General features: G+C 51.6%; 4 protein-coding genes across 5 annotated transcripts in view; all 4 read left to right on the forward strand.

Moving 5' to 3' along the window:
• Window positions 1–24652: 24652 nt before the first annotated feature.
• On the forward strand, window positions 24653–26272 carry LOC309808756 (bone marrow proteoglycan-like; the record flags this gene model as incomplete). Its single annotated transcript, XM_082629349.1, has 5 exons — window positions 24653–24928; window positions 25251–25382; window positions 25608–25622; window positions 25910–26021; window positions 26214–26272. The coding sequence occupies 5 exons, from the start codon at window positions 24653–24655 to the stop codon at window positions 26270–26272; spliced, it is 594 nt and encodes a 197-aa protein (XP_082485475.1).
• Window positions 26273–31997: 5725 nt separating this feature from the next.
• Window positions 31998–35976, forward strand: LOC309807520 (proteoglycan 3-like). The gene is made up of 5 exons (XM_082627244.1): window positions 31998–32479; window positions 32928–33241; window positions 33930–34061; window positions 34893–34998; window positions 35806–35976. The coding sequence occupies exons 1-5, from the start codon at window positions 32419–32421 to the stop codon at window positions 35862–35864; spliced, it is 672 nt and encodes a 223-aa protein (XP_082483370.1). The 5' UTR covers window positions 31998–32418; the 3' UTR covers window positions 35865–35976.
• A 25448-nt stretch (window positions 35977–61424) lies between these two features.
• On the forward strand, window positions 61425–63056 carry LOC309808757 (bone marrow proteoglycan-like; the record flags this gene model as incomplete). Its single annotated transcript, XM_082629350.1, has 5 exons — window positions 61425–61700; window positions 62023–62154; window positions 62380–62394; window positions 62682–62793; window positions 62998–63056. The coding sequence occupies 5 exons, from the start codon at window positions 61425–61427 to the stop codon at window positions 63054–63056; spliced, it is 594 nt and encodes a 197-aa protein (XP_082485476.1).
• Window positions 63057–69186: 6130 nt separating this feature from the next.
• Window positions 69187–69553, forward strand: part of LOC309807518 (proteoglycan 3-like) — a 3613-nt gene continuing 3246 nt past the window's right edge. For both annotated transcript variants that reach the window (XM_082627241.1, XM_082627242.1), the window contains exon 1: window positions 69187–69302. In XM_082627241.1, the coding sequence (XP_082483367.1) occupies window positions 69242–69302 (61 nt within the window). In that variant the 5' untranslated portion in view covers window positions 69187–69241. The remainder of the gene's footprint in view (window positions 69303–69553) is intronic.

The following is a 69553-nucleotide window of genomic DNA, read 5'->3' on the forward strand; positions in this document are numbered from 1 at the left end:
TCGTTGCTGCGCGAGGCCTTTCTCTGGTTGCAGCGAGCAGGGGCTACTCCTCGTTGTGGTGCGTGGGCTTCTCAGGCTCTAGGCGCGTGGGCTTCCGTAGTTGTGGCACACGAGCTCTAGAACGCAGGCTCAGTAGTTGTGGCGCACGGGCTTAGTTGCTCTGCGGCATGTGGGATCTTCCCAGGCCAGGGCTCGAACCCGTGTGCCCTGCATTGGCCGGCGGGTTCTTAACCACTGTGCCACCAGGGAAGCCCCTCATCCCGGGGCCTTGGGCCCAAAGTCAGGGCATCTGTAGCTGTGTGGCTCCAATGCTGGTTCTACAGCCCCAGGTCTCCTCTGCTTCTCCCATTTTCTCACATCCTGGGGACATTGAGAGAGAACACTGTTGCTGCTCTTAACTTTGCTCCAGGCTGGGCTCCAGGAAGGATCTGGGCTTGATGAAGCGAGAAACTCAGACTGGAAACTGGGTATTCAGAGGACAGAGAGCCCCGGGTTGTGAGAGAGAGAGAGGGATAGAAAGAGAGACTTCTTTGGGGGTGTAGTTCTACATGGGGCGCAGGGAGAAGGTACAAGTATTTCTGGGGGCGCACACATACACATGTGTATATGTATCTTGGTGTGTACAAGAGTCAGTCTTTGGATACCTGTGTATATGTGAATCTATATTTGTAAATATGCATAAATCTGTGTGTGAGTCATCATGTATGTGTTGTGCGTACGTTTTATACATCTCTATTTATGGATATGCCTTTACGTCTGTGTCCATCTTTGAGTGTGTGTATCTGTGTAGCTTTGTACCTTATACTCCTGAATCTGTATATGCATACATATGTGTGTACCGCTGTGTCTTTGGCCAGTATCTTTGGGAGTATGTGTACATGTCAGTGTGTCTGAGCATACCTGTGTACAGGTCTACCTTTGTGCATGTATGTGTGTGTGTATCTGTACAGCTATCTGATGAAATGTGGAGTTGTTTTTTTTTTAATTGATCTTTATTGGAGTTTAACTGCTTCACAATACTGCGTTAGTTTCTGTTGTACACCAAAGTGAATCAGTCATATGCATACATATGTCCCCATATCCCCTCCCTCATGAGCCTCCCTCCCACCCTCCCTATCCCACCCCTCTAGGTCATCGTAAAGCACCGAGCTGATCTCCCTGTGCTATGCTGCTGCTTCCCACTAGCTAATTATTTTACATTCGGTAGTGTATATATGTCGCTACTACTCTCACTTAGCCCCAGCTTCCCCCTCCCACCCCGTGTCCTCAAGTCCATTCTCTATGTCTACATCTTTTTTTTTTAGATTCCATATATATGCGTTAGAATACGGTATATGTTTTTCTCTGACTTCACTCTGTATGACAGACTCTAGGTCCATCCACCTCACTACAAATAACTCAATTTCGTTTCTTTTTATGGCCGAGTAATATCCCATGGTATATATGTGCCACATCTTCTTTATCCATTCATCTGTCAATGGACATAGGTTGCTTCCATGTCCTGGCTATTGTAAATAGTGCCGCAATGAACATCGTGGTACATGACTCTTTTTGAATTATGGTTTTCTCAGGGTATATGCCCAATAGTGGGATTGCTGGGTCATATGGTAGTTCTATTTTTAGTTTTTTAAGGAACCTCAATACTGTTTTCCATAGTGGTTGTATCAATTTACATTCCCACCAGATGTGGAGTTTTTGGAACAGAAAATCCAGTTTTGCCAGATGTGCTTTGTTTCTAAAGATGCTGGAGTTGATGGAGCAGGACAGGATCGGAGAACCCCAGGGGAAGTGGCTGGTGACGAAGCAGCAGGCTTGAGTCCCTTGAACGTGAGCAGGCCTCTGGCAACAGGAGAAGGAGCCTTGACACTGCTATGAACCTCACCAGTGCTGGGCCCTGGGGACTGCCTCTAGGTGAAGAGGCCTGTCCTCAGTAGAGGGGTCTGTCCATCTGCCTTGGATAGGGATTGGGTCAGGAAGCTCTTAATCACAGCATGTCAGTCTCCCCAAGGGCATGGAAGGGGAGCTGCCTGGAGGTCAGGCTCCTACCCAAGTCCCTGCATTGTGTACTGCAACAAGCTAATCTTGATGCTGTACTTCTAGAAGCAGCAGAAGCAGTGGGGGGTGGGAAGGATGAGCTCTGCACAGGTAGCTCTGGGACTGGTATTTCTGGGACTTGCTGAATGGCAAGCCCCCTCTTATCAGCCTCCACTTATCTCCTTGGTGGGGAATGGGCTCTAGCTAATCCCAGTAACCAAATACACTGCCAGCCAAGGCCAGAGGTAGAGGGAGGGAGGAGAAAGGGGCGGGGTAGGGTGGTGCTCAGACCCTTCCAGACTGAAGCTTGCTTGAGGCAGGCCAGGGTAGAAAAGATGTCCTTCAAATATCCAGTACTGTCTGTTAGTGGGCCTCCGGTTCAACCATTATATATTCATTCCTTTGGCTGTTTAAGGCCTTTCAGACTCGAAGCCCTTGATTAAAAAGCAAATATTCTTAGTACAAGAAACTCCTGAGTGTGTTGCCTATCAATACCTCTGGAAGATTGATTGGTAACTTGCCGAGAACCAGGTTTTGTGAGGAGGAACACAGAAGGGAAAAATGTGTGTAACTGTCAGCGTGCATGGGTGGGGGGTTGTGGAGAAGAAAAGCTATTAACAAGGAGATAATGAAGCAGAGAGTGCTGTGCTCACAGTTTTCTCTTCCTGGGGACCTAGGAAGACTATATTCCCCAGTATTCCTTGCAGTCAACCTGGGCTCTGCAGCATGATACCGAGTCTGGCCAGTGCAATGTGGTTGGATGTGATACAAAGGCCAGACCTGGCCTTTATATGATCCCCTATGATCATCCATGATCCTCCAGTTCTCACTTTCCTTGCCACAGTGATCTGGGGGTCCATGTATCTCAGATGGCATAGCTGCCAGGTGGAAGGGGCTGACTGACCTACGTTGTTGTATTAAATCCTGAGGTTTCACAATTAACTTGTTACTGCACAAAAATCTGCTTTAGCCTAACACATATAGAAAAGAAGGTGCCAACAAATTCCCAGGCAGATATGGCCCAGAAGTCAAGATCCCAGACTCTGGAGTCATAACGGTCTGGGTTCAAGTCCCAGCTCTACCACTTCAGTTTTAAAACCTTACTCAGCCTCAGTTTCTTCTATAAAATGAGGGTTGAATGAGACAATGCCTGTCACACATTTAACTGATTGCTTGGCGATGGTGAGTTATCACTAAATGTTAGCTTTGATGCTGCGCTGTTAGGAATGAGCGTGGGTTTCAGGTCAAATGTCCACGTATTGCAAATTTCTTTTTCTATTTCTAGGATTAACGACAAACCGTAGCAAGCTTACCAGGGTTGGTGTGAGGGGTCACGTGATTATGTTGGTGACTGTGCTGAGTACACATGATGCAGCGGAGGTGAGTCAGTTACTGGGATCAGCCCTACGTCTTGCACAGGGAGCCATAACCTAGTTCAGCCGCGGGGAAGACAACATCAGGCTCACACATACAGAAGCTCAGGCTCGGGATGGGCTGGCAGTCTCAGGACGGGCTGATGCGCCCGTAGGAGGACCACCCCAGTCTGGAGGAAAGGGTCCCCCCAGGACGGAGCTGCCTCTGTCTCCTCCTCAGACAGTATCCCTGTGACCCCAGCCTCAGCCCATCCTCCTGAGAGCTGGATTCACCGGGGCTCCTGGTGGGAGAGCTCAGCTCTGTCTTCACTGATGTCTCTGCTGGTCAGATCTCCAGATGCTGCCTGATTGCCTAGGCCACCCAGGGGGAGGTGTTACCCCATCCTCTTGAGGATGGGGCTGGGGGTGAAGGCAGAGTGGGGAAGGTGGTGATGGGCCTCATGTGGTGTAATCTCACCCCTTCTCTCCCTGGGGTGGGGGATCAGAGGGGTTGGGCCTTCCCGAACTGCCCCCCAAGCTGCCTGCACCTTCTGTAGAGGGGCCAGCCCTCCACGTACAGTTAAGCTCGTCTCTGCTAAGACCTCATGATCAGGCCTGCGAGCCAACCTTTCCAAGGGATTTACCACGAAGCTAGTGAAACTTACACTCCAGGGCCGCTCACCTGCCTGAGCCCCTTCTAATCCTAAAAGATGACCCACATTGCATATGCTTCAGGCTTCATAAAACCTGGATCTGCTCCTGGTGAGATTTCTGGGCCTCCACTGTGGAAGAGCCCAGAAGGGGAGGGGGCGTCGGGGCAAAGGAAGACGGGGCGGGCTTGGCGTGCTCTCAGCAGCCTTCCCAGCTGCCTGTTCCTTCCTCCTTCCCTGAGTGGCGGGACACCTGCTTCTCTTTGTGCCACTAACTGTGGGACGCTGGACGAGTCATTTTCCCTCTCTGGCCTAAGTCTGCTCATCTGTAAACAAGAGAATCAGACAAGATGGTTCCTAAAGCCCCTTTAGTTTCTGACATTAGAGGACCGACCACCTCATCAGGGCCCTGCGGGGACTGGCCTGCAGACCAGCTGCTCGCCGGGCGCTGGGTCTCACCGGGCCTTTCCGTCAATGTGCTGGAGGAGACTTGCTGACCTCCTGGAACAGGGCACCAGGTTGGGGAATCCTGTCCCGCCCTGGGGGAGCCTAATTGGGCTCCCGGAGTGAGGGGCCTGGAATGTGTATGAGCACGTGGAGGTCCCCGAGAAAATGAGAATGGTCTCTTCTCTCGCTTGGGGTGAGGGAAGGAAAAATTCACTGACAGTTACGCCTCCTATTTCCTTCTGAATTTGGGACCCACCCATGTCAGAGAGAGACCCCGTACCCCAGTCCTACTGATCTCCCCTAAAACGGGGCCTGCCTGCGTTCCTGGGGACAGCATGGGGCTTACTCTTGACTAAGCTGAAACTAATCATGGTCAAGGTGGAGGAGGCTGAAGCAGCAGGGCAGACGGCCCCCGGGGGTTCATTCTCTCCTTGTGGGGTGTGGGCGGTGGAGTTAGTCAGACGTGGGTCCAAATCCCAGCTCTCTCGCTTCCTGGCTGTGTGGCCTGGGGCAAACGACTCAGTCTCTCTGAGCCTCAGTGTATCTTCAAAATAGGGAAGCTAATATCTACCTCGTAGGATTATTCTAAGGATTAAATGAGATAATGTGTGTGAAAGTGCCTGGCATTTGGGAGGCCCTTGTGGCCACTAGCTATTCCTATTATTAGCTCTACTTTTCGGAAGGGGATGACTCAGGTACCACTGCCCTGGGGGTCCTGGGAAGCACAGAGGGGTGAGGCGAGGGGGGAAGGTGAGACTGAGGTCTTAGTGGGAACAGGACCTGTCTGTAGAGCAGTGGGAGGGCCAGACACCTGGTCCCGGCTGTGGCCTCAAGGGGTGAGCAGCAAAAATGAGAGCTTCTCCTCTCTCCCATCCCCCCTTGCCCAGGTGGGACCCTCTGTTGGGAGGCCTGGAGCCCAAGGGTGAGAGTGGGGCCCACAGAAGAGGCCCTAGTGGCCAATGGAGTAGGCGCCTGAGTCCGTGGACTGCTTCTCCTCTGTGGTCTGGTCGCTGGGGTACACCGGGTTGGCCGAGGCCGTGACCTGCAGCGTGGTCTCGTTCACCTGCAGGCAGAAGGGCTGGCATGATCGTGCTCTGACTGTGGGCAGGGTCCTCCTCTGGGCCCCCGTGGGACAGACTCAGCCTTTGGGGCTCACAGCCCGGTCATAGGGGAGCTAGAGCGAGTCTGTGACCCCAAGACTCTTCCCATGCACCTCAAGGGCAAACAGACCTGAGCCAACCAGTAGCAGGATTTGTCCCTCCCCGAAGCAAAGAGGGGACCGTGAGTGGATGCGGACGATGACCACAGAGCCCACTCTTGGCCAGACCCCCTCTTGTCGGGATCCCCAGTACGCACTGAGGCCCAGTGAACTCCCCTTCAGAGGCCCCCAGAAAGTGGGTCCCTGAGAGTCTGGGGTCCAGCTCCCCTCTTCCTCTCGTGGGTGCACCCCCCCCGCCGACTCACCTCCTCAAACTTCTTGGCTTTGTACTGGTCGGCCCCCTTGAGGAAGTTGAGCAGGATGATGTCGCAGAGGACAGTCCCCTGGAGGAGGAGAGCAGGGCGGCTCAGAGGGGCTGCAGGGTGGGAGCGGGGCGGCGGGAAGCACGGGCAGCGGGCAGGACTGCCCTCGGGGTCGGGGTGAGTCCTCCAGAGACACCTGACTGATGGTTCCTCTTAGGAAAACATCGAGGGGCTTTGCAGAATATCTCCAGAACCCACCTCCCCAGCTCCTGGGGTGAGCCCAGACCAGAGCGCAGAGGGAGGACTTGGTGGGAGACGCAGAGGGACCGCGGGGGTCCAAGTCCCTGGGGACGGGGCTCTGTCCCCACCTTGCCAGCGGGGCTCTGTTCCTCGACCGGGCTCTCGGGTCTGGGGACCCTGGAGTCTCCTTGCCCCCCTTCACGGTGGCAAACGGGGACTTTGTAGCAGCGGGGGGGCTGCCATGGAGGGAGTGAGCTCTCCAGGACTGGAGATGTTCACGCAAGGGCTGGCCCAGCAGGGAGGTGAGGGCGAGGGGTTGGGCTCACGGTCTGGGAAGGAGAGGGTCACTGCTTGCCCAAACCCTGCCAGCCCGGGCTGCACCCTGAGTGGCCTCCGGACTGAACCCAGAGGGGCTGCACTCACCACTCCCACAGACGTGAAGGCTGCCACGGAGCTGATGATGGTGGGAATGATGTCAAACTTGCCAGCCTGTGTGCGCAAAGACCCGGGTGAGTGGGCACAGCTCCAGCAGGGCCGGGGCGAGGCCTGACGTGGAGCTTGGACTCCCAGCCAGGGAGACCCTGGAGCCAGGAGGGCTCTTGGTGGATCAGCAGGCCTCACCTGCTGTGGACATGTGACCAGCGAGGGTCTCAGAGCTGGTCAGTGGCAGGACCCTGCCCCCAGAGGAGCCTCTTTAGGGCGCAGGATGGGTCCGGGTTTCCTCCCCTATCCCCCGTGTCTGCCTGGCCCAAGCACTCACATTCCCATACACCAGCACGTCGAAGCGGATGCCAAAAGCCTTCAGAAGCGTGCGGTACTCACTGCCGTTCTCCATCTTGTAGTACTTGGCAAACCTGGAGGCCAGAGGGGAAGGTGGGTCCCACTGTGGGCTCCTGTCTCTCTTGCCTGAAAATCCAGGGGCCTCTAGAGCCCTATGACCCTCACCTACCGAGCAACCCTTACTGATGGTTTGGTGGGACACCCGCCGTGGTCCTCCCTGTGTGGTGAGCTGAACCCCTGCACAGGCATCACCTTGGGGGTTTGTTAATAAGGCAGATTTCCAGGCCCCACCCTGAACCCATGGCATCAGCATCTGTGTGGGTAGAGCCCAGGACTCTGTCTTTTACTGTGTTTTTTTTTTTTTTTTTTTTTTTTGCGGTACGCAGGCCTGTCACTGTTGTGGCCTCTCCCGTTGCGGAGCACAGGCTCCAGATGCACAGGCTCAGTGGCCATGGCTCACAGGCCCAGCCGCTCCATGGCATGTGGAATCCTCCTGGACTGGGGCACGAACCCGTATCCCCTGCATCGGCAGGTGGACGCTCAACCACTGCGCCACCAGGGAAGCCCTCTGTCTTTTAAATAATTTCCCTAAATGATTCTGACGTGTATGAAAGTTGGAGCCCAGCTGGACTCCAAGCTTCTTCAGTTCTCTTTGTTTGGGTATCCCAGGGCCCGGCAGGGGCTCCTCTCTCCACAGGCTTCTCAGCCTATTGGGTTCAAAACCTTGTTCTGCCACATGTCAGCTGTGCAACTTGGGCCTGTTGCTTAACCTCTCTGATACTCGATTTCCTCATTTGTGAGTGGGAATAATACAGAAGTCCCGCTTCAAAGGGTTGCCATGAAAATGGAATGAAACCACATGTGTCAGGGGTTTAGAATAGTGTCTGGAACAACGTAAGCACCCAGGAAATGCTCACGTTGATTTCTAGAGCAGTTTCTAGAGCAGTTTCAAAAAGTGCCTTTAGACACCTCATCTCACACACATGTGGGATAGGGATGTGACTGCTCTGTTTTTCAAATGAGGCTCCAGGGGTTCAGTGACTGGTCCAGGGTTACCCAACTGGCTGAGACCTGGGGCTGGATTTGCCCCAGTTCAAGGATTTGTCCCCTGTACCTTCTCTGCCTGGGCTGCTGGCTGCCAGGAACCGTGCTGGAGACTGATAAGAATGATCGCATGTAATTCTCACCAAACACAGTGAGGTGGGTGTTCATACCCCCACTTGGAAGATGCCTGTGGGGTGAAGGGACCCGCCTGTAGTCTCACAGTCAGTAAGGATTCGAATTGCATTTGGCTTTTGGCTTCTAAAGCCAGTGCGTTTCCCCTTACACGGCTCTGCCCACCACGGGCCAAACTCTAACATTAGCAAAGTGCAATCTCTTTGGGCTACTGTCCCAAAGGTGTAACACAGGCTCCTGAGGCCAGCATCCCAGGAAGGTGGTGAGGATTGAGGGGGAGGATGGTCGAGAACGAGCTCAGAAACCTCCGTAACTGTGTGGCATGGACATCGGTCTCATTCGGTGCCTCCCTTTCAGTGTTTCCAGTCCCCAGAGATTCCCAGGCCAGTCCCAGGCCTCTCCCAGCACAAAGAGGGCATCTGAGAAACTCCTTCCCTGGAAGTGTTCCGTGATTGACGTGACACCCCTCCCAGGGCTGTTTGCCTTCGAAACTGTCCAGCAGGGAGAATGAAGTGCTGAGCCCAAGGGGATGAATAACGGAGAGCTCACGGGCAGAGGAGGAAGGTCATTTGTGGCGGGGAAGAGCCTCCTTAAACTGTAAGTATCGGCCACTGTCTGCTCTGGCTGCCAGGGAACTTTGGGGTCAAGCAGAAATGGGTTTAAATCCTGGCTGCACCACTTGCTGGCGGTGTGGGGCCTTTTAGGGGACTTAGCCCTCAGGGTTTGACTTCCCACGCCTATAAAATGGGGGTGCTCAGGCCCCCTTTGCAGGTCTGTTAGCGAGAAGGCTGAGCCCTGAGACCAGCCCTTCGAGGCAGGTGCTCCCCTGATTCCCACGTTGGACATTTTGCCTGCCCCTCCACACCCAGGCTCGGCCCTTCTCTGCGGGGCCTGGGAGCCTGGTCTGCAAAGACTGCTTCCTCCCTGCGCTCTGGTTCCAGCTGGGTTCAGCCAGTGGGAGGCACCCACAGGAAACCAGACGGTGGGAGGGAAGAAGGGCGAGGGCTTTTCCTCTCCCAGTTCCTCTGCTGGGCCTCTAACAAAGCTGACTTCCCTCCTGAGGCCCAGAGCCTGTCGGGCGCGCCCCTCTCCAGTCCTGTGACTGCTCTCTCCCCTTGCCCTGCCAGCTTAGCTGGTAGCAGCCTTCCTGTGGTGGCCGCTCTGGTCCTGCCCCAGGCTCCTAGCTTCCTTTAAACTGCCTGCACCTTTGCACACAGCCGTCCCTTTTTTTTTTTTTTTTTTTTCTTTTTTTGGCGGTACGCGGGCCTCTCACTGTTGTGGCCTCTCCCTTTGCAGAGCACAGGCTCCGGACGCGCAGGCTCGGCAGCCATGGCTCACGGGCCCAGCCGCTCCGCGGCATGTGGGATCTTCCCGGACCGGGGCACGAACCCGTGTCCCCTGCGTCGGCAGGCAGACTCTCAATCACTGCACCACCAGGGAAGCCCAGTCGTCCCTTTTGAGACCACTGACTGTTTCCTCCCAGGACACTGACCCTTACCATCCCCGTTTTTACAGAGCAGGAAGCTCAGGCCTGGAGAGGTTTAGCTGGGTCAGGAAGGAGTGCAGGGGGAGGGCGACCCATCTTCTGTCTTGCCTGTGCCTGAGCAGGGCTGTCGCCGCGTGCCCGAGTAAAGCACCTGTTACCTGGCTAAGGCCTTAAAAAGGCCTTCCCTGGTGGCGCAGTGGTTGAGAGTCTGCCTGCCGATGCAGGGGACGCGGGTTCGATCCCTGGTCCGGGAAAATCCCACATGCTGTGGAGCAACTAAGCCCGTGCGTCACCACTACTGAGCCTGCGCTCTAGAGCCCGTGGGCCACAACTACTGAGCCCCTGTGCTGCAACTACTGAAGCCCGTGCGCCTAGAGCCCGTGCTCCGCAACAAAGAGTAGCCACCACAATGAGAAGCCCGCGCATCGCAACAAAGAGTAGTCCCTGCTCGCCTCAACTAGAGAAAGCCCGCGCGCAGCAACGAAGACCCAACACAGCCAAAAAATTTTTTTAAAAAAGAAAAGAAAGACAGACAGAGATAGAGACAAAGACAGAGATAGAGACAATTACAGAGAGAAAGAAGGAAGGAAGGAAAGCTGGGAGGGAGGGAGGAAGGGGAAAGGAAAGGGAGAGAAGAGAAGAAGGGAAGGAAAGAGGGAAGGAATGAATGCATGTTTGAAGGAAGGAAGGAGCCTCTTTAACCTTCCACCACCCTGAGATTTCCGTTCCCCACCCGCAGGGACTTGCCTGTGGAAACCTCAGGGTGACTTGAGCCAGGAGGCTTTGGAGAAGTTTGGGGTATTTCTGGGAGTATCATGTTGGGGGAGGTGATGAAATAAAATTTATATTTTACGACAAGAAAGATTTAAACATAAAAATGTTCTCAGCCCATCTGGGCCTCCTCCCTCTCCTAATGAAGATGTGTGTTGTGCATCTGCATTAATCAGACCTCCTTAGGAGATAACCTTCCTTCTTGATCTTGTAAGGGGTCACAATGACCCACGACCCACTACTCACTGTACGTGTAGATCTGGATGGTGTAAACTGTCAATAATACGTCATTTGACATATAACCCTTTGTCTCAAAAACTGATGTCATTGCTTTGATCCCTAACAGGTGGAACAGACCTCAGAACTTTCTGAAAGACTGTCTCCTGGGTTATAACCCTCAGGTTGGCTCGAATAAAATTTTCCATTTCTGGAACTTCCCTGGTGTCCTGGTGGCTAAGACTCCATGCTCCCAATGCAGGGGGCCCCGGTTCGATCCCTGGTCAGGGAACTAGATCCCACATGCCACAACTAAGAGTTCGCATGCTGCACCTAAAACAAAGATCCCGCACGCTGCAACTAAAAAGATCCCGCATGCCATAACTAAGACCCAATGCAGTCAAATAAATAAATATAAAAAAATTAAAATTTCTATTTTCTTCTTAGATTGACCATTGATTAATTTCTTTGTCAACAAGGGGATGGAAAGATGCATCCATCCTTAGCATCAGAATGCTGTCCCTCCACAGCCGGTCAAGAGAGAGGAGGTCTATCTGGGGGGAAGACCCTGAGGTACACAAACCCTCTCTCACCGCAGGATCCCTCAGTCATCTCTAGGAGTCTTTCTGGGGCCTGACAGAAGCTGCTTCAGGGTTGGTGTTTGTGTCCAGCCTGGCGCTAGACCAGCAAACGTGAAAGCCCATTACGCCAATCACCATGACCAACTGCCTTTCCCACTCATTACCAAATCAGCGAGTCAGCTTGTATCCATAGGCCCTCACTGCACAGGCACTAGCTCCCCTGCTGTTTCTGTGAGACCCCAGTTCAGGGCTCTTCCCACCAACTGAACCTCCATCATGGCTCTGAGCTTCCAGCTGGGAGAGCAGAGCTATATCCCCAGGTGCTCAGGACCTGGCTCCTCTTGGTGGTGTCTGTGACTGGTCCCATGCAGTGTTGAGTACGTCGAAGATGCTCAGAAAATATCTGCTCATTAGAATTCTTTTTTTTTTTAAATTAATTAATTTATTTATTTATTTTTGGCTGTGTTGGGTCTTCGTTTCTGTGCGAGGGCTTTCTCTAGTTGCGGCGAGCGGGGGCCACTCTTCATCGCGGTGAGCGGGCCTCTCACTGTCAAGGCCTCTCATTGCGGAGCACAGGCACCAGACGCGCAGGCTCAGTAGTTGTGGCTCACGGGCCCAGTTGCTCCACGGCATGTGGGAACTTCCCAGACCAGGGATCGAACCCGTGTCCCCTGCATTGGCAGGCAGATTCTCAACCACTGCGCCAACAGGGAAGCCCCTAGAATTCTTTTTTTCAAGTTCCGTCGTTTGCCAGTCCATGAAATTTGGACCATCACTTAACCTTTCTGAGCCTTGCTTTCTCTATTTCTAAAATGGGGAGAGTATTTAGGATTGTTTGTTCAGGACCTACCATGTGTCAGATTAGATTCTTGTACAACCACCTACTCAGTGAGTCCTCCCCAAACCCTGTGAGGTTCTCATCCTTAACTTGCAGATGGGCAGACAGAGAACGGGAGATGAGGCACCTACCAAGCTCACGTGGTGGGCCAGCTCACGAGTGACAGAGCCAGGAATGGCCCCAGGATCCTTTGAATCCCAAGGAGCACATTCTTCATATTTCCTGTATTATCACCTGCCCCACTAACTTACAGGGTGGCTTGAGTGCCACTCACGTTGCTTTGAGCTAATTAGTCACCACTACGGGGAAGTGAGGTGTGGAGGATAAGAGCTCAGGCTCTCCGTTCAAATCCTGGCTTTGATGCTTACCTGGTAGGCAACTTCACCATCCTGAGCCTCAGTCTTTTTGTCTATAATTTACAGATGACAGTGGTACTTGTCTGATACAGTTGTTTAGAAGATTAAATGCTATGGAACACGCAAAACACTTAACACGCAGAAAGTGCTTCCTGGGACTTCCCTGGTGGTCCATTGGTTAAGACTGTGCTTCCATTGCAGGGGGGCGGTTTCCATCCCTTGTCAGGGGACTAAGACCCCATAGGCCACGCAGTGTGGCCAAAAATACTTAAAAAAGAAAAGAAAGAAAGTGTTTCTCAAATGCTAAATGCTGCTGTTGTTATTGTCCTTAAAATTCCTGCTTAAGATCTCACGTCAGGGAGCATCTGCTCAACTCATCTTAAACAAAACTTTCTTTTCATCATTCATGCGCTTATTCAGCAGACACGAATTGAGCCTTTGGTATGTTTCCAGGACACTGCAGGTACCAGAGGTACACAGGTGAGAAAGGCAACGCTGCCAGTCTTCTGGGGAGACAGCAAGAAGACAGTTGCCATGAGATGGGATAGGGGCAGGGCTTGAGTTAAACCCCATGAGGTTCCTTTCTACTTCTCTCTGGGAGAATCAGGGCAGGCTTCCTGGAAGAGTTGATCTTTGGCTGAGACTTAGTAGAAGAGGAGGGTTTGCACAGTGGTTAGAGAGGAAAGGGCATTCTGGGCAGAGGAAATGGTATCTGAGAGCTCACAGAATATTAGGGAAATAGCAGGGCGTTCAGTATGATTGGAGCAGAGTGGTGTGTGTGTGTGTGTGTGTGTGTGTGTGTGTGTGTGTGTGTTTGGAGAGTTGAGGTTGTAGACCAGTGGCTCTCAACTAGGGGGCAAGTCTGCCCCCAAGGGGACATGTGGCAACATCTGGAGATATTTTTGATCGTCACAACTTGGGGGAAAGGTACTACTGGCATCTAGAGGGTGAGGACATTGTGCTAAACACCCAACACTGCACAGGACATCCCCCTGCAACAAAGAAGCATCCAGTTCCAAATGTCAATAGTGCTGAAGTTGAGGTAAGGAGGGGCCAGATCAGGAAGAAAGTATTTGCCCAAGAGCAAGAAGAAGTAATTGAAAAGTGTTTGTGTGATGAGCTCTGGGTTTTAGGAGCTCATTTTGGCAGCAGACAGACAATGTATCAGAGACGTGGGGGTGAGGGGTGGACTTCCCTGGTGGCGCAGTGGTTAAGAACCTGCCTGCCAATGCAGAGGACATGGGTTCGAGCCCTGGTCCGGGAAGATCCCGCGGAGCAACTAAGCCCGTGCGCCACAACTACGGAGGCTGTGCTCTAGAGCCCATGTGCCACAAGTACTGAAGCCTGCGTGCCTACAACCCATGCTCTGCAACAAGAGAAGCCACTGCAATGAGAGCACTACAGTGAAGAGTAGCCCCACCGCTCGCTGCAACTAGAGAAAGCCCGCACACAGCAGCGAAGACCCAATGCAGCCCAAAATTTAAAAAACAAATAAATAAATAGATAAATTAAAAAAAAAAAGAGATGGGGGAGGTTATGGTAAGAGGAGGAAGGGAAAGTGATTTGAGAGCCACTGAAGTGATCCAGGTGAAAGACAGTCAGCAGTTGGTTAGGAGAGCAGCAGGGGAAGTGGGGTTGGGTGGGTAGACGAGATGCGGAAGGAGGACCACTATGACCGTGAATGTGTGGTGATGAGAAGATTGTGGAAGGTGGCCCCAGAGTCCCGGCTTGGGGGTTTGGGTGCAAGGTGATGATTCCCCCTGAGAAAGGGACCACAAGAAGAGGAGCAGTTTTGTGTAGGGGTGTGTGTGTGTGTGTGTGCACGTGTGTATGTGACGAGTCAGTCTGACATGTTGAATTCATAATGCGCATGGGACATCCAAGTTGGGAGGCTTATTTGGTGGCTGTATATGTGAGTCTTCAGTTGTGGACCAAACCTGGTGAGGAGCAGGTCTGGAGCTGGAGATGAAGGTTTGGGAGTGATCTGTATATATTGCATAGCTTGAGATGCGGGGGTGGATGAGATAACCCATGGAGCATGTGTAGAGTTAGGAAAAAAGGGTACCAAGAAACCAGGGGATTGGGCTTCCCTGGTGGCGCAGTGGTTGGGAGTCCGCCTGCCGATGTAGGGGACACGGGTTCGTGCCCCGGTCCGGGAAGATCCCACATGCCGCGGAGTGGCTAGGCCCGTGAGCCATGGCCGCTGGGCCTGCGCATCCGGAGCCCGTGCTCCACAATGGGAGAGGCCACAACAGTGAGAGGCCTGCGTAGCGCAAAAAAAAAAAAAAAAAGAAAAAGAAACCAGGTGATGGCCAACATTTAAAATTCCAGAAGAGGAAGAGGAGCCCACCAGCAGAAATTGGGAAGGCATGGCTAGAGAAGTTGTTAAGAAAAGAGGCTGTTTTTAAGAAGGAGGAAGTAAAGAGGTATCAGGCACTGCAGAGGTCAAAGAAGACAAGAACTGAAGAATGTCTGTTGGGTTTGGCAATTAGGTGGTCAGTGGGGACCTTGGCAAGAGTAGTTTCCGTGGAGCAATGCGGGGTGGGCAGAAACCAGATTACTATGGTGTAAGGAGTCGAGGGGGTTGACGAACTGGCCAGCAAGTCTACACTGCTCATTGGAGGAGCTTGGCTTTGGTGCCGAGAAACGAACCCACCTCGTTCTTTGACAACCTCCAGGAAACACCAATCCTCCATATCCTGGCTCAAATTCCAGCAGTTCAGGGCCATGGTTTGGCTCCTAGAATGCCTCCTACTTCTCTTCTGCCTCTCCTCTCCTGTCTGTCAATCCTTCAGAGCCCAGGCCAAGGAACGCCTTTACAAGGAAGCCCTCTCTGCCTGCCCTTGCCCTTAATGTGACTCTGGTAGCCCGGAAAATTGGTATCTTCTAGCAAGTGAAAGTTTTATCCTTCTAAGTGTCCACTCAATACAGTGCCTTGTTTTACTAAGAGGTTCATTTTGTTTGTCTTGCTTTATCAGTTACATGAAGCCTCCCTGAGATTAGAGACCACCTCTGAGTATTTACTGAAAGAATGAATGTATGACCCAGCGCACAGAGCCTGGCCCACGACTGTGTCCATGGCAGGTGGGGCTCAGAAAGACACCTGTAGAATTGAAATGAATGGACTTTGACTTTAACTCAGCTGGACTTTCTCCAGGAAGTAAATTTCAAGTTGATTAATCAACTAATTGAAAAACTCCTTCTATGATCTGGGTAGAGTTCTAGACAGTGAGCAAGAAAGATGAGGTCCCTGTTTTCTTAGAACTTACTTCCTACTGGGAAAGACAGACAGTAAACAAGAAACCAGTGAAAGAGCAAGATTGTATCACTTTGGCAACTGTTCTGATGGAAGTAAATGAATGATGTGCACCAGTGTAACTAGATATGCGAATGGGTTGGGTGGGCTTTTTAAAAAAATTAAATTAATTAATTAATTAATTACTTAATTTTACTTTTGGCTGCGTTGGGTCTTCATTGCTGCGCGCGGGCTTTCTCTAGTTGCAGCAAGCAGGGGCTACTCTTCGTTGAGGTGCATGGGCTTCTCATCGTGGTGGCTTCTCTAGTTGTGGAGCACGGGCTCTAGGCGCACGGGCTTCAGTAGTTGTGGCTTGTGGGCTCTAGAGCGCAGGCTCCGTAGTTGCAGCACAGGGGCTTAGTTGCTCTGCGGCACGTAGGCTCTTCCCTGACCAGGGCGCGAACCCGTATCCCCTTCATAGGCAGGTGAATTCTTAACCACTGAGCCCCCAGGGAAGTCCCCAGAGTGGGCTTCTTTAGAAAGAGTCATCAGAGAAGACTTCTCTGAGGAGGCGACCTTGGAGCCGAGACCCGCTAGATGAGAAGGAGCCAGTACCAAACTTTAACTTGGCCAATGGAGCAGAAACCAGTATGACAAGGGTCACACACACCAGCGAGGTTGGACAAGTAGACAAGAGCCAGACCATGGAGGCCCTTGAAGGCAATGGTAATGAGTTTGGATGGACTGCTAGCACAGAAGGAAGACACTGCATAGCAAGCATGGGGGTGATGGGCTCGGATGTACGTTATCAAAGGTTGGCAGCTTGGGCTAAGGAGGTGGCAGCACAGATGGAGAGAATTAGACGGTCTGGGGAAGTATTGAAGGTGGAAGGTGGGGTGGGGGATGGGCACTGACTGCAAAGACGAATTCCTTCTAACCTTGCTGTGTGTACACAGTCCCTGGGAGAGGAGATGCCTGGAGGCCAAGGGGGGTTCTCTCACCAAGGGCGAAGGAAAAGCACTGAACTGGGAATCAGGACATCTGAGTCCTCCATATCTTAGGCATGGAGACTGGACTGGGTCAACTCTAAAGGCCCTTCCAGCCCTAGCAGCCCAGGCCTTGGTCTATGTCAATTGTTGGGGCACCTAAAGGGGGAAGTGTCAAAGGAGCTGTAAATCAAGGTTGATTTCACAGAGCAAAGGCCCAGGTCTCTGTCTCCTGGGCTGCTTACCCTGGGGTGATGTTAGTCCTTTCACCACCTCTTATCTGCCCCCAGGGAGATGTTGGCTAAGCCCAGGCAGCAGGCAGTTGATCAGCTCTGAAGTTCTGGCTCCTGCAGCTCATTGCTTCTCTGAGGGCAGAACTTGGAGCTAGAAGAGGCTAACCAGCCTCTTATGGTCTGAGGGGAAGGGTGGTGGGACCTCTGGCTGGAATCAAACCTCCCTTTCTCCCTGTCCATATTTCCTGACCTTCTTTCCCTGGGTTCTTTAGAAGGTCCTCCAGTCCATTCCTTTGGGACACTCCCCTGTGCCAATCAATCCCCCACCATCAATTGCACTAACTGTAAGTTTCATCCGGGGAAGGAAATGGGCCTCGAGGGTTGTATGTGTCTTCTACGCCACATAACAAATTGGCACAGATTTAGTGACTTCAAACAGCACACATTTATTAGCTCATAGTTCTGTAGGTCAGAAGTGTGGGCATGGCAAGGCTGGATTTTCTTTTCAGCATCTCTCAAGGCTAAAATCAAGGTGTCGGCTGAGCTGTGTTCTCATCTAGAGTTCAGGGTCCTCTTCCAAGCTCACATGGTTGTGGTAAAATTCTGTTCCTTCTGCTGTTCCTGGCTGGCTGTCACATGGGGGCTGCTCCACATTCCTTGCCCTCCGTCCTCAAAGCCAGCAATGGAGAGCCTCCCTTGGGTTGAATCCTGCTCATGTTTGTAACCTCCGACTTCAGAAAGAGCCCAGTCACTTTAAAGGGCTTGCCTGATTAGATCAGACTCATCCGGGATATTCTCCCTTTCATAAGGTCAACTGTGCCATATAATATAACACAACCATAGGAGTAAAATCCATCCTCTGTCCCTATGTGCAGTCCGAGGGATTATGCACCATATGTGTACGGGAGTGGGAGAAGGATCTTCAGGGACGTCTTAGAAGTCCGCTGATTACGAGAGCCAAGGAGGACGTTTTTGGTGGAGAAGGATGGAGGTCATTCCTGGCAATTTGAGAACAGATCATCCAGTAAAGTGAGAAGTTCCTTTGCCTTTTGGGAGGCCATAGAGCCATCTTATGGATGGTTTGAACACTCACCCTAGAAACATCACACCATATGTTGTCTATGTTTGCAGAGTTCATGGCCCCTGGAATCCATTCATCGTTTCTAGGTTGATAAACCCTGGGGCAGGGTGTGGGGAGGGTGCAAGTGGAGATGAGGGCTGAGCAGTGTGAGTTGGGTATTTGGAGCTGCAGTGCTTTCTACCTTCAAGCTGCTCTGTGTTGGTCATGGGAGGGACATAAACCAGACTTCCTCGGTATTGGCCACCTTCGCCAAGGTGACCTCTGCTCAGCGCCCTGTAGACACGTGTGCACATTTGTGGCAGGGCAGATGCCTCAGTGCCAGGTCTGCCCCTGCACAGGCTGTACCGGGGCTACAGCAAGCTCTCCCATGAGCCTAAAGTTGGGATGAGTCCCTGAGAATGAGATCAGGAAAGATGAAATACAGGGGTTGTCTGCTGGGATCCCCCATGGGAGTGCTGATATGGAAATGGATGACTGAGTCTGTTTAGGGTCATCCAAGCTCTGGAGTAACTTTGGGAGGTAGAAAGGGGGATTCCTAAGACTCAGGATCTTGCAATGTTTGTCCAACACTTCTTGGGGGAAGAAGGCAGGCCTGAGGCTGAAAGGCACTGGGCCCCGAGACCTCCAGCTCTCTGCTTCCATTCAAAATCCAGGTAAACTGAGCACACTGTAGCTTGGGATGCAGGGAGAGAACATGCTGATCAGAGGGCCCTAAGTGGGTCCCTTGCGGATATAGGTCAACCTAAATTATATCATTGGTACCGGATGTAGACATTGGTCTCTTGAGAACTTGATTAATGTGGGTCAGCCCAAAGACCTCAGTCACTTACACAAGTAGCTGTCATTTGTTGAGCAATAACTGAATGCCAGTTTCTGTGCTAAATGCTGTATCTGTTAGGGCTTTTAGTGGCAGGCAAAAGAAACTCTCCCTGGCTGATCTGAGAGAAAAACGAATTTATCAAAAGGAAATGGGGGGCTTCCCTGGTGGCGCAGTGGTTAAGAATCTCCCTGTCAATGCAGGGGACACGGGTTCGAGCCCTGGTCTGGGAAAATGCCACATGCCACGGAGCAATTAAGCCCAAGCGCCACAACTACTGAGCCTGCGCTCTAGAGCCCGTGCTCCGCAGCAAGAGAAGCCACCGCAATGAGAAGCCCGCACACCACAACGAAGAGTAGCCCCTGCTCGCTGCAACTAGAGAAAGCCTGCAGGGAGCAACGAAGACCCAACGCAGCCAAATAATAAAAATAAAAATAAGGAAATGGGGTTGAGACTTCCCTGGTGGTCCAGTGGTTAAGAATCTGCTTTCTAATGCAGGGGATGTGGGTTTGATACTAAGATTCCACATGCCCCGGGGCAACTAAGCCTGCGTGCTCTAGAGCCCGCGTGCCACAACTAGAGAGAAGCCCGTGTGCCACAACGAAGTGCCCATGCACTGCAATGAAAGATCCCACATGCCTCAACGAAGATCCTGTGTGCTGCAAGTAAGACCTGATGCAGCAAAATAAATAAATAAATATTATAAAAAAAAAAAAGGAAAGCGGGTAGATCATAAGTTTGCAGGAAGGGCTTAGAGGACCAGGTGTGAGGCCAAAACCAGGCCACAGATCAGGTCTGGGGAAGATCCCACTGCTGCTGCTGAGATTCAGACCTTGTGGCTGGTACCCGGGGTGCTGTAAGGCTTGGACCTTGGGTCTATCCTCTAGCCCTATGACCACTGCAGCCCCAGGAGCTCAATCTCTCTTTTTTAAAAAATATTTTATTTATTTATTTTTGGCGGCACTGGGTCTTAGTTGCAGCACTTAGGCTCTCTAGTTTTGGCGTGCGGGCTCAGTAGTTGCAGCGCGTGGGCTTAGTTGCCCCGTGGCATGTAGGATCTTAGTTTCTCGACCAGGGATTTAACCCACGTCCCCTACATTGGAAGGTGGATTCTTAACCACTGGACCACCAGGGAGGTCCCCAGGAACTCAGTCTCATCATTACTACCACCAGAGAGAGGTCTTCATGGCCCCCACTTTTTGGTCCCTAGCTGTATTCGAAGTCTTGAATAGATGCTTCTATGTGATGGAGCCTAGTCGTATGCCTTAGCTATGAAGGAAGCTGGGAATCTATCTGTCACATTTGTCTTCAATAATAAGAGGCCTGGCCCCCACCAAGATCCATAGGAAATGGAATCCCAGAAGCCAGAAGGCAAGGAGGAGGCTGTGCAGCTCACGGCGTGTCTGCTGCAAATGTGCTATCTCATTCGTTCCCAGCGAGGCAGATGTTGTTATCCCCACTTTATGAACAATGACAATGAGGTACAGAGAGGTTAAGAAGCTTGTCCAGTGTCACACAGCTACTAAGTGGTAGAGTCTCAATTCAAACTGGGACTGTCTGATTCCAGAACCGACACTCTCAGCCACTGCTCTATACCTCCACTGGATGTCAAGGAAATGGAATTTCTGTGTTCACTTAGCTGTGGATTTCAGACTGTGGATTGTGTGACCTAAAGGAGAACTTCCCAGGACTTCCCCGGCGGTGCAGTGGTTAAGAATCCGTGCTTCCACTGCAGGGGGCACTGGTTCGACCCCTGGTCGGGGGAACTAAGATCCCGCAAGCCGCATGGTGTGACCAGAAACAAGCCAGTGCCAAGCCACCAACTGGGCTCTAAGAGTCGGCTCCATCCTGTCCTTGTCTGGCTGTAATAGCTCTCTCCACACACATGTAAAGTGGCCCTGCCGGGGCGGCCCGGGGTGGGAGTGAGCAGAACGCAGCTCAGAGCTCCTGTCTTGGCTCTCGTTGAGTCATCCCCTTATTCCTGTGTCTGTCTCATTAAGTCAGTGGATACAGGAGAAGGATATCTCCATCCTTGGCTCAAGACGGGATGTACTGGTTCCCTGTTTTTCCCACCCTCGTCCAAGGTGCATACTATTATTGACTTTAGTTCTGACAGGACCCTGTCCTGTGCACATGCCACTTGCACACCTTCCTCATGCCCTTCTTTCTACCCGGACCACCTGTTTCCTTCCCTTCTATTCACCACAAATCCATCCAGATGAGACTCAGCTCCTTGTTTTCCTAGAGCCTTACCTACACTCTTCCACTCTGGAATTTCTTCTGAATCAGCAGAGAGTGCCTCTTAGCTTGGGTCTTAACCCATCTCCTCTTGTTTTATCGGGATGTGTCTCCCCTTACCAGTTAGATTGCAAGCAAATTGAGGGCAAGGATTATAATTTACTGTGTTTTGTCTCCACCTAGACAGCCTAGTTTTTGACATACAACAGGCACATGGAAGGGAAGAGAAATTTGGTGCCAGAGAGAACTGGATTTGAATCCCAACTTATTTACCTGAGCAATTTGCTTAAGTATTCATTCGTTTATGCATTCAACAATGTTTACTGAGGACCTACTATGTGCAGGCACTACTATGTGTAGGCACCAAGGCTACAAAGGTGAGTAAACGGACATGGTCTCTGCTATCCAGGAACTTGTAGTCTAGGGAGGGAGATAGATGTTGACCCATTGACCAGATAATTTCACAATAAAGAGAGAATGACTAACTCCAGAAAGCACTCTGAAGGACAAACACATGGAGTTTGATCCAATATGGGGAGGGGGTGTGGGGAGTGGGTTAGGAGCCGCATGGAGCCTTGGATTTCTCACCTGAACCACGGAGATATCACCTACCTAGCACACTAGGCTGTTGTAAGTGAGGTAATAGATGCAGTGCACAGAGGTTTAAAATGTGCAGTAAATGTTACCATAATCAAGGCTGGTACACTGGCCAACTGAGTGGCTAAGTTTTGAAGGAAAGTGGGGTTAGACAGATGTGAACATCTCCTGTGCTCAGACATCCCCAGGACAGTGATTCTCAGATACATTTTCCATCAGAATCAGCTGGGAAGCTTTTTAAAAAGGCATACGTCTGCCCTCCACTCTAGATCTACTAGCTAATCAAAATTTCCCAAGGTGGGGTTTGTGTATTTTTAAATTATTTATTTATTTATTTAGTTGCAGCAGGTGGGCTCCTTAGTTGTGGCATGTGGGCTCCTTAGTTGTGGCATGTGAACTCTTAGTTGCAGCATGCATGTTAGATCTAGTTCCCTGACCAGGGATCGAACCTGGGCCCCCTGCACTGGGAGCTCGGAATCTTAACCACTGTGCCACCAGGAAAGTCCCTAGGGGTTTGTGTATTTTTAAAATCATTAATAAGGTCTCTTGCAAAATTTCAGAGTGAGTACACACATCGTAACCATTGAAACATGCAGAGCTATAAAAAGAAGGAAAACAACAATCTCCCTCCCCTTTCTTCCCTCTGCTTCATCTACTCTTGGAGGCCACCAAAGTAAGCAGGCTGGTGTGAATCCCGTTTAGTACGCCAGCTCTGCAGTCTGTGGTTATGTAAAGGAAACTCACAGATAGATACTCACATATGTTTTTTTTCTTTACAAAAGTATTCTCATACTTTTGTAAGTATTTCTCTGTATTTTGCTTTTCTTTTTTCACTTCACAGTACAGCATACACATCTCTTCAGGTTTACAGATATAGGTCCATATCTTCTTTAAAGAGTCACATTATATTCTGGGGAATTCCCTGGAGGTCCAGTGGTTAGGACTCTGCACTTCCACTGCTGAGGCCTGGGTTTGATCCCTGGTCGGGGAACTAAGATCCCGCAAGCTGCGCAGCACGGCCAAAAACCAACCAACCAACCAAACAAACAAACAAGAGTCACATTATATTCTGTAGAATAGATGAGCCACATTTTCCTCAATGCTCCACTGATGCATATGGGTTGTTTTGATGTCTGTAAATGGTAAAGCAATACCCAACTTTGTAAAAGTGTTTTTATTTATAGGTACTTTTATTTCCAAAGGATAATGTCCAAAAACTCAAATGGATCAAATGATCTATGCACGTTTTTTTGTTTTGGCTGCCCCTTGCGGCATGTGGGCTCTTAGTTCCCCAACCAGGGATGGAACACCCACCCCCTGCAGTGGAAGCATGGAGTATTAACTACTGGACCACCAGGGAAGTCCTGATCTGTACACTTTTAATTTTAATAGATATTGACCGTTGTGTTTCCAAAATATCTGTGGCAGTCACATCCCCATCAGTAAAGCAGGAGAGCTGTGTATTTTGGAAAACTCCCTAGGAGATTCTGAAGTGCAGCCCAGGATAAGAACCACTGGCCCAGAGCAAGCCCAGAATGGCCCCCAGGTTCCTGAAAGGGGTGTCAGGAGAGAATGAATGGGCTCCCAGAGATGTGAAGAAATGGTTCTTTTCAGCCCTCCCATCTCCCTCAGGCTGTGAGGCAAACCCTCCTGCCTCTGGAGAACTTCCTACAAAGCTCCTATATAAAGCATCATTGTGGGATGGAGTGAAGGAGGACATAGTTTGGGGTGCGCCTCGGGACCCAGGAAGAGCTCTGGGCTAGTGCGTGCCTTCCCTGTTGCAGTGGAGCTGGTCCTAAGTAAATGTTCAATCTCCTGGGAGGCGCCTGACTCAGGCTGAGAGGTTCTAGAGGGCTGGCTGGGACTGTGTGTGGCTCTCAGATGTCAGCAGGGTCAGGACTTCTCAGCCTCAGCCTATCACATTTCTTTTGAGCTCTGTGAAAGCTCTCCTTGGCTGGGGAAGGCAGAGCATGGAGGATGCGAGGGTGTGTGTGGCTTTCTGAGCTTTGAAGAGGAGACATGCTTTCCAAGGGCTGCGAGTTCCTAAGAAGGCCAACAATCATGTTGTCTTGATCCTCTCTTTTTTCGTAGACTCTGCGGAGACCATTAAGTACAAACAAAGAAAGGTAATACTCCCTTCTTCCCATCCAAGCCCACAGGAAAGTCAGCCTTGGCTGCCCCTCATGGTCTGCTTCACTCTATTCAGAAAGAGGTCTCAGTGTCCTAGAGCATCAGGGCGTGGGCACAGCAGTAGCTTTTCCATCCCATCTTGACTTCTATTCATGCTTTCTCTTTCTCCACCTCCCTCTCAAGGTCCCCTAATGGTGTGGCTCTTGTGTATGTGTGTGTGTGTGTCCAACTCTGCTCTCCATTGCAGGATAAAGCCAAAATGGAACTCCACCTACTTCTGGCTCTTCTACTTGGGACAGTTTCAGCTCTTCATCTGAGAAAGTCTCCTTGACCTTCAGCCTTTCTTTCTCTACTTGACTCCTTTCTATAGTTTATACGGTCAGAGTCACATAACCCCCTTCCTCTCTGGCCATCCCCTATTTCAGGATCTCTGCACAGAAAGGAGCGGGGACTCTAGAGCTGGAGTTGAAGGGATTCCTCAGGGCATCTGCATGTCTGCAGTCTTGGTTCTACTGTGACGGTCTCAATGTTGTCCTTTCTGCAAGATGCAAACGATGATCAAATGATCACTTCTTTTACTTTGAGCTCACCGAGTGTGCTGTGCAAAGCGTTTTCTATGCCTTATCTCCTTTAATCCTCATAGCATCCCCATGAGGTATGTGGTGTGCTATACCCATGTCACAAATGAAGAACTAAAGCTAGTAGATGATGGAACCAGAACAAAACCCACAACTGCCTGACTCTAAGTTCATGCCCGTCACCACCAGGACCTCATGTGGGAGGTTGGCTTCTCCTGGGGTGGGGTGGGCTCTGTTCCGGGTTCTTCTTCTTCCAGGGCTCTGCTTGCAAATGCCTGGGGCCAGGAGGGAGCTGTCCGTGGTTCTGGGGAGGAAGAGGGGAAGATGTGAAGGAGGGGCACTAGGCCTTTCTTCTTGCCAGGAACTGAAATGTCCAACATTGAGAGCCCCTTGGGAGATGACACCCTGCCTCAGGTTGGGGAGGTGCCAGAAAGTGAGGCAAAGGGGGTCCCTGTGGAGGAGCCGATGCTGCTAGAGGAAGAGGAAGACAGGGGCTCTGGAAGTGAAGATGCCCCCAGGGAAGAGGGGGCTGTTGAGTCCATCGCAGCCTTGGATGAGGTAGACAGGGACCTTCAGGGTCCTAAGGATGAGGACACAGTAAAACTGGAGGGCATCCCTGGATGCAAGACCTGCCGCTTCCTCCTGGTGGGGAGGCCCTGAATTTTATTCATGCTCAGGTGAGTGGCCGGCGATGGGGAGCTGGTGGCTCCAGCCTCTGTGTCGCTGGTCATTTTCCGCACTGAGGACCCTGGGGGTGTTAGCAGAGGCTGAGACCCGCAGAGGTGTTGGGGGTAAGAGGTGAGGGTCATGCGGAAACAGAAGTTTCATCTTAATCTCCAGCCTTCAAATGTCTGTGGGGCTGGTGGGGTGGCGGGTGAGTTTTGGAGACTTAGACACCCAGGACTAAGGTGACGTGAATTCCTGTGGGACAGGCACTCCATTCTTCCTCTTTCATTCTGCCCCGCAGTTGACGTGCCAGAGGTGCTACCGGGGCAGACTCATCTGCATCCACAACTTCAGCCTTAATTACCAGATCCAGTGCTTAGTCAGACAGATCAACCAGGGCCAAGTCTGGATCAGAGGCCAGGTCACCGGCTGGGTAAGAGGGGTCCCAGGTCTCAGTGGGGGGCACCCCCTGACCCCAGCCCATGTTCAACCTGCTGCAGATTTGTCTGTGCTTCTCCTCTACAATCCCCTGAAGAACTGGGGATAGATGGACACCTGGGTGAGACAACAAGGGGGCTGCCTAGGCATCGGGAACAGCCAAGCATTTAGAATCAGGGTGTTTAGGTGCGAGTTCTGCTCAGTCTCTGACTGTCTATAGGACCTGGGCAAGACCGTGAGCCTTGTTCCTCGTCTGTAGGGTGGGGTTGGAACTCCTGCCCTACCTCTTGTTAGAGCCAAAAGGATGGGGGTGTCACTGGAATGCATAGAGTGTGATGGTGACAAGCACTGTGGATCTACATTTCAGTTGACCAGGACTGTGTCCATTGTGGTCCAGCGGTCCTTTAAGGGCCAATGCCTGGCAGGCAGCGGGAGGGTCAGGCAGGGATAGTCCCAGCTCTGCCTGCCTGCTTTCCCTTTGCCCGTGTCCCAGCCCACCTCTTTCCCTCTTGCCTCCCCTAGGGTCGCTGCACACGCTTTTGCTGGCTTGATGGCACTCTCTGGAAGTTTGCATACGGGGCTGCTGGCCAGCTCTGGGGCAGCGCTGGTAGATGTGTGACCCTGTGCACCGGAAGTGAGGTGGTGGGAGTGGGGGTGAATAATGGCAAGGCCTGGGAGGGCGGAGGCTCCAGGAAGAGCCAGACCCTGCACAGGAGAGGCCTCCTGGCTCTTTAGACTCACCTCCACTGAGGTGTGGGGTAGGCAGAGGGGAAGGCCCTACAGGGAGAACAAGAGGCTGAGACTCCTTCCTGTTGCGTCTTCACAGGAGGCCACTGGCATCGAGCTCCCTGTGGCGTGGCTCTCCCGATCATCTGTTCCTACTGAGCTGGAGCTTTGTGGGCAGCCTCCTCCCATCCCCTCCCCTCCAGCCCCCAGCAATAAAATTGTTTTCCTGAAACTGATTTCTTTTTCTTCCAATCATGGATCTACTCTGCTTAGCCCCACCCACGAGCTTTCTGCCATACAAGGACCACACCTCCCCACCCTACTGTCTTTCATGAAAAGGAACAGAAGTTATCACCCTCAAGGAGGATGGAGCATGGGGTGGGGTCTGTGTGGCCCGAGACAGAGGAATGGGCTCAGGTGGCTCTTTTCGTAGGACACCCCATTACCGGGCTCGTGCATTGCAGGTGCTGCCAGGACACCACGCATCTCTCTCCAGACTTTCAAGGTGAATTCTCAATGTCCTGTACTTGCATCTCCACGTCTGAGGGCCTTTCCTTCCTCTCCCACAACCTGTGATCGCCTTAATGTGCCAGGATATTAACATGTCCCTGGGAACAGCCCACAACTCTCAGGAGTGGGTGTATGAGTACCCCAGTCCTTTGCCCCCTCAAGTGGAACAATTCTGGGGCAAGTATCGGGCACTGCTTCCCAGCGTTTCCCAGTGGGATTAACTTCCAGTTATCCACTGAGGTAGCTGGCTTTATAACACACATTTTATTGGCTGTCTTCTCTTCCCCACATGAACTCTCCTCTTCCCCACGACTGTCCCAGCACCTCCCATATAAAGTACTTGCACTCAAATCCTTGCCTCAGGGTCTGTTTCCGGGGAATCTCAATATAAGACAAACTGCTATAGGTCCAGCTCTGTGTAAGGTTTGGGAATATGACAAGACACAGCTCCCTGCCATTCGGGAACATACAGATGTTTGTAATACAAGCACAACAGCATCTACTAATTGTTACCTCTTATTGTGCACCCACAAAGTACCCCCTGCTGTGGCAGGCATCTTACAAAGATGACCTTGTTTTTTTGTTTTTTTTGTTATTTTTTCCGGTACTTGGGCCTCTCACTGTTGCGGCCTCTCCCGTTGCAGAGCACAGGCTCTGGATGCACAGGCTCAGCGGCCATGGCTCACGGGCCCAGCCGCTCCGCGGCATGTGGGATCCTCCCAGACCAGGGCACGAACCCGTGTCCCCTGCATCGGCAGGCGGACTCTCAACCACTGCGCCACCAGGGAAGCCCGATGACCTTGTTTGATCAGTAATTATTATCCCATTGTACAGAACCAGGCTCAGAGGAGTTATGACCTGCTTTTTTACCCAAGGCTGAACATCTAAATGTGACCCGTGCTGTGATTCAAGTATCTCCAGAGCGTGTTCTTTCAACCATTAGGATTTCATGTCTGGAAGTGTCGGCTGCTTCCAGGACATGATCATATGGGGACAGAGCACAGAGGGGAGGCACGAGAGACTCATCTACCCTTGGGTTCATCTTGGGGCATCGGACTCCAACCCAGCTGGAGATGAGGGAGTCCCAATCAGAGGTGAGGAAGGAAGGCATTCTGAACCCTCCCTCTAATGGGGAGGTGAGCAGAAAGTAAGGCATCAATGCTCCGAAGCCCACTTCCTCCGGGGCTCCTCAAATTCTTAGAAGTACACATGGCCCCAGGGATTCCGTTCTATCTGGTGGCCCAGATAGAAGAGGCTACTTACGCAAGGTTGCACAGGAAGTTGAAAAAGATAGAAATCACACTGAGGTCCTTTGTAACTGCTGTTCTCTTGGTTTCAGTGACGGTGGAATTCTGACACACTCTTACGAGTTCAGCCCTGTGCTGTGTGCCGTGGAGGGTGCACTGGGAGAACGTTCCCTCCTTGCCCTCATGGACTTTGTATTCTGGTGTGGGGAGGCATTGCTTCTCTTTATTCCAGTACTACTAATAAAGAGTAACAAAATCTCTCATTTAATTGTTTATTGATCTTTATTGGAGTATAGCTGCTTTACAACGGTGTGTGAGTTTCTGCTGTACAGTGGAGTGAATCAGCCATACGTATACGCACATCCCCTCTTTTTTAAAACCCCTCATGTATTAAGCACTAAATAGGTGCCAGTGTCTGTATCAGGAGACTTTGTGCTCAGGTGAGACCTTGTTTTATTCCTCACAAATCTCTCTTGTTGGCAGTGGTTTGTGACAGAAGCGTGACTTCCAGTCCACAAAGGTCTCCTTTGGGGGATTAATGTCAAGGAGGGGGCATGAAGGAGCATTTGGGCTCCTGGTAACATCCTGTATCTTGACCTGGCCTGGGTTACGTGGGTGCATCCCCTCCGTGACAACGCCTCAAGCAGTGCACGCTACAGTGCACATTACAGGATGCATGTTAAAGATGCATCCTCAAGAAAAGCTTTAGGGCTTCCCTGGTAGCGCAGTGGTTGAGAGTCCGCCTGCCGATGCAGGGGACATGGGTTCGTGCCCCGGTCCGGGAAGATCCCAGATGCCGTGGAGCGACTGGGCCCGTGAGCCATGGCCGCTGAGCCTGCGCGTCCGGAGCCTGTGCTCCACAATGGGAGAGGCCACAACAGTGAGAGGGCCGTGTACTGAAAAAAAAAAAAAAAAAAAAAAAGCTTTCAATGAAATAAGAGGACTGGCCTTATGTCCCCAAATAAGGGCTTGTGTGGTATTTTTCCTGTCCAAAATGACGCTAACGAAGCTCTGGGAAGCTCAGCTTGTGTCTTTACAATGGTAACCCTAGTGTTCCTTGCATCGTCATGCCGGACACAGAGCGGGAGCTCAAGCAGCTCTCAGCGCTTACTTGCTGATGAGGGTCACAGTTCGGTCTCAGTTTCCTGACAAGGGCTACCCCCAGCTCCACATGCCAGGTGCTGTTCTGAGGGCTTTACTGGAGCTGATCTCATTTGAGGTAGGTCCTGTCCTTAGCCTCAATTTATGGATGGGAAAACTGAGACCCAGAGGGGCTGACCCTGGAATGGTGATTCCATTCTATCAAGACGTCACACTATGCTGCCCTCTGCATAACGTGGGGCTGGATGGACATTTGAGACGAGAGACAGAGTTTGAAACCCCTGTGAAGATAGATGCAAACAGTAAGCCAGAGAGTTGGCGTTTCATGGATGCTGAAAAGGTGGGCACCATTGGCTAGTCTGGGAGTAACACATTTGGGTGAATCAAAGAAAGCAAGGATGTAGGAGTCAAACAGACTAGGGTCAGACATGCCACTTCTAACTAGTTGTGTGAGCTTGGGCAAGTTATTTCACCTCTCTGAGCTTGTGTGGTAGGTCTGTGTGCTGGGATGGCAGTGTCTAATTGGCAGGATGATTGTAAAGATTAAGTAAGTAGGATAATGGATGGGAAAGCCTTAATGAAGCATAGTGTTTGGCATGTGGTAGACCTTCAAAAATGTCATTTCCGGACTTCCCCGGCGGCCCAGTGGTTAAGACTCCGCGCTTCCACTGCGAGGGGCGTGGGTTCAATCCCTGATCAGGGAACTAAAATCCTACATGCTGCACGGCGTGGCCAAAAAAAAAAAAAAAGAGTTATTTCCAGTTTTACATCAGACATCACCGTGGTGACTGAGCAGGGCCCTGAAGTCCCTGGGATGTCTTTGCCCAAGGTCAACCCCGGGGAGAGGCAGGCCAGAGAGAGGAAGTAGAGGGAAGGCAGGCGTGGGGGTGACTAGGGAGCCGAAAGGTCTTGGTTTAGGCCTGTCTCTGACTTGCTGTGTAATCTTGGCTAACTTATTTAAGTTCTCTGAGATGCCATTTCCTAATGTGTAATAAAGGGACGTTTAAATGACACAACGCTTGTAAAGCTTATCGTGGTGCTGGCCAACGGGAGTAGCCAACCTTATTGCTCATCCCAACCACTGAGTGAAATGAGGCCCCTGGCCTGGGCCCCAGGACTGGGGAGAATAATGGGGAGGGGGGCTAGTTTTCCACCCCTCCCCAGCTAAGGAAGTCTCCTGCTTGAACTCTGGAGACCAGGCTTTTGGGCCCTGGAATTAGACAATCAACCGCCAAGTCAGGTAGATAAGCTGAGGGTTGCGTCCGTTGGGCCAGGGAGATAACAGCCGAGACCGTTACTCTGAATTCAGGCCCAGAAGTGACCACTCAGATACTTCTCCATTTGTAGGTCCCCTGAGAGGGCAGAGGAGTGGAAGGAATCCAGGCCTTTTCACCCTCTGGGTGACCTGTCCCTGATGCCCTGAGCGCTGGAGGGCTGGGCTGGAATCCAAGGAACAAATATGCACTGCCCAGCTAGGATATCACAGAGTGGAGTCACCCACCCTGACAGGGCCCCAAGCTCTTGGCAGTGATGTCTGGCAAAATCAAGGCTCAGCGCTTGCTGGCCTCTCCTTGGATTGCAGTGAATGTGGCTGGAACTTGGTTGATTAATATTTTGACGTTTTGTTCATCATGGTAGCTTTACATCGATTCTGATTTTTAAGAAAGATGGCATTAAATATTTATTTATCTTGACTACTGAGTTCTTTAGTGTCCCCTTAAATTTTGCAACTGAGGCAAGTGCCTTCCCCTTAGTCTTGACCTTGGTCATGAAAGAGGGCTGGTGGGAGATGGGGAGTCGGGGTGGTGTGGGGAGGCTGGCCCACAGAGCATCTGAATGACTCTGCAGGAAGGTTTCCATTCCAGCTGCTGCCTCCCCACCAGAAAGATATGCCTCAAGGTTGGACAAAATAGCATGTTCTAGATCAGTGATCCTCAACAGGGGTACTTTTTCTTTCCAGAGGACATTTGAAAATGTGTGGAGACATTTCTGAGTGACATGATCTGGGGAGGCACGGTTGACATCTAGTGGGTAGAGACCCAGAGATGCTGCTAAACTTTCTACAAGACACAGGACAGCCCCTCCCCCAACCTTCAACAAAGAATGATTTGACTCCAAATAGTAATAGTGCAAGGGTTGAGACACTTGATCTAGAGCCACAGCATAAAGGAAGGAGCATAAGTTTTTCACATATTAAAGATAAGAAAGAGATGGAGAGGGAGAAGGAGAGAGAGAGGAAGAGAGTGAAGGAGGGAGGGTGGGAGAGGGAGAAGGAGAGAGAGAGGAAGAGAGTGAAGGAGGGAGGGTGGGGGAGAGAGAGAGAGAGAGAGAGAGATGGGGTGGGTAGAGAATGTTGGGAGCCCCAAAGACTTAGAAATCCCAGTTCCCCCACTTCCTGCATAACCTTGGCAAGTCACTTTCCCTCTCTGAATCTCATTTTTCACATCTGTGCAGTAGGGCTAATCATACATTTTCATGGGACTGAGGTTAGGAAGGTGAGCTTTCAAGGATGCAATGCACATAACGTACTTGGTCTAGATAAGAGCTCAGAAGGGCTGAGTCTCCCCTTCATCTCCCACCTCCTCTCCTGTGGTCTCCCTCTCCCTGGGATTCTCCACTTCATTTGCTGGAATATTGACCAGAGGAAGACTGCTCCTGGGGCTAAAGAGTATTGTTCAGACTGGGACCCTTTAGGGGTGCTGAGAATCATGCCTGGACAGTAGTCATCTGGGGCTTTCTCGAGCATACAAGGATGTTTGGGCACCTGCATATGGCAGGAGGCAGGTCCCTGATGTCCCAGCAGAGAGCAGGGCCCAAGGGTGGGAGGACAGAGCAAACCTCTTATCAGCTCCACTGTCCCCCCCCGCCCCCACCAGCCCAAGCCTGGGGCAATCGTCCTGGCTTCTTCCCACTTCCCCAAAAGCCCAGTATAAGGGTTGCCTCTGGCACCCAGGAGCCAGAGGCACTGAGAGTGGAGGCTCCAGACTCTGAGGACGTAAGTGCTCCCTCGGCTGCCCGGGAAGGAGAGGGCCAGGGCTGGGGGAAGCAGGACCCTATATGGCAAACACCCTGGAGGCCTGTCCTTAGGACCATTATGGCCACTATCCTTCCCCTTTCACCCCCAGTGTGAGTGAAATTGGCCCTCAATGTGAGCAGACCTGTTCCCATGGCGGCTAGCATCTGAGCTAAGTGCTGCCCCAGGGAGCAGTGATGGAGCTCTCAGGAAAAAGGGTCTTTTGTACTTGAGCTGACAACCCCCTGTTCTTTTCTTGACTCTCCAGCTCAGGGTCTGTTCACGGGGGGAGAAGGAAGCTCTCTAGTTTGCCCTTTAATCCACCAGTGAAGCAAACACTGCATCTCCACTGTGTGCCAGGGGCCGTGCAGACACGTGAGAAGTCCCCAAGGAGGAAAGGTGAAGCTGTGTCCCTGTCACAAGACTGAGGGGATATGAAATGCCTCCTGCTTCTGCCTCTTGTCCTGCTGGGGACAGTTTCTGCTCTGTATCTGGGTAAGTCCTCCCCTTCCGCCCTCATCCATTTTTCTCTTTTCTCCTCTTTCCTGCATCTGTTTTTGCTCTTGTGAGCCAGGGCCACAGCCTCCCCTCTTCAGTTGACCCAGCCCACCTCTAGTTAGATTTCTCCTGGACTCAGAACTGTGACCTGAACTTTCCGTCAGGGCTCTTTTGCAAGGAAAAACACCCACCTGTGAAGATGAGGGCTTCTCACAGGTGCTGCCTCCCACTCCCAAAATACCCCACCTGTGGTGTCAGCCAGGTTCTCATGCCTTTGGGTGTGTGATGCAAGAATTCTGGCTTGCCCAACCCCCAAGGGATCCTTCCAGTCTTGGTTCCAGATGGCGTCCCTCGGAAGGCTGAGTGGGGCCATCAGAGCTGTCCGTGGTCCTGGAAGAACAGAGAGCCCGGCCTGAGGGCAGGTTACCTCTTCTCTTCTTTCCAGAGAATGATGCCTCCCATCTGGGCAGCAGAGAGACACAGGCTGACCTGAGCCAGGATCTGGAAGGTTCGGGGGAACAGGAGGGAGAGCTGGCCCTGAATTATGGAGTGCTTGAGTCGGAGGAAGAGGACGCTGTGGCTTCCAGCTATCAAGATGCGTTTGAGGATGAGGGGGCCATGGAGTCAGACCTAGCTGCCCTAGACAAGGATTTGCAGTGCCCTAAGGAAGAGGACACAATTCAGCTTCCAGGCGGTCCTGGGTGCAAGACCTGCCGCCTCCTGTTGGTGCGGACCCCGAGGAAGTTTCGGGAAGCTCAGGTAAATGGCAGGGAGGTTACTATGGGGGACCAGGTGGAGGAGACAAGAGTGGAGGCAAACTTCTGTCCCCTGTCATTTGGACCAATGGTTCTCCAAGCCGAGTATGCATCAGAGTCTCCTAGAAATCTCATTAAAACACAGATTTCTGGGTCCCGTCTCCTCAATTTCTGATTTAGCAAGTCTGGGGCTTAAGAGTTTGCATTTATAACAAATTCACAGGTGGTGATATTTTTGGTCAGGAGACCGCACTTTGAGAACCACTGGCTTAGATAAAAAGCTTTGGTATAAGATATGCCTGTGCTAAATCCTGGCTTTGCTTGTCACCAGCCATTTTATTTGGGCAAGTCACTTCACCTTTCAGGGCTCCTGTATCTTCAATTTGTAAAATGGAGGTGTACCGTACCACCTCTTGGAGTTGTGGAGAGGATTTAAATAATACATGGAAAGTATTTAGAATAGTCCCTGGGTCATTGTAAACTCTCAGTAAATGGTGGCTGTAGTTATTCTGAATATTATTATTCTTTTCTGCAAGAAGTTCCTGACACCAAATAAAGGAACAAGAGACGGGATTCAGGGGGGCGATAGATCCCTGATTTCTGACTTGGAAAGGGATGAGGGGGTCTCTCCTGGAGACTCAGGGACTTGAGAGAAAACAGTGAATTTTCTACCCCACCTCTTCTCTCTGCAGAGTATATGCAGGAAGTGCTACCGAGGCAACCTCGTCTCCATCCACAACTCCTATTTCAACTATCGCATCCAGGTCTGGGTCAGTAGGATCAACCAAGCACAGGTCTGGATCGGAGGCTTCATCAAGGGCCGGGTAAGCGAGGGGCCAACTCCCAGGTACACGAAGGTCTTTCTGATTGCCTCAAGGGACCACCTGCTGGCATAAAGCCTCATCCCAGCAGCTGAAGCTGGCTCATACCGGCTTAGGAGAACTGATGATTGAGTGCTTCTCTTCCTAACTCCATGTTCAGTGGCTTCATGCTTGTAGCTTGAAATCTGCCATGGTGGATGTATTTACACCAAGGAAATTGACAATTATTACAAATCAGGTTTCTTTCTTCCCTCTAGCCTCTCACCTTCCCCCAAAGCTGGTTGTTACACGTTTACCAGCACACTCCCGGCGTCAGGAGATAGATTCTATATCTAGTTTGGTCCCTTACTAGCTGAATGACTGCCTCCAAATTTCAGTTTCCTCATCTCTAAAGTAGGGTCCTTCTCTCAGAGTGGCCTTGGGATTGTGGACAAATAAGTGCCATTATATTTGCTACTCAAGTGTGGTTCACGGACCAGCAGTATCAACATCACCGGGTAGCTCATTAGACATGCACGATCTTGGGCCCCGCCCCAGACCTCCTGAATCAGAATCCACATTTTTCACTAGATCCCTAGGAGATCTGTGTGCACAGTGAAGTTGGAGAAGCCTACTCTGTGTGATAGCCGGAAGTGATGTTTGCTCTTCCATTGTCATTGCCTGCGAACGCTCAGGGATGGGTCTCAACGGTATCCTAGGCAGGTAGTCAGTGAGAGGAGATTATATATACAGTGTTCAGGAAGGGATACCCAGTGGGCTTTCTGGAGACCCAGAATCTGTCTGTCTCTCTGGACCTCTGCTCTCTGACCCAGCCTCTCTCTTCTCTAATTCCAGTGCCAGAAATATCACTGGACTGATGGCAGTGCCTGGAATTTTGTACACTGGGCCTCAGGACAACCTGGGAATGGGAGAGGCCGCTGTGTGGCCCTGAGCACCAGAGGTGAGGGGGGCCGGGCACCAGGACAAGGGGAAGGGGTGGCAAGGTGGACTCCCACACATGTCCCTTTGAGCTGCCTGAACACACCTCCCCAAACCCACACCCTCCCTCCAACTGGAGAACCAATGTCCCTGTCTGTGAGGAGGGCTGAGATGTAGGGATTCCTTAGAGCAAAACCAGGTGATGAGGCTCCCAGTACAGGGGCTAGATGAGGACTCTCCATCCTCCCAGGCAAAGCTGGGCTCGGGGCCTGGGGGCTCCTTTCCTTCCTCTGATATGATGGCGACAAGGAGTGAATATGGGACAGATGGGAGGAACAGATGTGAATGTAAGGTGTGGATGAGGCATGAGGTGAAGATGCGGGCATTAAGGATGACTGACATAATTTGCCAGCTTTGAACAGCATGGCTGCCAGATGTGAGGGAACTTATTACAATGGCTGGACCATATGGGTTGGAGTAAGATGGCCGAGATTCACATCCCAGCTGTGCCACTTGCCAGCTGAGACACAGGCAAGTTATCACTCCCACTAAGCCTCAGTTTCTTCATCTGTGAAACGAGAGTGATGACAGCACTGACCTCTTGGAGAGTCATTGTGAGGATTAAACGATAGTCCATATAAAGCACTTAGCACATTGCCTCTGCAAGGGAAGAGATCAATGGCTAGTCCGGATGTGTGGGAAACCTGTGGCCATCGGATCATGACTACGGCAGGCAAAGATGACATATGAGGTGCCTGAGGAGGGGAGGAGGGAGCACAGGCCACACACGCAGGTGGGCAGCTGACATCACTGTGCTCTCTACCGCTAGGGGGTCGCTGGCGACGAGCTCGATGCAAAACACGTCTGCCCTTCGTCTGCGCCTTCTAAGCCAAGCCAGAGGCACGGAGATCCTCCCTTCACGCCCTCCTGGTGGCCTCTGTCCTACCCTTGGCACTTGTCCCCAGCCTCTCCGGATCATAAAGCCAGACTTCCCACAGCATCTCCTGACTCTTGTTTCTTCATTGAGCACTTTAGAGGAGTTGGACTCTGGGTTGGAAAATCCTGGAAGCATTCACTTCGGTTTCGTGGGGAGTGGAGTGGGACTTTGAGGAAAGGAAAAGATGTTGCAGTAGGGCGCCGGATTGGGGGGGCGGGGCGGGGGCGGGGCCCCGGGGTGTGTCTGCAGCGCCACCTGGGGGCGGAGTGCGTACCAGGCGGCGGTCCTTCTCGTTCCGGCGCCGAGGATTCCACAGCGCGCGCCCCACCTCCCCCAGGTTCTGGGAGGAAGAACTCCTTTGGTGAGGGGGTGGGGAACTGACCCTGTTGCTCTGTTTGGATTCAGTAAAATGTGCGGGGCGGGGTGGGAGTGGCGGCTTTCCAAAATGGAGGCTCTGTGGCAGATTCAAGAATTGGATGGACCATTGAGGTGCCACCTGCGCTAACCACGTAGGGGGGAAGAGAAAGTAGTCTGTCGGGGCAGCCGGCTTCTCTAGACCTGTGTCTGTGTCACTTATGATAATGGCCCCTATTTTCCACTCTCCCAGCCACCTGTGTGTGAGTTCAGAGGCCCCAACTTCTTCTGAGATGGTTCTCCACCCCATTCCCAGGAGGGTGGCTGTCCTCCTCACTGCACCCCGAATCCTTCGTCCCCTCCCCGGTCCCCAGCCTACCTCCCCTCCCTAGAGGGGCCGCATTCTCAGGAAGGAGCTGCCTCTCATCCCAGGGCCCTTTAAAAAAAAATTATTATTATTATGTTTATTATTATTTTTGGCTGAGTTGGGTCTTCGTTGCTGCGCGAGGCCTTTCTCTGGTTGCAGCGAGCAGGGGCTACTCCTCGTTGCGGTGCGCGGGCTTCGCAGGCTCTAGGCGCGTGGGCTTCCGTAGTTGTGGCACACGAGCTCTAGAACGCAGGCTCAGTAGTTGTGGCGCACGGGCTTAGTTGCTCTGCGGCATGTGGGATCTTCCCAGGCCAGGGCTCGAACCCGTGTGCCCTGCATTGGCCGGCGGGTTCTTAACCACTGTGCCACCAGGGAAGCCCCTCATCCCGGGGCCTTGGGCCCAAAGTCAGGGCATCTGTAGCTGTGTGGCTCCAATGCTGGTTCTACAGCCCCAGGTCTCCTCTGCTTCTCCCATTTTCTCACATCCTGGGGACATTGAGAGAGAACACTGTTGCTGCTCTTAACTTTGCTCCAGGCTGGGCTCCAGGAAGGATCTGGGCTTGATGAAGCGAGAAACTCAGACTGGAAACTGGGTATTCAGAGGACAGAGAGCCCCGGGTTGTGAGAGAGAGAGAGGGATAGAAAGAGAGACTTCTTTGGGGGTGTAGTTCTACATGGGGCGCAGGGAGAAGGTACAAGTATTTCTGGGGGCGCACACATACACATGTGTATATGTATCTTGGTGTGTACAAGAGTCAGTCTTTGGATACCTGTGTATATGTGAATCTATATTTGTAAATATGCATAAATCTGTGTGTGAGTCATCATGTATGTGTTGTGCGTACGTTTTATACATCTCTATTTATGGATATGCCTTTACGTCTGTGTCCATCTTTGAGTGTGTGTATCTGTGTAGCTTTGTACCTTATACTCCTGAATCTGTATATGCATACATATGTGTGTACCGCTGTGTCTTTGGCCAGTATCTTTGGGAGTATGTGTACACGTCAGTGTGTCTGAGCATACCTGTGTACAGGTCTACCTTTGTGCATGTATGTGTGTGTGTATCTGTACAGCTATCTGATGAAATGTGGAGTTGTTTTTTTTTTAATTGATCTTTATTGGAGTTTAACTGCTTCACAATACTGCGTTAGTTTCTGTTGTACACCAAAGTGAATCAGTCATATGCATACATATGTCCCCATATCCCCTCCCTCATGAGCCTCCCTCCCACCCTCCCTATCCCACCCCTCTAGGTCATCGTAAAGCACCGAGCTGATCTCCCTGTGCTATGCTGCTGCTTCCCACTAGCTAATTATTTTACATTCGGTAGTGTATATATGTCGCTACTACTCTCACTTAGCCCCAGCTTCCCCCTCCCACCCCGTGTCCTCAAGTCCATTCTCTATGTCTACATCTTTTTTTTTTAGATTCCATATATATGCGTTAGAATACGGTATATGTTTTTCTCTGACTTCACTCTGTATGACAGACTCTAGGTCCATCCACCTCACTACAAATAACTCAATTTCGTTTCTTTTTATGGCCGAGTAATATCCCATGGTATATATGTGCCACATCTTCTTTATCCATTCATCTGTCAATGGACATAGGTTGCTTCCATGTCCTGGCTATTGTAAATAGTGCCGCAATGAACATCGTGGTACATGACTCTTTTTGAATTATGGTTTTCTCAGGGTATATGCCCAATAGTGGGATTGCTGGGTCATATGGTAGTTCTATTTTTAGTTTTTTAAGGAACCTCAATACTGTTTTCCATAGTGGTTGTATCAATTTACATTCCCACCAGATGTGGAGTTTTTGGAACAGAAAATCCAGTTTTGCCAGATGTGCTTTGTTTCTAAAGATGCTGGAGTTGATGGAGCAGGACAGGATCGGAGAACCCCAGGGGAAGTGGCTGGTGACGAAGCAGCAGGCTTGAGTCCCTTGAACGTGAGCAGGCCTCTGGCAACAGGAGAAGGAGCCTTGACACTGCTATGAACCTCACCAGTGCTGGGCCCTGGGGACTGCCTCTAGGTGAAGAGGCCTGTCCTCAGTAGAGGGGTCTGTCCATCTGCCTTGGATAGGGATTGGGTCAGGAAGCTCTTAATCACAGCATGTCAGTCTCCCCAAGGGCATGGAAGGGGAGCTGCCTGGAGGTCAGGCTCCTACCCAAGTCCCTGCATTGTGTACTGCAACAAGCTAATCTTGATGCTGTACTTCTAGAAGCAGCAGAAGCAGTGGGGGGTGGGAAGGATGAGCTCTGCACAGGTAGCTCTGGGACTGGTATTTCTGGGACTTGCTGAATGGCAAGCCCCCTCTTATCAGCCTCCACTTATCTCCTTGGTGGGGAATGGGCTCTAGCTAATCCCAGTAACCAAATACACTGCCAGCCAAGGCCAGAGGTAGAGGGAGGGAGGAGAAAGGGGCGGGGTAGGGTGGTGCTCAGACCCTTCCAGACTGAAGCTTGCTTGAGGCAGGCCAGGGTAGAAAAGATGTCCTTCAAATATCCAGTACTGTCTGTTAGTGGGCCTCCGGTTCAACCATTATATATTCATTCCTTTGGCTGTTTAAGGCCTTTCAGACTCGAAGCCCTTGATTAAAAAGCAAATATTCTTAGTACAAGAAACTCCTGAGTGTGTTGCCTATCAATACCTCTGGAAGATTGATTGGTAACTTGCCGAGAACCAGGTTTTGTGAGGAGGAACACAGAAGGGAAAAATGTGTGTAACTGTCAGCGTGCATGGGTGGGGGTTTGTGGAGAAGAAAAGCTATTAACAAGGAGATAATGAAGCAGAGAGTGCTGTGCTCACAGTTTTCTCTTCCTGGGGACCTAGGAAGACTATATTCCCCAGTATTCCTTGCAGTCAACCTGGGCTCTGCAGCATGATACCGAGTCTGGCCAGTGCAATGTGGTTGGATGTGATACAAAGGCCAGACCTGGCCTTTATATGATCCCCTATGATCATCCATGATCCTCCAGTTCTCACTTTCCTTGCCACAGTGATCTGGGGGTCCATGTATCTCAGATGGCATAGCTGCCAGGTGGAAGGGGCTGACTGACCTACGTTGTTGTATTAAATCCTGAGGTTTCACAATTAACTTGTTACTGCACAAAAATCTGCTTTAGCCTAACACATATAGAAAAGAAGGTGCCAACAAATTCCCAGGCAGATATGGCCCAGAAGTCAAGATCCCAGACTCTGGAGTCATAACGGTCTGGGTTCAAGTCCCAGCTCTACCACTTCAGTTTTAAAACCTTACTCAGCCTCAGTTTCTTCTATAAAATGAGGGTTGAATGAGACAATGCCTGTCACACATTTAACTGATTGCTTGGCGATGGTGAGTTATCACTAAATGTTAGCTTTGATGCTGCGCTGTTAGGAATGAGCGTGGGTTTCAGGTCAAATGTCCACGTATTGCAAATTTCTTTTTCTATTTCTAGGATTAACGACAAACCGTAGCAAGCTTACCAGGGTTGGTGTGAGGGGTCACGTGATTATGTTGGTGACTGTGCTGAGTACACATGATGCAGCGGAGGTGAGTCAGTTACTGGGATCAGCCCTACGTCTTGCACAGGGAGCCATAACCTAGTTCAGCCGCGGGGAAGACAACATCAGGCTCACACATACAGAAGCTCAGGCTCGGGATGGGCTGGCAGTCTCAGGACGGGCTGATGCGCCCGTAGGAGGACCACCGCAGTCTGGAGGAAAGGGTCCCCCCAGGACGGAGCTGCCTCTGTCTCCTCCTCAGACAGTATCCCTGTGACCCCAGCCTCAGCCCATCCTCCTGAGAGCTGGATTCACCGGGGCTCCTGGTGGGAGAGCTCAGCTCTGTCTTCACTGATGTCTCTGCTGGTCAGATCTCCAGATGCTGCCTGATTGCCTAGGCCACCCAGGGGGAGGTGTTACCCCATCCTCTTGAGGATGGGGCTGGGGGTGAAGGCAGAGTGGGGAAGGTGGTGATGGGCCTCATGTGGTGTAATCTCACCCCTTCTCTCCCTGGGGTGGGGGATCAGAGGGGTTGGGCCTTCCCGAACTGCCCCCCAAGCTGCCTGCACCTTCTGTAGAGGGGCCAGCCCTCCACGTACAGTTAAGCTCGTCTCTGCTAAGACCTCATGATCAGGCCTGCGAGCCAACCTTTCCAAGGGATTTACCACGAAGCTAGTGAAACTTACACTCCAGGGCCGCTCACCTGCCTGAGCCCCTTCTAATCCTAAAAGATGACCCACATTGCATATGCTTCAGGCTTCATAAAACCTGGATCTGCTCCTGGTGAGATTTCTGGGCCTCCACTGTGGAAGAGCCCAGAAGGGGAGGGGGCGTCGGGGCAAAGGAAGACGGGGCGGGCTTGGCGTGCTCTCAGCAGCCTTCCCAGCTGCCTGTTCCTTCCTCCTTCCCTGAGTGGCGGGACACCTGCTTCTCTTTGTGCCACTAACTGTGGGACGCTGGACGAGTCATTTTCCCTCTCTGGCCTAAGTCTGCTCATCTGTAAACAAGAGAATCCGACAAGATGGTTCCTAAAGCCCCTTTAGTTTCTGACATTAGAGGACCGACCACCTCATCAGGGCCCCGCGGGGACTGGCCTGCAGACCGGCTGCTCGCCGGGCGCTGGGTCTCACCGGGCCTTTCCGTCAATGTGCTGGAGGAGACTTGCTGACCTCCTGGAACAGGGCACCAGGTTGGGGAATCCTGTCCCGCCCTGGGGGAGCCTAATTGGGCTCCCGGAGTGAGGGGCCTGGAATGTGTATGAGCACGTGGAGGTCCCCGAGAAAATGAGAATGGTCTCTTCTCTCGCTTGGGGTGAGGGAAGGAAAAATTCACTGACAGTTACGCCTCCTATTTCCTTCTGAATTTGGGACCCACCCATGTCAGAGAGAGACCCCGCACCCCAGTCCTACTGATCTCCCCTAAAACGGGGCCTGCCTGCGTTCCTGGGGACAGCATGGGGCTTACTCTTGACTAAGCTGAAACTAATCATGGTCAAGGTGGAGGAGGCTGAAGCAGCAGGGCAGACGGCCCCCGGGGGTTCATTCTCTCCTTGTGGGGTGTGGGCGGTGGAGTTAGTCAGACGTGGGTCCAAATCCCAGCTCTCTCGCTTCCTGGCTGTGTGGCCTGGGGCAAACGACTCAGTCTCTCTGAGCCTCAGTGTATCTTCAAAATAGGGAAGCTAATATCTACCTCGTAGGATTATTCTAAGGATTAAATGAGATAATGTGTGTGAAAGTGCCTGGCATTTGGGAGGCCCTTGTGGCCACTAGCTATTCCTATTATTAGCTCTACTTTTCGGAAGGGGATGACTCAGGTACCACTGCCCTGGGGGTCCTGGGAAGCACAGAGGGGTGAGGCGAGGGGGGAAGGTGAGACTGAGGTCTTAGTGGGAACAGGACCTGTCTGTAGAGCAGTGGGAGGGCCAGACACCTGGTCCCGGCTGTGGCCTCAAGGGGTGAGCAGCAAAAATGAGAGCCTCTCCTCTCTCCCATCCCCCCTTGCCCAGGTGGGACCCTCTGTTGGGAGGCCTGGAGCCCAAGGGTGAGAGTGGGGCCCACAGAAGAGGCCCTAGTGGCCAATGGAGTAGGCGCCTGAGTCCGTGGACTGCTTCTCCTCTGTGGTCTGGTCGCTGGGGTACACCGGGTTGGCCGAGGCCGTGACCTGCAGCGTGGTCTCGTTCACCTGCAGGCAGAAGGGCTGGCATGATCGTGCTCTGACTGTGGGCAGGGTCCTCCTCTGGGCCCCCGTGGGACAGACTCAGCCTTTGGGGCTCACAGCCCGGTCATAGGGGAGCTAGAGCGAGTCTGTGACCCCAAGACTCTTCCCATGCACCTCAAGGGCAAACAGACCTGAGCCAACCAGTAGCAGGATTTGTCCCTCCCCGAAGCAAAGAGGGGACCGTGAGTGGATGCGGACGATGACCACAGAGCCCACTCTTGGCCAGACCCCCTCTTGTCGGGATCCCCAGTACGCACTGAGGCCCAATGAACTCCCCTTCAGAGGCCCCCAGAAAGTGGGTCCCTGAGAGTCTGGGGTCCAGCTCCCCTCTTCCTCTCGTGGGTGCACCCCCCCCCCGCCGACTCACCTCCTCAAACTTCTTGGCTTTGTACTGGTCGGCCCCCTTGAGGAAGTTGAGCAGGATGATGTCGCAGAGGACAGTCCCCTGGAGGAGGAGAGCAGGGCGGCTCAGAGGGGCTGCAGGGTGGGAGCGGGGCGGCGGGAAGCACGGGCAGCGGGCAGGACTGCCCTCGGGGTCGGGGTGAGTCCTCCAGAGACACCTGACTGATGGTTCCTCTTAGGAAAACATCGAGGGGCTTTGCAGAATATCTCCAGAACCCACCTCCCCAGCTCCTGGGGTGAGCCCAGACCAGAGCGCAGAGAGAGGACTTGGTGGGAGACGCAGAGGGACCGCGGGGGTCCAAGTCCCTGGGGACGGGGCTCTGTCCCCACCTTGCCAGCTGGGCTCTGTTCCTCGACCGAGCTCTCGGGTCTGGGGACCCTGGAGTCTCCTTGCCCCCCTTCACGGTGGCAAACGGGGACTTTGTAGCAGCGGGGGGGCTGCCATGGAGGGAGTGAGCTCTCCAGGACTGGAGATGTTCACGCAAGGGCTGGCCCAGCAGGGAGGTGAGGGCGAGGGGTTGGGCTCACGGTCTGGGAAGGAGAGGGTCACTGCTTGCCCAAACCCTGCCAGCCCGGGCTGCACCCTGAGTGGCCTCCGGACTGAACCCAGAGGGGCTGCACTCACCACTCCCACAGACGTGAAGGCTGCCACGGAGCTGATGATGGTGGGAATGATGTCAAACTTGCCAGCCTGTGTGCGCAAAGACCCGGGTGAGTGGGCACAGCTCCAGCAGGGCCGGGGCGAGGCCTGACGTGGAGCTTGGACTCCCAGCCAGGGAGACCCTGGAGCCAGGAGGGCTCTTGGTGGATCAGCAGGCCTCACCTGCTGTGGACATGTGACCAGCGAGGGTCTCAGAGCTGGTCAGTGGCAGGACCCTGCCCCCAGAGGAGCCTCTTTAGGGCGCAGGATGGGTCCGGGTTTCCTCCCCTATCCCCCGTGTCTGCCTGGCCCAAGCACTCACATTCCCATACACCAGCACGTCGAAGCGGATGCCAAAAGCCTTCAGAAGCGTGCGGTACTCACTGCCGTTCTCCATCTTGTAGTACTTGGCAAACCTGGAGGCCAGAGGGGAAGGTGGGTCCCACTGTGGGCTCCTGTCTCTCTTGCCTGAAAATCCAGGGGCCTCTAGAGCCCTATGACCCTCACCTACCGAGCAACCCTTACTGATGGTTTGGTGGGACACCCGCCGTGGTCCTCCCTGTGTGGTGAGCTGAACCCCTGCACAGGCATCACCTTGGGGGTTTGTTAATAAGGCAGATTTCCAGGCCCCACCCTGAACCCATGGCATCAGCATCTCTGTGGGTAGAGCCCAGGACTCTGTCTTTTATTGTGTGTTTTTTTTTTTTTGTTTTGTTTTGTTTTGCGGTACGCAGGCCTGTCACTGTTGTGGCCTCTCCCGTTGCGGAGCACAGGCTCCAGATGCACAGGCTCAGTGGCCATGGCTCACAGGCCCAGCCGCTCCATGGCATGTGGAATCCTCCTGGACTGGGGCACGAACCCGTATCCCCTGCATCGGCAGGTGGACGCTCAACCACTGCGCCACCAGGGAAGCCCTCTGTCTTTTAAATAATTTCCCTAAATGATTCTGACGTGTATGAAAGTTGGAGCCCAGCTGGACTCCAAGCTTCTTCAGTTCTCTTTGTTTGGGTATCCCAGGGCCCGGCAGGGGCTCCTCTCTCCACAGGCTTCTCAGCCTATTGGGTTCAAAACCTTGTTCTGCCACATGTCAGCTGTGCAACTTGGGCCTGTTGCTTAACCTCTCTGATACTCGATTTCCTCATTTGTGAGTGGGAATAATACAGAAGTCCCGCTTCAAAGGGTTGCCATGAAAATGGAATGAAACCACATGTGTCAGGGGTTTAGAATAGTGTCTGGAACAACGTAAGCACCCAGGAAATGCTCACGTTGATTTCTAGAGCAGTTTCTAGAGCAGTTTCAAAAAGTGCCTTTAGACACCTCATCTCACACACATGTGGGATAGGGATGTGACTGCTCTGTTTTTCAAATGAGGCTCCAGGGGTTCAGTGACTGGTCCAGGGTTACCCAACTGGCTGAGACCTGGGGCTGGATTTGCCCCAGTTCAAGGATTTGTCCCCTGTACCTTCTCTGCCTGGGCTGCTGGCTGCCAGGAACCGTGCTGGAGACTGATAAGAATGATCGCATGTAATTCTCACCAAACACAGTGAGGTGGGTGTTCATACCCCCACTTGGAAGATGCCTGTGGGGTGAAGGGACCCGCCTGTAGTCTCACAGTCAGTAAGGATTCGAATTGCATTTGGCTTTTGGCTTCTAAAGCCAGTGCGTTTCCCCTTACACGGCTCTGCCCACCACGGGCCAAACTCTAACATTAGCAAAGTGCAATCTCTTTGGGCTACTGTCCCAAAGGTGTAACACAGGCTCCTGAGGCCAGCATCCCAGGAAGGTGGTGAGGATTGAGGGGGAGGATGGTCGAGAACGAGCTCAGAAACCTCCGTAACTGTGTGGCATGGACATCGGTCTCATTCGGTGCCTCCCTTTCAGTGTTTCCAGTCCCCAGAGATTCCCAGGCCAGTCCCAGGCCTCTCCCAGCACAAAGAGGGCATCTGAGAAACTCCTTCCCTGGAAGTGTTCCGTGATTGACGTGACACCCCTCCCAGGGCTGTTTGCCTTCGAAACTGTCCAGCAGGGAGAATGAAGTGCTGAGCCCAAGGGGATGAATAACGGAGAGCTCACGGGCAGAGGAGGAAGGTCATTTGTGGCGGGGAAGAGCCTCCTTAAACTGTAAGTATCGGCCACTGTCTGCTCTGGCTGCCAGGGAACTTTGGGGTCAAGCAGAAATGGGTTTAAATCCTGGCTGCACCACTTGCTGGCGGTGTGGGGCCTTTTAGGGGACTTAGCCCTCAGGGTTTGACTTCCCACGCCTATAAAATGGGGGTGCTCAGGCCCCCTTTGCAGGTCTGTTAGCGAGAAGGCTGAGCCCTGAGACCAGCCCTTCGAGGCAGGTGCTCCCCTGATTCCCACGTTGGACATTTTGCCTGCCCCTCCACACCCAGGCTCGGCCCTTCTCTGCGGGGCCTGGGAGCCTGGTCTGCAAAGACTGCTTCCTCCCTGCGCTCTGGTTCCAGCTGGGTTCAGCCAGTGGGAGGCACCCACAGGAAACCAGACGGTGGGAGGGAAGAAGGGCGAGGGCTTTTCCTCTCCCAGTTCCTCTGCTGGGCCTCTAACAAAGCTGACTTCCCTCCTGAGGTCCAGAGCCTGTCGGGCGCGCCCCTCTCCAGTCCTGTGACTGCTCTCTCCCCTTGCCCTGCCAGCTTAGCTGGTAGCAGCCTTCCTGTGGTGGCCGCTCTGGTCCTGCCCCAGGCTCCTAGCTTCCTTTAAACTGCCTGCACCTTTGCACACAGCCGTCCCTTTTTTTTTTTTTTTTTTTTTCTTTTTTTGGCGGTACGCGGGCCTCTCACTGTTGTGGCCTCTCCCTTTGCAGAGCACAGGCTCCGGACGCGCAGGCTCGGCAGCCATGGCTCACGGGCCCAGCCGCTCCGCGGCATGTGGGATCTTCCCGGACCGGGGCACGAACCCGTGTCCCCTGCGTCGGCAGGCAGACTCTCAATCACTGCACCACCAGGGAAGCCCAGTCGTCCCTTTTGAGACCACTGACTGTTTCCTCCCAGGACACTGACCCTTACCATCCCCGTTTTTACAGAGCAGGAAGCTCAGGCCTGGAGAGGTTTAGCTGGGTCAGGAAGGAGTGCAGGGGGAGGGCGACCCATCTTCTGTCTTGCCTGTGCCTGGGCAGGGCTGTCGCCGCGTGCCCGAGTAAAGCACCTGTTACCTGGCTAAGGCCTTAAAAAGGCCTTCCCTGGTGGCGCAGTGGTTGAGAGTCTGCCTGCCGATGCAGGGGACGCGGGTTCGATCCCTGGTCCGGGAAAATCCCACATGCTGTGGAGCAACTAAGCCCGTGCGTCACCACTACTGAGCCTGCGCTCTAGAGCCCGTGGGCCACAACTACTGAGCCCCTGTGCTGCAACTACTGAAGCCCGTGCGCCTAGAGCCCGTGCTCCGCAACAAAGAGTAGCCACCACAATGAGAAGCCCGCGCATCGCAACAAAGAGTAGTCCCTGCTCGCCTCAACTAGAGAAAGCCCGCGCGCAGCAACGAAGACCCAACACAGCCAAAAAATTTTTTTAAAAAAGAAAAGAAAGACAGACAGAGATAGAGACAAAGACAGAGATAGAGACAATTACAGAGAGAAAGAAGGAAGGAAGGAAAGATGGGAGGGAGGGAGGAAGGGGAAAGGAAAGGGAGAGAAGAGAAGAAGGGAAGGAAAGAGGGAAGGAATGAATGCATGTTTGAAGGAAGGAAGGAGCCTCTTTAACCTTCCACCACCCTGAGATTTCCGTTCCCCACCCGCAGGGACTTGCCTGTGGAAACCTCAGGGTGACTTGAGCCAGGAGGCTTTGGAGAAGTTTGAGGTATTTCTGGGAGTATCATGTTGGGGGAGGTGATGAAATAAAATTTATATTTTACGACAAGAAAGATTTAAACATAAAAATGTTCTCAGCCCATCTGGGCCTCCTCCCTCTCCTAATGAAGATGTGTGTTGTGCATCTGCATTAATCAGACCTCCTTAGGAGATAACCTTCCTTCTTGATCTTGTAAGGGGTCACAATGACCCACGACCCACTACTCACTGTACGTGTAGATCTGGATGGTGTAAACTGTCAATAATACGTCATTTGACATATAACCCTTTGTCTCAAAAACTGATGTCATTGCTTTGATCCCTAACAGGTGGAACAGACCTCAGAACTTTCTGAAAGACTGTCTCCTGGGTTATAACCCTCAGGTTGGCTCGAATAAAATTTTCCATTTCTGGAACTTCCCTGGTGTCCTGGTGGCTAAGACTCCATGCTCCCAATGCAGGGGGCCCCGGTTCGATCCCTGGTCAGGGAACTAGATCCCACATGCCACAACTAAGAGTTCGCATGCTGCACCTAAAACAAAGATCCCGCACGCTGCAACTAAAAAGATCCCGCATGCCATAACTAAGACCCAATGCAGTCAAATAAATAAATATAAAAAAATTAAAATTTCTATTTTCTTCTTAGATTGACCATTGATTAATTTCTTTGTCAACAAGGGGATGGAAAGATGCATCCATCCTTAGCATCAGAATGCTGTCCCTCCACAGCCGGTCAAGAGAGAGGAGGTCTATCTGGGGGGAAGACCCTGAGGTACACAAACCCTCTCTCACCGCAGGATCCCTCAGTCATCTCTAGGAGTCTTTCTGGGGCCTGACAGAAGCTGCTTCAGGGTTGGTGTTTGTGTCCAGCCTGGCGCTAGACCAGCAAACGTGAAAGCCCATTACGCCAATCACCATGACCAACTGCCTTTCCCACTCATTACCAAATCAGCGAGTCAGCTTGTATCCATAGGCCCTCACTGCACAGGCACTAGCTCCCCTGCTGTTTCTGTGAGACCCCAGTTCAGGGCTCTTCCCACCAACTGAACCTCCATCATGGCTCTGAGCTTCCAGCTGGGAGAGCAGAGCTATATCCCCAGGTGCTCAGGACCTGGCTCCTCTTGGTGGTGTCTGTGACTGGTCCCATGCAGTGTTGAGTACGTCGAAGATGCTCAGAAAATATCTGCTCATTAGAATTCTTTTTTTTTTTAAATTAATTAATTTATTTATTTATTTTTGGCTGTGTTGGGTCTTCGTTTCTGTGCGAGGGCTTTCTCTAGTTGCGGCGAGCGGGGGCCACTCTTCATCGCGGTGAGCGGGCCTCTCACTGTCAAGGCCTCTCATTGCGGAGCACAGGCACCAGACGCGCAGGCTCAGTAGTTGTGGCTCACGGGCCCAGTTGCTCCACGGCATGTGGGAACTTCCCAGACCAGGGATCGAACCCGTGTCCCCTGCATTGGCAGGCAGATTCTCAACCACTGCGCCAACAGGGAAGCCCCTAGAATTCTTTTTTTCAAGTTCCGTCGTTTGCCAGTCCATGAAATTTGGACCATCACTTAACCTTTCTGAGCCTTGCTTTCTCTATTTCTAAAATGGGGAGAGTATTTAGGATTGTTTGTTCAGGACCTACCATGTGTCAGATTAGATTCTTGTACAACCACCTACTCAGTGAGTCCTCCCCAAACCCTGTGAGGTTCTCATCCTTAACTTGCAGATGGGCAGACAGAGAACGGGAGATGAGGCACCTACCAAGCTCACGTGGTGGGCCAGCTCACGAGTGACAGAGCCAGGAATGGCCCCAGGATCCTTTGAATCCCAAGGAGCACATTCTTCATATTTCCTGTATTATCACCTGCCCCACTAACTTACAGGGTGGCTTGAGTGCCACTCACGTTGCTTTGAGCTAATTAGTCACCACTACGGGGAAGTGAGGTGTGGAGGATAAGAACTCAGGCTCTCCGTTCAAATCCTGGCTTTGATGCTTACCTGGTAGGCAACTTCACCATCCTGAGCCTCAGTCTTTTTGTCTATAATTTACAGATGACAGTGGTACTTGTCTGATACAGTTGTTTAGAAGATTAAATGCTATGGAACACGCAAAACACTTAACACGCAGAAAGTGCTTCCTGGGACTTCCCTGGTGGTCCATTGGTTAAGACTGTGCTTCCATTGCAGGGGGGCGGTTTCCATCCCTTGTCAGGGGACTAAGACCCCATAGGCCACGCAGTGTGGCCAAAAATACTTAAAAAAGAAAAGAAAGAAAGTGTTTCTCAAATGCTAAATGCTGCTGTTGTTATTGTCCTTAAAATTCCTGCTTAAGATCTCACGTCAGGGAGCATCTGCTCAACTCATCTTAAACAAAACTTTCTTTTCATCATTCATGCACTTATTCAGCAAACACGAATTGAGCCTTTGGTATGTTTCCAGGACACTGCAGGTACCAGAGGTACACAGGTGAGAAAGGCAACGCTGCCAGTCTTCTGGGGAGACAGCAAGAAGACAGTTGCCATGAGATGGGATAGGGGCGGGGCTCGAGTTAAACCCCATGAGGTTCCTTTCTACTTCTCTCTGGGAGAATCAGGGCAGGCTTCCTGGAAGAGTTGATCTTTGGCTGAGACTTAGTAGAAGAGGAGGGTTTGCACAGTGGTTAGAGAGGAAAGGGCATTCTGGGCAGAGGAAATGGTATCTGAGAGCTCACAGAATATTAGGGAAATAGCAGGGCGTTCAGTATGATTGGAGCAGAGTGGTGTGTGTGTGTGTGTGTGTGTGTGTGTGTGTGTGTGTGTTTGGAGAGTTGAGGTTGTAGACCAGTGGCTCTCAACTAGGGGGCAAGTCTGCCCCCAAGGGGACATGTGGCAACATCTGGAGATATTTTTGATCGTCACAACTTGGGGGAAAGGTACTACTGGCATCTAGAGGGTGAGGACATTGTGCTAAACACCCAACACTGCACAGGACATCCCCCTGCAACAAAGAAGCATCCAGTTCCAAATGTCAATAGTGCTGAAGTTGAGGTAAGGAGGGGCCAGATCAGGAAGAAAGTATTTGCCCAAGAGCAAGAAGAAGTAATTGAAAAGTGTTTGTGTGATGAGCTCCGGGTTTTAGGAGCTCATTTTGGCAGCAGACAGACAATGTATCAGAGACGTGGGGGTGAGGGGTGGACTTCCCTGGTGGCGCAGTGGTTAAGAACCTGCCTGCCAATGCAGAGGACATGGGTTCGAGCCCTGGTCCGGGAAGATCCCTCATGCCGCGGAGCAACTAAGCCCGTGCGCCACAACTACGGAGGCTGTGCTCTAGAGCCCATGTGCCACAAGTACTGAAGCCTGCGTGCCTACAACCCATGCTCTGCAACAAGAGAAGCCACTGCAATGAGAGCACTACAGTGAAGAGTAGCCCCACCGCTCGCTGCAACTAGAGAAAGCCCGCACACAGCAGCGAAGACCCAATGCAGCCCAAAATTTAAAAAACAAATAAATAAATAGATAAATTTAAAAAAAAAAGAGATGGGGGAGGTTATGGTAAGAGGAGGAAGGGAAAGTGATTTGAGAGCCACTGAAGTGATCCAGGTGAAAGACAGTCAGCAGTTGGTTAGGAGAGCAGCAGGGGAAGTGGGGTTGGGTGGGTAGACGAGATGCGGAAGGAGGACCACTATGACCGTGAATGTGTGGTGATGAGAAGATTGTGGAAGGTGGCCCCAGAGTCCCGGCTTGGGGGTTTGGGTGCAAGGTGATGATTCCCCCTGAGAAAGGGACCACAAGAAGAGGAGCAGTTTTGTGTAGGGGTGTGTGTGTGTGTGTGTGCACGTGTGTATGTGACGAGTCAGTCTGACATGTTGAATTCATAATGCGCATGGGACATCCAAGTTGGGAGGCTTATTTGGTGGCTGTATATGTGAGTCTTCAGTTGTGGACCAAACCTGGTGAGGAGCAGGTCTGGAGCTGGAGATGAAGGTTTGGGAGTGATCTGTATATATTGCATAGCTTGAGATGCGGGGGTGGATGAGATAACCCATGGAGCATGTGTAGAGTTAGGAAAAAAGGGTACCAAGAAACCAGGGGATTGGGCTTCCCTGGTGGCGCAGTGGTTGGGAGTCCGCCTGCCGATGTAGGGGACACGGGTTCGTGCCCCGGTCCGGGAAGATCCCACATGCCGCGGAGTGGCTAGGCCCGTGAGCCATGGCCGCTGGGCCTGCGCATCCGGAGCCCGTGCTCCACAATGGGAGAGGCCACAACAGTGAGAGGCCTGCGTAGCGCAAAAAAAAAAAAAAAAAAGAAAAAGAAACCAGGTGATGGCCAACATTTAAAATTCCAGAAGAGGAAGAGGAGCCCACCAGCAGAAATTGGGAAGGCATGGCTAGAGAAGTTGTTAAGAAAAGAGGCTGTTTTTAAGAAGGAGGAAGTAAAGAGGTATCAGGCACTGCAGAGGTCAAAGAAGACAAGAACTGAAGAATGTCTGTTGGGTTTGGCAATTAGGTGGTCAGTGGGGACCTTGGCAAGAGTAGTTTCCGTGGAGCAATGCGGGGTGGGCAGAAACCAGATTACTATGGTGTAAGGAGTCGAGGGGGTTGACGAACTGGCCAGCAAGTCTACACTGCTCATTGGAGGAGCTTGGCTTTGGTGCTGAGAAACGAACCCACCTCGTTCTTTGACAACCTCCAGGAAACACCAATCCTCCATATCCTGGCTCAAATTCCAGCAGTTCAGGGCCATGGTTTGGCTCCTAGAATGCCTCCTACTTCTCTTCTGCCTCTCCTCTCCTGTCTGTCAATCCTTCAGAGCCCAGGCCAAGGAACGCCTTTACAAGGAAGCCCTCTCTGCCTGCCCTTGCCCTTAATGTGACTCTGGTAGCCCGGAAAATTGGTATCTTCTAGCAAGTGAAAGTTTTATCCTTCTAAGTGTCCACTCAATACAGTGCCTTGTTTTACTAAGAGGTTCATTTTGTTTGTCTTGCTTTATCAGTTACATGAAGCCTCCCTGAGATTAGAGACCACCTCTGAGTATTTACTGAAAGAATGAATGTATGACCCAGCGCACAGAGCCTGGCCCACGACTGTGTCCATGGCAGGTGGGGCTCAGAAAGACACCTGTAGAATTGAAATGAATGGACTTTGACTTTAACTCAGCTGGACTTTCTCCAGGAAGTAAATTTCAAGTTGATTAATCAACTAATTGAAAAACTCCTTCTATGATCTGGGTAGAGTTCTAGACAGTGAGCAAGAAAGATGAGGTCCCTGTTTTCTTAGAACTTACTTCCTACTGGGAAAGACAGACAGTAAACAAGAAACCAGTGAAAGAGCAAGATTGTATCACTTTGGCAACTGTTCTGATGGAAGTAAATGAATGATGTGCACCAGTGTAACTAGATATGCGAATGGGTTGGGTGGGCTTTTTAAAAAAATTAAATTAAATTAATTAATTAATTAATTAATTTTACTTTTGGCTGCGTTGGGTCTTCATTGCTGCACGCGGGCTTTCTCTAGTTGCAGCAAGCAGGGGCTACTCTTCGTTGAGGTGCATGGGCTTCTCATCGTGGTGGCTTCTCTAGTTGTGGAGCACGGGCTCTAGGCGCACGGGCTTCAGTAGTTGTGGCTTGTGGGCTCTAGAGCGCAGGCTCCGTAGTTGCAGCACAGGGGCTTAGTTGCTCTGCGGCACGTAGGCTCTTCCCTGACCAGGGCGCGAACCCGTATCCCCTTCATAGGCAGGTGAATTCTTAACCACTGAGCCCCCAGGGAAGTCCCCAGAGTGGGCTTCTTTAGAAAGAGTCATCAGAGAAGACTTCTCTGAGGAGGCGACCTTGGAGCCGAGACCCGCTAGATGAGAAGGAGCCAGTACCAAACTTTAACTTGGCCAATGGAGCAGAAACCAGTATGACAAGGGTCACACACACCAGCGAGGTTGGACAAGTAGACAAGAGCCAGACCATGGAGGCCCTTGAAGGCAATGGTAATGAGTTTGGATGGACTGCTAGCACAGAAGGAAGACACTGCATAGCAAGCATGGGGGTGATGGGCTCGGATGTACGTTATCAAAGGTTGGCAGCTTGGGCTAAGGAGGTGGCAGCACAGATGGAGAGAATTAGACGGTCTGGGGAAGTATTGAAGGTGGAAGGTGGGGTGGGGGATGGGCACTGACTGCAAAGACGAATTCCTTCTAACCTTGCTGTGTGTACACAGTCCCTGGGAGAGGAGATGCCTGGAGGCCAAGGGGGGTTCTCTCACCAAGGGCGAAGGAAAAGCACTGAACTGGGAATCAGGACATCTGAGTCCTCCATATCTTAGGCATGGAGACTGGACTGGGTCAACTCTAAAGGCCCTTCCAGCCCTAGCAGCCCAGGCCTTGGTCTATGTCAATTGTTGGGGCACCTAAAGGGGGAAGTGTCAAAGGAGCTGTAAATCAAGGTTGATTTCACAGAGCAAAGGCCCAGGTCTCTGTCTCCTGGGCTGCTTACCCTGGGGTGATGTTAGTCCTTTCACCACCTCTTATCTGCCCCCAGGGAGATGTTGGCTAAGCCCAGGCAGCAGGCAGTTGATCAGCTCTGAAGTTCTGGCTCCTGCAGCTCATTGCTTCTCTGAGGGCAGAACTTGGAGCTAGAAGAGGCTAACCAGCCTCTTATGGTCTGAGGGGAAGGGTGGTGGGACCTCTGGCTGGAATCAAACCTCCCTTTCTCCCTGTCCATATTTCCTGACCTTCTTTCCCTGGGTTCTTTAGAAGGTCCTCCAGTCCATTCCTTTGGGACACTCCCCTGTGCCAATCAATCCCCCACCATCAATTGCACTAACTGTAAGTTTCATCCGGGGAAGGAAATGGGCCTCGAGGGTTGTATGTGTCTTCTACGCCACATAACAAATTGGCACAGATTTAGTGACTTCAAACAGCACACATTTATTAGCTCATAGTTCTGTAGGTCAGAAGTGTGGGCATGGCAAGGCTGGATTTTCTTTTCAGCATCTCTCAAGGCTAAAATCAAGGTGTCGGCTGAGCTGTGTTCTCATCTAGAGTTCAGGGTCCTCTTCCAAGCTCACATGGTTGTGGTAAAATTCTGTTCCTTCTGCTGTTCCTGGCTGGCTGTCACATGGGGGCTGCTCCACATTCCTTGCCCTCCGTCCTCAAAGCCAGCAATGGAGAGCCTCCCTTGGGTTGAATCCTGCTCATGTTTGTAATCTCCGACTTCAGAAAGAGCCCAGTCACTTTAAAGGGCTTGCCTGATTAGATCAGACTCATCCGGGATATTCTCCCTTTCATAAGGTCAACTGTGCCATATAATATAACACAACCATAGGAGTAAAATCCATCCTCTGTCCCTATGTGCAGTCCGAGGGATTATGCACCATATGTGTACGGGAGTGGGAGAAGGATCTTCAGGGACGTCTTAGAAGTCCGCTGATTATGAGAGCCAAGGAGGACGTTTTTGGTGGAGAAGGATGGAGGTCATTCCTGGCAATTTGAGAACAGATCATCCAGTAAAGTGAGAAGTTCCTTTGCCTTTTGGGAGGCCATAGAGCCATCTTATGGATGGTTTGAACACTCACCCTAGAAACATCACACCATATGTTGTCTATGTTTGCAGAGTTCATGGCCCCTGGAATCCATTCATCGTTTCTAGGTTGATAAACCCTGGGGCAGGGTGTGGGGAGGGTGCAAGTGGAGATGAGGGCTGAGCAGTGTGAGTTGGGTATTTAGAGCTGCAGTGCTTTCTACCTTCAAGCTGCTCTGTGTTGGTCATGGGAGGGACATAAACCAGACTTCCTCGGTATTGGCCACCTTCGCCAAGGTGACCTCTGCTCAGCGCCCTGTAGACACGTGTGCACATTTGTGGCAGGGCAGATGCCTCAGTGCCAGGTCTGCCCCTGCACAGGCTGTACCGGGGCTACAGCAAGCTCTCCCATGAGCCTAAAGTTGGGATGAGTCCCTGAGAATGAGATCAGGAAAGATGAAATACAGGGGTTGTCTGCTGGGATCCCCCATGGGAGTGCTGATATGGAAATGGATGACTGAGTCTGTTTAGGGTCATCCAAGCTCTGGAGTAACTTTGGGAGGTAGAAAGGGGGATTCCTAAGACTCAGGATCTTGCAATGTTTGTCCAACACTTCTTGGGGGAAGAAGGCAGGCCTGAGGCTGAAAGGCACTGGGCCCCGAGACCTCCAGCTCTCTGCTTCCATTCAAAATCCAGGTAAACTGAGCACACTGTAGCTTGGGATGCAGGGAGAGAACATGCTGATCAGAGGGCCCTAAGTGGGTCCCTTGCGGATATAGGTCAACCTAAATTATATCATTGGTACCGGATGTAGACATTGGTCTCTTGAGAACTTGATTAATGTGGGTCAGCCCAAAGACCTCAGTCACTTACACAAGTAGCTGTCATTTGTTGAGCAATAACTGAATGCCAGTTTCTGTGCTAAATGCTGTATCTGTTAGGGCTTTTAGTGGCAGGCAAAAGAAACTCTCCCTGGCTGATCTGAGAGAAAAACGAATTTATCAAAAGGAAATGGGGGGCTTCCCTGGTGGCGCAGTGGTTAAGAATCTCCCTGTCAATGCAGGGGACACGGGTTCGAGCCCTGGTCTGGGAAAATGCCACATGCCACGGAGCAATTAAGCCCAAGCGCCACAACTACTGAGCCTGCGCTCTAGAGCCCGTGCTCCGCAGCAAGAGAAGCCACCGCAATGAGAAGCCCGCACACCACAACGAAGAGTAGCCCGTGCTCGCTGCAACTAGAGAAAGCCTGCAGGGAGCAACGAAGACCCAACGCAGCCAAATAATAAAAATAAAAATAAGGAAATGGGGTTGAGACTTCCCTGGTGGTCCAGTGGTTAAGAATCTGCTTTCTAATGCAGGGGATGTGGGTTTGATACTAAGATTCCACATGCCCCGGGGCAACTAAGCCTGCGTGCTCTAGAGCCCGCGTGCCACAACTAGAGAGAAGCCCGTGTGCCACAACGAAGTGCCCATGCACTGCAATGAAAGATCCCACATGCCTCAACGAAGATCCTGTGTGCTGCAAGTAAGACCTGATGCAGCAAAATAAATAAATAAATATTATAAAAAAAAAGAAAGCGGGTAGATCATAAGTTTGCAGGAAGGGCTTAGAGGACCAGGTGTGAGGCCAAAACCAGGCCACAGATCAGGTCTGGGGAAGATCCCACTGCTGCTGCTGAGATTCAGACCTTGTGGCTGGTACCCGGGGTGCTGTAAGGCTTGGACCTTGGGTCTATCCTCTAGCCCTATGACCACTGCAGCCCCAGGAGCTCAATCTCTCTTTTTTAAAAAATATTTTATTTATTTATTTTTGGCGGCACTGGGTCTTAGTTGCAGCACTTAGGCTCTCTAGTTTTGGCGTGCGGGCTCAGTAGTTGCAGCGCGTGGGCTTAGTTGCCCCGTGGCATGTAGGATCTTAGTTTCTCGACCAGGGATTTAACCCACGTCCCCTACATTGGAAGGTGGATTCTTAACCACTGGACCACCAGGGAGGTCCCCAGGAACTCAGTCTCATCATTACTACCACCAGAGAGAGGTCTTCATGGCCCCCACTTTTTGGTCCCTAGCTGTATTCGAAGTCTTGAATAGATGCTTCTATGTGATGGAGCCTAGTCGTATGCCTTAGCTATGAAGGAAGCTGGGAATCTATCTGTCACATTTGTCTTCAATAATAAGAGGCCTGGCCCCCACCAAGATCCATAGGAAATGGAATCCCAGAAGCCAGAAGGCAAGGAGGAGGCTGTGCAGCTCACGGCGTGTCTGCTGCAAATGTGCTATCTCATTCGTTCCCAGCGAGGCAGATGTTGTTATCCCCACTTTATGAACAATGACAATGAGGTACAGAGAGGTTAAGAAGCTTGTCCAGTGTCACACAGCTACTAAGTGGTAGAGTCTCAATTCAAACTGGGACTGTCTGATTCCAGAACCGACACTCTCAGCCACTGCTCTATACCTCCACTGGATGTCAAGGAAATGGAATTTCTGTGTTCACTTAGCTGTGGATTTCAGACTGTGGATTGTGTGACCTAAAGGAGAACTTCCCAGGACTTCCCCGGCGGTGCAGTGGTTAAGAATCCGTGCTTCCACTGCAGGGGGCACTGGTTCGACCCCTGGTCGGGGGAACTAAGATCCCGCAAGCCGCATGGTGTGACCAGAAACAAGCCAGTGCCAAGCCACCAACTGGGCTCTAAGAGTCGGCTCCATCCTGTCCTTGTCTGGCTGTAATAGCTCTCTCCACACACATGTAAAGTGGCCCTGCCGGGGCGGCCCGGGGTGGGAGTGAGCAGAACGCAGCTCAGAGCTCCTGTCTTGGCTCTCGTTGAGTCATCCCCTTATTCCTGTGTCTGTCTCATTAAGTCAGTGGATACAGGAGAAGGATATCTCCATCCTTGGCTCAAGACGGGATGTACTGGTTCCCTGTTTTTCCCACCCTCGTCCAAGGTGCATACTATTATTGACTTTAGTTCTGACAGGACCCTGTCCTGTGCACATGCCACTTGCACACCTTCCTCATGCCCTTCTTTCTACCCGGACCACCTGTTTCCTTCCCTTCTATTCACCACAAATCCATCCAGATGAGACTCAGCTCCTTGTTTTCCTAGAGCCTTACCTACACTCTTCCACTCTGGAATTTCTTCTGAATCAGCAGAGAGTGCCTCTTAGCTTGGGTCTTAACCCATCTCCTCTTGTTTTATCGGGATGTGTCTCCCCTTACCAGTTAGATTGCAAGCAAATTGAGGGCAAGGATTATAATTTACTGTGTTTTGTCTCCACCTAGACAGCCTAGTTTTTGACATACAACAGGCACATGGAAGGGAAGAGAAATTTGGTGCCAGAGAGAACTGGATTTGAATCCCAACTTATTTACCTGAGCAATTTGCTTAAGTATTCATTCGTTTATGCATTCAACAATGTTTACTGAGGACCTACTATGTGCAGGCACTACTATGTGTAGGCACCAAGGCTACAAAGGTGAGTAAACGGACATGGTCTCTGCTATCCAGGAACTTGTAGTCTAGGGAGGGAGATAGATGTTGACCCATTGACCAGATAATTTCACAATAAAGAGAGAATGACTAACTCCAGAAAGCACTCTGAAGGACAAACACATGGAGTTTGATCCAATATGGGGAGGGGGTGTGGGGAGTGGGTTAGGAGCCGCATGGAGCCTTGGATTTCTCACCTGAACCATGGAGATATCACCTACCTAGCACACTAGGCTGTTGTAAGTGAGGTAATAGATGCAGTGCACAGAGGTTTAAAATGTGCAGTAAATGTTACCATAATCAAGGCTGGTACACTGGCCAACTGAGTGGCTAAGTTTTGAAGGAAAGTGGGGTTAGACAGATGTGAACATCTCCTGTGCTCAGACATCCCCAGGACAGTGATTCTCAGATACATTTTCCATCAGAATCAGCTGGGAAGCTTTTTAAAAAGGCATACGTCTGCCCTCCACTCTAGATCTACTAGCCAATCAAAATTTCCCAAGGTGGGGTTTGTGTATTTTTAAATTATTTATTTATTTATTTAGTTGCAGCAGGTGGGCTCCTTAGTTGTGGCATGTGGGCTCCTTAGTTGTGGCATGTGAACTCTTAGTTGCAGCATGCATGTTAGATCTAGTTCCCTGACCAGGGATCGAACCTGGGCCCCCTGCACTGGGAGCTCGGAATCTTAACCACTGTGCCACCAGGAAAGTCCCTAGGGGTTTGTGTATTTTTAAAATCATTAATAAGGTCTCTTGCAAAATTTCAGAGTGAGTACACACATCGTAACCATTGAAACATGCAGAGCTATAAAAAGAAGGAAAACAACAATCTCCCTCCCCTTTCTTCCCTCTGCTTCATCTACTCTTGGAGGCCACCAAAGTAAGCAGGCTGGTGTGAATCCCGTTTAGTACGCCAGCTCTGCAGTCTGTGGTTATGTAAAGGAAACTCACAGATAGATACTCACATATGTTTTTTTTCTTTACAAAAGTATTCTCATACTTTTGTAAGTATTTCTCTGTATTTTGCTTTTCTTTTTTCACTTCACAGTACAGCATACACATCTCTTCAGGTTTACAGATATAGGTCCATATCTTCTTTAAAGAGTCACATTATATTCTGGGGAATTCCCTGGAGGTCCAGTGGTTAGGACTCTGCACTTCCACTGCTGAGGCCTGGGTTCGATCCCTGGTCGGGGAACTAAGATCCCGCAAGCTGCGCAGCACGGCCAAAAACCAACCAACCAAACAACCAAACAAACAAGAGTCACATTATATTCTGTAGAATAGATGAGCCACATTTTCCTCAATGCTCCACTGATGGATATGGGTTGTTTTGATGTCCGTAAATGGTAAAGCAATACCCAACTTTGTAAAAGTGTTTTTATTTATAGGTACTTTTATTTCCAAAGGATAATGTCCAAAAACTCAAATGGATCAAATGATCTATGCACGTTTTTTTGTTTTGGCTGCCCCTTGCGGCATGTGGGCTCTTAGTTCCCCAACCAGGGATGGAACACCCACCCCCTGCAGTGGAAGCATGGAGTATTAACTACTGGACCGCCAGGGAAGTCCTGATCTGTACACTTTTAATTTTAATAGATATTGACAGATGTGTTTCCAAAATATCTGTGGCAGTCACATCCCCATCAGTAAAGCAGGAGAGCTGTGTATTTTGGAAAACTCCCTAGGAGATTCTGAAGTGCAGCCCAGGATAAGAACCACTGGCCCAGAGCAAGCCCAGAATGGCCCCCAGGTTCCTGAAAGGGGTGTCAGGAGAGAATGAATGGGCTCCCAGAGATGTGAAGAAATGGTTCTTTTCAGCCCTCCCATCTCCCTCAGGCTGTGAGGCAAACCCTCCTGCCTCTGGAGAACTTCCTACAAAGCTCCTATATAAAGCATCATTGTGGGATGGAGTGAAGGAGGACATAGTTTGGGGTGCGCCTCGGGACCCAGGAAGAGCTCTGGGCTAGTGCGTGCCTTCCCTGTTGCAGTGGAGCTGGTCCTAAGTAAATGTTCAATCTCCTGGGAGGCGCCTGACTCAGGCTGAGAGGTTCTAGAGGGCTGGCTGGGACTGTGTGTGGCTCTCAGATGTCAGCAGGGTCAGGACTTCTCAGCCTCAGCCTATCACATTTCTTTTGAGCTCTGTGAAAGCTCTCCTTGGCTGGGGAAGGCAGAGCATGGAGGATGCGAGGGTGTGTGTGGCTTTCTGAGCTTTGAAGAGGAGACATGCTTTCCAAGGGCTGCGAGTTCCTAAGAAGGCCAACAATCATGTTGTCTTGATCCTCTCTTTTTTCGTAGACTCTGCGGAGACCATTAAGTACAAACAAAGAAAGGTAATACTCCCTTCTTCCCATCCAAGCCCACAGGAAAGTCAGCCTTGGCTGCCCCTCATGGTCTGCTTCACTCTATTCAGAAAGAGGTCTCAGTGTCCTAGAGCATCAGGGCGTGGGCACAGCAGTAGCTTTTCCATCCCATCTTGACTTCTATTCATGCTTTCTCTTTCTCCACCTCCCTCTCAAGGTCCCCTAATGGTGTGGCTCTTGTGTATGTGTGTGTGTGTGTCCAACTCTGCTCTCCATTGCAGGATAAAGCCAAAATGGAACTCCACCTACTTCTGGCTCTTCTACTTGGGACAGTTTCAGCTCTTCATCTGAGAAAGTCTCCTTGACCTTCAGCCTTTCTTTCTCTACTTGACTCCTTTCTATAGTTTATACGGTCAGAGTCACATAACCCCCTTCCTCTCTGGCCATCCCCTATTTCAGGATCTCTGCACAGAAAGGAGCGGGGACTCTAGAGCTGGAGTTGAAGGGATTCCTCAGGGCATCTGCATGTCTGCAGTCTTGGTTCTACTGTGACATTCTCAATGTTGTCCTTTCTGCAAGATGCAAACGATGATCAAATGATCACTTCTTTTACTTTGAGCTCACCGAGTGTGCTGTGCAAAGCGTTTTCTATGCCTTATCTCCTTTAATCCTCATAGCATCCCCATGAGGTATGTGGTGTGCTATACCCATGTCACAAATGAAGAACTAAAGCTAGTAGATGATGGAACCAGAACAAAACCCACAACTGCCTGACTCTAAGTTCATGCCCGTCACCACCAGGACCTCATGTGGGAGGTTGGCTTCTCCTGGGGTGGGGTGGGCTCTGTTCCGGGTTCTTCTTCTTCCAGGGCTCTGCTTGCAAATGCCTGGGGCCAGGAGGGAGCTGTCCGTGGTTCTGGGGAGGAAGAGGGGAAGATGTGAAGGAGGGGCACTAGGCCTTTCTTCTTGCCAGGAACTGAAATGTCCAACATTGAGAGCCCCTTGGGAGATGACACCCTGCCTCAGGTTGGGGAGGTGCCAGAAAGTGAGGCAAAGGGGGTCCCTGTGGAGGAGCCGATGCTGCTAGAGGAAGAGGAAGACAGGGGCTCTGGAAGTGAAGATGCCCCCAGGGAAGAGGGGGCTGTTGAGTCCATCGCAGCCTTGGATGAGGTAGACAGGGACCTTCAGGGTCCTAAGGATGAGGACACAGTAAAACTGGAGGGCATCCCTGGATGCAAGACCTGCCGCTTCCTCCTGGTGGGGAGGCCCTGAATTTTATTCATGCTCAGGTGAGTGGCCGGCGATGGGGAGCTGGTGGCTCCAGCCTCTGTGTCGCTGGTCATTTTCCGCACTGAGGACCCTGGGGGTGTTAGCAGAGGCTGAGACCCGCAGAGGTGTTGGGGGTAAGAGGTGAGGGTCATGCGGAAACAGAAGTTTCATCTTAATCTCCAGCCTTCAAATGTCTGTGGGGCTGGTGGGGTGGCGGGTGAGTTTTGGAGACTTAGACACCCAGGACTAAGGTGACGTGAATTCCTGTGGGACAGGCACTCCATTCTTCCTCTTTCATTCTGCCCCGCAGTTGACGTGCCAGAGGTGCTACCGGGGCAGACTCATCTGCATCCACAACTTCAGCCTTAATTACCAGATCCAGTGCTTAGTCAGACAGATCAACCAGGGCCAAGTCTGGATCAGAGGCCAGGTCACCGGCTGGGTAAGAGGGGTCCCAGGTCTCAGTGGGGGGCACCCCCTGACCCCAGCCCATGTTCAACCTGCTGCAGATTTGTCTGTGCTTCTCCTCTACAATCCCCTGAAGAACTGGGGATAGATGGACACCTGGGTGAGACAACAAGGGGGCTGCCTAGGCATCGGGAACAGCCAAGCATTTAGAATCAGGATGTTTAGGTGCGAGTTCTGCTCAGTCTCTGACTGTCTATAGGACCTGGGCAAGACCGTGAGCCTTGTTCCTCGTCTGTAGGGTGGGGTTGGAACTCCTGCCCTACCTCTTGTTAGAGCCAAAAGGATGGGGGTGTCACTGGAATGCATAGAGTGTGATGGTGACAAGCACTGTGGATCTACATTTCAGTTGACCAGGACTGTGTCCATTGTGGTCCAGCGGTCCTTTAAGGGCCAATGCCTGGCAGGCAGCGGGAGGGTCAGGCAGGGATAGTCCCAGCTCTGCCTGCCTGCTTTCCCTTTGCCCGTGTCCCAGCCCACCTCTTTCCCTCTTGCCTCCCCTAGGGTCGCTGCACACGCTTTTGCTGGCTTGATGGCACTCTCTGGAAGTTTGCATACGGGGCTGCTGGCCAGCTCTGGGGCAGCGCTGGTAGATGTGTGACCCTGTGCACCGGAAGTGAGGTGGTGGGAGTGGGGGTGAATAATGGCAAGGCCTGGGAGGGCGGAGGCTCCAGGAAGAGCCAGACCCTGCACAGGAGAGGCCTCCTGGCTCTTTAGACTCACCTCCACTGAGGTGTGGGGTAGGCAGAGGGGAAGGCCCTACTGGTGCTGAGTCAGGGAGAACAAGAGGCTGAGACTCCTTCCTGTTGCGTCTTCACAGGAGGCCACTGGCGTCGAGCTCCCTGTGGCGTGGCTCTCCCGACCATCTGTTCCTACTGAGCTGGAGCTTTGTGGGCAGCCTCCTCCCATCCCCTCCCCTCCAGCCCCCAGCAATAAAATTGTTTTCCTGAAACTGATTTCTTTTTCTTCCAATCATGGATCTACTCTGCTTAGCCCCACCCACGAGCTTTCTGCCATACAAGGACCACACCTCCCCACCCTACTGTCTTTCATGAAAAGGAACAGAAGTTATCACCCTCAAGGAGGATGGAGCATGGGGTGGGGTCTGTGTGGCCCGAGACAGAGGAATGGGCTCAGGTGGCTCTTTTCGTAGGACACCCCATTACCGGGCTCGTGCATTGCAGGTGCTGCCAGGACACCACGCATCTCTCTCCAGACTTTCAAGGTGAATTCTCAATGTACTGTACTTGCATCTCCACGTCTGAGGGCCTTTTCTTCCTCTCCCACAACCTGTGATCGCCTTAATGTGCCAGGATATTAACATGTCCCTGGGAACAGCCCACAACTCTCAGGAGTGGGTGTATGAGTACCCCAGTCCTTTGCCCCCTCAAGTGGAACAATTCTGGGGCAAGTATCGGGCACTGCTTCCCAGCGTTTCCCAGTGGGATTAACTTCCAGTTATCCACTGAGGTAGCTGGCTTTATAACACACATTTTATTGGCTGTCTTCTCTTCCCCACATGAACTCTCCTCTTCCCCACGACTGTCCCAGCACCTCCCATATAAAGTACTTGCACTCAAATCCTTGCCTCAGGGTCTGTTTCCGGGGAATCTCAATATAAGACAAACTGCTATAGGTCCAACTCTGTGTAAGGTTTGGGAATATGACAAGACACAGCTCCCTGCCATTCGGGAACATACAGATGTTTGTAATACAAGCACAACAGCATCTACTAATTGTTACCTCTTATTGTGCACCCACAAAGTACCCCCTGCTGTGGCAGGCATCTTACAAAGATGACCTTGTTTTTTTTTGGTTGTTTTGTTTTTTTTTCCGTTACTTGGGCCTCTCACTGTTGCGGCCTCTCCCGTTGCAGAGCACAGGCTCTGGATGCGCAGGCTCAGCGGCCATGGCTCACGGGCCCAGCCGCTCCGCAGCATGTGGGATCTTCCCAGACCAGGGCACGAACCCGTGTCCCCTGCATCGGCAGGCGGACTCTCAACCACTGCGCCACCAGGGAAGCCCGATGGCCTTGTTTGATCAGTAATTATTATCCCATTGTACAGAACCAGGCTCAGCGGAGTTATGACCTGCTTTTTTACCCAAGGCTGAACATCTAAATGTGACCCGTGCTGTGATTCAAGTATCTCCAGAGCGTGTTCTTTCAACCATTAGGATTTCATGTCTGGAAGTGTCGGCTGCTTCCAGGACATGATCATATGGGGACAGAGCACAGAGGGGAGGCACGAGAGACTCATCTACCCTTGGGTTCATCTTGGGGCATCGGACTCCAACCCAGCTGGAGATGAGGGAGTCCCAATCAGAGGTGAGGAAGGAAGGCATTCTGAACCCTCCCTCTAATGGGGAGGTGAGCAGAAAGTAAGGCATCAATGCTCCGAAGCCCACTTCCTCCGGGGCTCCTCAAATTCTTAGAAGTACAGATGGCCCCAGGGATTCCGTTCTATCTGGTGGCCCAGATAGAAGAGGCTACTTACGCAAGGTTGCACAGGAAGTTGAAAAAGATAGAAATCACACTGAGGTCCTTTGTAACTGCTGTTCTCTTGGTTTCAGTGACGGTGGAATTCTGACACACTCTTACGAGTTCAGCCCTGTGCTGTGTGCCGTGGAGGGTGCACTGGGAGAACGTTCCCTCCTTGCCCTCATGGACTTTGTATTCTGGTGTGGGGAGGCATTGCTTCTCTTTATTCCAGTACTACTAATAAAGAGTAACAAAATCTCTCATTTAATTGTTTATTGATCTTTATTGGAGTATAACTGCTTTACAACGGTGTGTGAGTTTCTGCTGTACAGTGAAGTGAATCAGCCATACGTATACGCACATCCCCTCTTTTTTAAAACCCCTCATGTATTAAGCACTAAATAGGTGCCAGTGTCTGTATCAGGAGACTTTGTGCTCAGGTGAGACCTTGTTTTATTCCTCACAAATCTCTCTTGTTGGCAGTGGTTTGTGACAGAAGCGTGACTTCCAGTCCACAAAGGTCTCCTTTGGGGGATTAATGTCAAGGAGGGGGCATGAAGGAGCATTTGGGCTCCTGGTAACATCCTGTATCTTGACCTGGCCTGGGTTACGTGGGTGCATCCCCTCCGTGACAACGCCTCAAACAGTGCACGCCACAGTGCACATTACAGGATGCATGTTAAAGATGCATCCTCAAGAAAAGCTTTAGGGCTTCCCTGGTAGCGCAGTGGTTGAGAGTCCGCCTGCCGATGCAGGGGACATGGGTTCGTGCCCCGGTCCGGGAAGATCCCAGATGCCGTGGAGCGACTGGGCCCGTGAGCCATGGCCGCTGAGCCTGCGCGTCCGGAGCCTGTGCTCCACAATGGGAGAGGCCACAACAGTGAGAGGGCCGTGTACTGCAAAAAAAAAAAAAAAAAAAAAAGCTTTCAATGAAATAAGAGGACTGGCCTTATGTCCCCAAATAAGGGCTTGTGTGGTATTTTTCCTGTCCAAAATGACGCTAACGAAGCTCTGGGAAGCTCAGCTTGTGTCTTTACAATGGTAACCCTAGTGTTCCTTGCATCGTCATGCCGGACACAGAGCGGGAGCTCAAGCAGCTCTCAGCGCTTACTTGCTGATGAGGGTCACAGTTCGGTCTCAGTTTCCTGACAAGGGCTACCCCCAGCTCCACATGCCAGGTGCTGTTCTGAGGGCTTTACTGGAGCTGATCTCATTTGAGGTAGGTCCTGTCCTTAGCCTCAATTTATGGATGGGAAAACTGAGACCCAGAGGGGCTGACCCTGGAATGGTGATTCCATTCTATCAAGACGTCACACTATGCTGCCCTCTGCATAACGTGGGGCTGGATGGACATTTGAGACGAGAGACAGAGTTTGAAACCCCTGTGAAGATAGATGCAAACAGTAAGCCAGAGAGTTGGCGTTTCATGGATGCTGAAAAGGTGGGCACCATTGGCTAGTCTGGGAGTAACACATTTGGGTGAATCAAAGAAAGCAAGGATGTAGGAGTCAAACAGACTAGGGTCAGACATGCCACTTCTAACTAGTTGTGTGAGCTTGGGCAAGTTATTTCACCTCTCTGAGCTTGTGTGGTAGGTCTGTGCGCTGGGATGGCAGTGTCTAATTGGCAGGATGATTGTAAAGATTAAGTAAGTAGGATAATGGATGGGAAAGCCTTAATGAAGCATAGTGTTTGGCATGTGGTAGACCTTCAAAAATGTCATTTCCGGACTTCCCCGGCGGCCCAGTGGTTAAGACTCCGCGCTTCCACTGCGAGGGGCGTGGGTTCAATCCCTGATCAGGGAACTAAAATCCTACATGCTGCACGGCGTGGCCAAAAAAAAAAAAAAAAGAGTTATTTCCAGTTTTACATCAGACATCACCGTGGTGACTGAGCAGGGCCCTGAAGTCCCTGGGATGTCTTTGCCCAAGGTCAACCCCGGGGAGAGGCAGGCCAGAGAGAGGAAGTAGAGGGAAGGCAGGCGTGGGGGTGACTAGGGAGCCGAAAGGTCTTGGTTTAGGCCTGTCTCTGACTTGCTGTGTAATCTTGGCTAACTTATTTAAGTTCTCTGAGATGCCGTTTCCTAATGTGTAATAAAGGGACGTTTAAATGACACAACGCTTGTAAAGCTTATCGTGGTGCTGGCTAACGGGAGTAGCCAACCTTATTGCTCATCCCAACCACTGAGTGAAATGAGGCCCCTGGCCTGGGCCCCAGGACTGGGGAGAATAATGGGGAGGGGGGCTAGTTTTCCACCCCTCCCCAGCTAAGGAAGTCTCCTGCTTGAACTCTGGAGACCAGGCTTTTGGGCCCTGGAATTAGACAATCAACCGCCAAGTCAGGTAGATAAGCTGAGGGTTGCGTCCGTTGGGCCAGGGAGATAACAGCCGAGACCGTTACTCTGAATTCAGGCCCAGAAGTGACCACTCAGATACTTCTCCATTTGTAGGTCCCCTGAGAGGGCAGAGGAGTGGAAGGAATCCAGGCCTTTTCACCCTCTGGGTGACCTGTCTCTGATGCCCTGAGCGCTGGAGGGCTGGGCTGGAATCCAAGGAACAAATATGCACTGCCCAGCTAGGATATCACAGAGTGGAGTCACCCACCCTGACAGGGCCCCAAGCTCTTGGCAGTGATGTCTGGCAAAATCAAGGCTCAGCGCTTGCTGGCCTCTCCTTGGATTGCAGTGAATGTGGCTGGAACTTGGTTGATTAATATTTTGACGTTTTGTTCATCATGGTAGCTTTACATCGATTCTGATTTTTAAGAAAGATGGCATTAAATATTTATTTATCTTGACTACTGAGTTCTTTAGTGTCCCCTTAAATTTTGCAACTGAGGCAAGTGCCTTCCCCTTAGTCTTGACCTTGGTCATGAAAGAGGGCTGGTGGGAGATGGGGAGTCGGGGTGGTGTGGGGAGGCTGGCCCACAGAGCATCTGAATGACTCTGCAGGAAGGTTTCCATTCCAGCTGCTGCCTCCCCACCAGAAAGATATGCCTCAAGGTTGGACAAAATAGCATGTTCTAGATCAGTGATCCTCAACAGGGGTACTTTTTCTTTCCAGAGGACATTTGAAAATGTGTGGAGACATTTCTGAGTGACATGATCTGGGGAGGCACGGTTGACATCTAGTGGGTAGAGACCCAGAGATGCTGCTAAACTTTCTACAAGACACAGGACAGCCCCTCCCCCAACCTTCAACAAAGAATGATTTGACTCCAAATAGTAATAGTGCAAGGGTTGAGACACTTGATCTAGAGCCACAGCATAAAGGAAGGAGCATAAGTTTTTCACATATTAAAGATAAGAAAGAGATGGAGAGGGAGAAGGAGAGAGAGAGGAAGAGAGTGAAGGAGGGAGGGTGGGAGAGGGAGAAGGAGAGAGAGAGGAAGAGAGTGAAGGAGGGAGGGTGGGGGAGAGAGAGAGAGAGAGAGAGAGAGAGAGAGAGAGAGAGAGAGAGAGAGAGAGAGAGAGATGGGGTGGGTAGAGAATGTTGGGAGCCCCAAAGACTTAGAAATCCCAGTTCCCCCACTTCCTGCATAACCTTGGCAAGTCACTTTCCCTCTCTGAATCTCATTTTTCACATCTGTGCAGTAGGGCTAATCATACATTTTCATGGGACTGAGGTTAGGAAGGTGAGCTTTCAAGGATGCAATGCACATAACGTACTTGGTCTAGATAAGAGCTCAGAAGGGCTGAGTCTCCCCTTCATCTCCCACCTCCTCTCCTGTGGTCTCCCTCTCCCTGGGATTCTCCACTTCATTTGCTGGAATATTGACCAGAGGAAGACTGCCCCTGGGGCTAAAGAGTATTGTTCAGACTGGGACCCTTTAGGGGTGCTGAGAATCATGCCTGGACAGTAGTCATCTGGGGCTTTCTCGAGCATACAAGGATGTTTGGGCACCTGCATATGGCAGGAGGCAGGTCCCTGATGTCCCAGCAGAGAGCAGGGCCCAAGGGTGGGAGGACAGAGCAAACCTCTTATCAGCTCCACTGTCCCCCCCCGCCCCCACCAGCCCAAGCCTGGGGCAATCGTCCTGGCTTCTTCCCACTTCCCCAAAAGCCCAGTATAAGGGTTGCCTCTGGCACCCAGGAGCCAGAGGCACTGAGAGTGGAGGCTCCAGACTCTGAGGACGTAAGTGCTCCCTCGGCTGCCCGGGAAGGAGAGGGCCAGGGCTGGGGGAAGCAGGACCCTATATGGCAAACACCCTGGAGGCCTGTCCTTAGGACCATTATGGCCACTATCCTTCCCCTTTCACCCCCAGTGTGAGTGAAATTGGCCCTCAATGTGAGCAGACCTGTTCCCATGGCGGCTAGCATCTGAGCTAAGTGCTGCCCCAGGGAGCAGTGATGGAGCTCTCAGGAAAAAGGGTCTTTTGTACTTGAGCTGACAACCCCCTGTTCTTTTCTTGACTCTCCAGCTCAGGGTCTGTTCACGGGGGGAGAAGGAAGCTCTCTAGTTTGCCCTTTAATCCACCAGTGAAGCAAACACTGCATCTCCACTGTGTGCCAGGGGCCGTGCAGACACGTGAGAAGTCCCCAAGGAGGAAAGGTGAAGCTGTGTCCCTGTCACAAGACTGAGGGGATATGAAATGCCTCCTGCTTCTGCCTCTTGTCCTGCTGGGGACAGTTTCTGCTCTGTATCTGGGTAAGTCCTCCCCTTCCGCCCTCATCCATTTTTCTCTTTTCTCCTCTTTCCTGCATCTGTTTTTGCTCTTGTGAGCCAGGGCCACAGCCTCCCCTCTTCAGTTGACCCAGCCCACCTCTAGTTAGATTTCTCCTGGACTCAGAACTGTGACCTGAACTTTCCGTCAGGGCTCTTTTGCAAGGAAAAACACCCACCTGTGAAGATGAGGGCTTCTCACAGGTGCTGCCTCCCACTCCCAAAATACCCCACCT

This window comes from Mesoplodon mirus, assembly GCF_964341445.2.
Source record: "Mesoplodon mirus genome assembly, chromosome: 7".
Lineage (NCBI taxonomy): Eukaryota > Metazoa > Chordata > Mammalia > Artiodactyla > Ziphiidae > Mesoplodon > Mesoplodon mirus.

Excerpts from the sequence above, each read along its gene's own strand:
- LOC309807520 (XM_082627244.1), top strand. The coding sequence starts at position 32,419 with ATGAAATGCCTCCTGCTTCTGCCTCTTGTCCTGCTGGGGACAGTTTCT. Across the intron at positions 34,062-34,892 it reads GAGGCTTCATCAAGGGCCGG|TGCCAGAAATATCACTGGAC; the intron begins GTAAGCGAGGGG and ends CTCTAATTCCAG. Across the intron at positions 34,999-35,805 it reads TGTGGCCCTGAGCACCAGAG|GGGGTCGCTGGCGACGAGCT; the intron begins GTGAGGGGGGCC and ends CTCTACCGCTAG.